Source organism: Mustela lutreola, chromosome 16 (assembly GCF_030435805.1).
Source record: "Mustela lutreola isolate mMusLut2 chromosome 16, mMusLut2.pri, whole genome shotgun sequence".
NCBI classification, from domain to species: Eukaryota; Metazoa; Chordata; class Mammalia; order Carnivora; family Mustelidae; genus Mustela; species Mustela lutreola.
This window is the reverse complement of record NC_081305.1, coordinates 60,732,054-60,804,142: the sequence shown is the minus strand read 5'-3', so window position 1 is coordinate 60,804,142 and position 72,089 is coordinate 60,732,054.

The window sequence follows — 72,089 nt, the reverse complement described above, 5'->3', positions numbered from 1 at the left end:
ATTTTGTGTTCTGTTGTCAGTGTTCTGGATTCTGGGTATGTACTGGTGTCTCTTTTTTGTTTTAATTTGCATTTTCCTGATGACATATGATGTGAAGCACCTTTTTATATGCTTATTTGCCATCTGTAATATTTTCTTTTGTGAGGTATCTGCTAAGGTCTTTGGCTCATTTTTAATCAGGTTTTTCCCCCATTGTTGAGTTTTAAGGGGTATTTGTGTATTTTTGATTAACAGTCCTTTGCCAGATGTGTATTTTGCAAATTTTTTCTCATAGTCTGTGCTTTGCCTTTTCATTCTCTTGGCATTGTGTTTCACAGAGTAGACATTTTTAAATTCAGTGCTTGTGCTTTTGTAGCTAAAGTTATTGCCAAAACCAAGGTCATTTAAATTTTGTTCTATATTACCTTCTACATGTTTCATGTTTAGGTTTATAATGCAATCTGAGTTAATTTTTGTGAAGAGTGTATGATGATATCTGCCTGGATTTATTTTATTTTATTATTTTATTTTATTTTTATTTTATATTTTTACATTTAGCTTCACCATTACTCCAGAACCATTTGTTTAAAAGATTGTATTTTGCTTTCTTGTATTGCTTTTGCTTTTATATTAAATATAAAATATAATTGATAATATATATTCTGTTCCTTTAATCTAGTCTTTCTGTGGTATTACAATATCTTGCTTACAATTATCGTTATGGTAAACTTTTTTTTAAAGATTTTATTTATTTATTTGACAGAGAGGGATTACAAATAGGCAGAGAGACAGACAGAGAGAGAGATGAGGAGAATCAGTCTCCCTGCTGAGCAGAGAGCCCAATGCGAGACTCGATCCCAGGCCTCTGGGATCATGACCTGAGCCAAAGGTAGAGGCTTAACCTACTGAGCCACCCAGGCGCCCCATCGTTATGGTAAACTTTGAAGTCAGTCCTCAATCTTTGTTCTCCTTCAACACTATGTTGACTATTGTGAGTCTTTGCCTCTCCATATAAACTTTAAAGTAAGTTTGTTAACATTAAAAAAAAAAGAACTTTCTGGAATGCATTAATTGTATAGATAATCTTGGAAACCAGTGACCTCTTGAGCTTAGCAGGGGATAGACCATGGACATCAGTTGTCACAGTGGTGCCTCTGGCAGAACCTATTGAAAACCCCTAGGCAAAATGAGACCTCAAGTATCTGAGAGATGTTCTAAGTAGTATATTGAAAAGTAAAACATTGGGGTGCCTGGGTGGCTCAGTGGTTTGGGCTGCTGCCTTTGGCTCGGGTCATGATCTCAGGGTCCTGGAATCGAGCCCTGCTTCGGGCTCCCTGCTCCGCAGGAAGCCTGCTTCCCTCACTCTCTCTCTCTGCCTGCCTATCTGCGTACTTGTGATCTCTGTCTTTCAAATAAATAAATAAAATCTTTTTAAAAAAAGAAAAGAAAATAAAACATTAAAAAATAAAATTTTAATTTAAAAAAATTATGTAATTTTTTAAAAAGGTTAAAATTAGCAGAACCATTTTTCTTATAACTGGAAAATACATTGTATATATATCTATCAAAATTAACTTGTCATGGGGGTGCCTGGGTGGCTCAGTGTGTTAAAGCCTCTGCCTTCAGCTCAGGTCATGATCCCAGGATCCTTGGATCGAGTCCCACATTGGGCTCTCAGCTCAGCAGGGAGCCTGCTTCCTCCTCTCTCTCTGCCTGACTCTGCCTACTTGTGATCTCTGTCAAATAAATAAATAAAATCTTTTATAAAAAATTTAAAAAATAACTTGTCATGTCTGGAATCAGGGGCATATGGAAAAAAATAATATCTGAGGACAATACTTCTGCCATGTTTTGTGCCTTGTTAATATTTTTAAACAGTCAGGCAACTTTTAGCTTTATTGAAATACCTGCTAAGATACCAGCAGTGCCTATGACTATAAAAATTAATTGCAAATATTCAAAATGTTTACTATGGTGTCACTATTTAGGGCCACCACCAAGTATGTTTCAGAAGTAAGCATAACTGTTACTCTTCTGTAAGGCAAAAGGGCATATTTTCAGGAGTTCCATCTGCTGTACCAGGAGGTGAATCAAGTAATGATTTTTGTCTATAAAATAATTCACTTTTCAATCTAACATTCCTCATTCCACATTATAATAATAAAAATTAGGAGGAGACTAAAACAAACAAACAACTACAACTACAACAACCAGCTTTTCCTTCAGTGGAAAAGTAAATATAACCTTATGAGTAGCCTGAAATTTATTTTTAAATATTTTTAAGATAAACGTTTTTGTTAGAAAACCATATATTTTATATTACTAAGAAATAACAGGCAAAGTTTTATTAACTTCTAAAAAGTCTAGTTACTTCTATTTATCTATTAACTCATCTCTTTATGAAGTAGAACATGATCACACCTATTGCATCTACCCAAGTTTGTATGCTTTGGTTATTTTATGTTTGCTATTTCCTTGCTTAATTTCTACAATATTTGATACATAATAGTATCTTTAAGTCCATCTATAGTTTCACAGAATTTGTTTGAACTTCATAAAAATGTACCATACTTTTTGCACTGCCCTTGTTTTACTTCTCAATTAACTTTCCAAGATTTATTCACTTTAGAGTGTGTAGCTATCATTTATTTTTATTCCTCCATAATGCTATGTTTACAAATTTGTATTTATCTGTACTTTTAAAAATATCTTAATTATACACCATTTCTCATCTCACGTAACACTCATGTTACTTCTACACTTATCAGATATTATGTAAGTGAAAATCACAACTCAGCAACAATATAGCACCATTTTTCAAAATTAAATGGCTTACCAGAATTCTTTAATTCTATCCTTTATTTGTATTAGATGACCCTTTATTCTGGTATTTGGCATTGTTCATATGGAGGAAAGCTTATAAGTTGATATTCCATAAATAGAAGGATTTATTATGATTAATTATTTTCATTTAGAATGCATAGAATATGGTTGATTTAATATTTCCTTCTTACTCTCTGCCTGGAACATAGTGCTATCTATGTAATAGCCACTAAAATATTAAGTTAATCACCTAGACTTTAAACTGCATATTAATAGGAATAACATACAGAAATCTTCCTAGATTGGGACACCTGGATGGCTCAGTCAGTTAAACGCCTGAGCCTTTAGCTCAGGTCATGATCTTAGGGTCCTGGGACTGAGTTCTGTAACAGATTCCCTGCTTAGCCAGGAGTTTGCTTCTCCCTCACCCCGCTGCTCCCCCTGCTTGTGTTCTCTCTCACTCTCTCTCTTACCAATAAATAAAATTAAAAAAATAAATTCTTCTCAGATAGCTAATATAGAATATCATCTTTGTATTCATCAAAGGGAAAGTGCCATATAATAATGAATTCAGACTAGTTCCAATTCATTTTTTAACCAGTAAGAAAGTACTGGAAACAAGCCAAAAATGTCTTCAATGAATCAAAGAAATTGATTTTCAATATCTTAATGTTTCTAAAATAAATTGCAAGATTTTTATACTAGATATCAGTGTAAATATTCATTATACAAGGATATTCTAAAAATAAATGTGAGAAAACTACTTGACATATATGATGACAAAAACGAGTTTGACAAAAGTCAGTTTGGGTAAAACTTACAACACCTACCACCTGAAACTCTAGTTCTATAATTTAATTATTTTAATTTACAAAAATACAAAAATAATATATCAGAGTAAGTCTATTGATAGTTTGAAGGTATGCTCTGGTTGTGCACTGTTTACTATTGAAAGGGGAATCAAATATGTGATGCTTATGGTGTGACTATATTAAAATTCAACAAGTTCAGAAGCATACGAGGAATAGAATAAAGACAAAAGATGACCTTTACTTATCCTAAAGATAGAAAATGGTATATATGTCCTAGTTGGGGAGAAAATCCAGTCAGTAGATAGAGGATGTGGTAGTAGAAAAAAAAAGACACAACGTTTTGGTTGAACGTTTATCACTATATTTAACAAAGTGAAATTGTGTGTTAATAGCCTTGAATAAAATCCAAAAAATATTTTCAATTCATTGAAGATTATTTAGGAAAAACTTGAAAAATACAACTTGATAAGGATTCCAATAAAAGATTCATAAGCAATACAAGTTTCAGAAATTTTAGTATATTTTCCCTAAAAAGCCATTTGATTTAAATTAAAAAGAATTCTATTTACCTGCCACTTAAATAAGAGGAAATTATTTGGTTTTGTAATAAGTCAATAAAATAAATTAACATATCTTTAGAAAACAGATATGCACACTAAGTTAAAAATAATAGTGCTTAAGCTGTTCAGCAAACATTTGTAAAATTCCTTGCCATCAGCTAGCTCTGGAGTTCTGCTAGGTGAGTAAGGCCATGTATGTTACTGCTCAGAGTACTGACGCAAAGCAATTGTCCCCTTCACATTTTTTTTTTGCTGTTGATAGGTCATGCTATGTTGTTTAGAGATACATAGATGGCCCTACATGAAGGCCTTTTTTTGTGTTTATAGGGGTGACTGTGATTTAACTTTCAAATCAGATGGCTCCTGATTTACAATGATTCAACTTAAGATATATTTGGCAATGATGTGAAAGTGAAAGTGATTCAGTAGAAACTGTACTTTGAATTTTGAATTTGGGTCTTTATAAAAAGGGCCAGTGACATGTGGTATGGTGCCGTCTTGTGATGCTGGGCAGGGGCAGTGAGCCACAGCTCCCAGTCAGCTAGAAGATTACAGGGGTGAACACCTGATATTCTTACAACCATTCTATATATAACCATTCTTCTTTTTTTTAGTGTAATATTTAATAAATTGCATGTGATATTTGATACTTTGTTATAAAATAGGCTTTGCTTAAGATTATTTTGCCCAAATGCAGGCAAATGTAAGTGTTCTGAGTATGTTTAAATAAGCTTAAGGTAAGCTATGATATTTGATAGTTTAGGGGTATTAAATGCATTTTCAATTTTGTATGTGTTTCTGTGTACATAGCCCCGTTGTAAGCTGAGGAACATCTCTATATGTATATGTAGCCTTGGTATGGCTTACATATTATTGGCATGAAACATCTAGAACAGTACGTGTGCCATATAATTGTCTACAACATCAAACAAGTTTCTTGAAAACTTGTGCCAAAGGGGTTATGTCTTTAAGGATTCTTATTTCAGAAGGGTTCTCTAAAACGTAAGATTTTTCAGAAGTTAAGTGAAAATCTGACCAAACTAAACATTTTTCCATTTTCCCTAGTGAGCAAAGATAGCTAAAATCTATCTGCCATTTTCAACACTGTACTCAATGATTGTAATTCTAATTTAAGAACATATTATTTATATCAAAACCACATGTTGGCCTAATCTTCTACAATATTCGTAAATCTCACTCAGAGCCTTGGACACTTTTATTTGTTGAGTCTATATGGTACTACGGACATTCATCTTTTTTGACCTCATAGCTTCATGTATGTCTATACTTTTGAAAATACATGCATCATAGTTCCATTGTAAAATGTCTGGGTTTAAAATGAGCTATGCTATCAAAATGGTAATAAGAACATACAAATGGCCTGATGTAATGAACTGGACCAGATTGCCAGATATCACATTTCATACCAGAAAGATTCAGTGGTAAGTTTTAAAATGGCCAGCTAACTTCAACTGAATTATAACTCATTTAACTTCTTTCTTTGTGTCCAATATTATACATTAGTCAGTATTATAGTAAATAAGTACTTTGGACAGAAGTAAATATGCTGTAATAAAAAATGTTTTTCTTCTTTCTTTTAGTCCTTTTTACTTGTAAGACTAGCCACAAATACCATGCCTCCCCCCAAATAATTTGCAATCCAAATTTATCTCTAAATGAATTTATTGCACAGAAAAATATATATATATATACACTTACAGTAGACATGTTCAAAAATAATTACATAACAGCAGGGCCCTAAATGTAAGCAGTATAGTTGTTTTGTTTTGTTTTGTTTTTTTCTTTAAAAAAAAAAGAGGTTATGTGAAATATTGGAATTTTATTTCGAGGCCTAGTATTTCAAGACAGTTAACCATACTTATGGTGTCAACAGCCTCTTGTTGGCAGTATGATTTTATTGGCTCCATGGAATAACATCAAGGATTTACTATTGCTTCTTTCTTTTATGACACACACAGAAAAAAAAATTGACACATTTGCTCAAGACCATCCAGAATCATTTTAACCTATCAAAATTGATGGGAGGCCTTCACTGCCAAAGTCACTGCTGGGTTTTCACAATTCATTGCAGACAATCTGCTACTCCCATTATGATAAAGGAGAGAAGAGTCATAATCAGGGAAGAAAGCTGGATTAATACTTGTAATTATCATTGAATTATTTAGCCTGCTATAGGATTATTATTATTAGTGTCATTTGAAAATTTTCTCTCATTTTATTAAACACAACTGTGAGTAATTACCCTACCTAATATTTCTCTGTATTGGCTGACTAGCTAGCAAACATTGATGAAAATATCCATTAGCCACACATATAAAATGCTGCATTATGATGCTGTTGAATCAGAACATACCACTACCTGATCCTGTAGCTCTTTGAGGATTTGCAAATCAATTAATTTTATGTTTATTGGATTCTTCCCATACAATTAGAAAATTTATAAGAGTCCATGAACATTATTAGTTTTACCATTTTAAACCAGCAATCACACTTTGATTTTTACAACAAAAGCAGAAATATAAACACACACATTTGGATCAGTTTTCTGTTAGTCTGTCTGGACTTCAAAATCCTATTCCTCAAGATAATGCACACCAAAGTTCTGGATTAAACAAGAAATTAGATGGCACCTGAACACTTGGTTTAATATTCTCCAAAGGACTATGCAACCTATTTCTTATATTATGACATTGTTTTACAAAGATCCACACTTTTATAATGTTAGTATTTCTAATAATCAATAAAGTCAATTAATCATGATTAAAAATCAAACATAAAAATTTCTACTTTTTGCTTTTGCCCCCTCCATTTAGAACTTATTTATAGCCTGATAATTCAAAGTTCCCTATGTTTATGAAAATCTGGACAGAAAAAGCTCTAAGATCCCATTCAGAACTTGATATTAATCTAAGTCTTTTGGCTCCATTTATCCTGAGAGCAAAGAGTAGGACAAAGGATTTGAGTACTGTTAGTTTATCTGGGAGATTATCCAAGGTAGAAAAGAATGGGAAAGTGAGACAGTGAAGAAGCAACTTTGTCAAAGAGGTACATTGTTGATATAATTGTTATGGATAGAAAATGAAGGCTTGCTTTTACTGAAAGGTTGTGAGAAACTTCTTTAAGTTGTCCTCATGAAGACCAGAAAACTGACAATTTTATCTATGGTTCTTATTTCCACTTCAATGAGAGCTGTCCTCAGAGGACAATAACTCTCCTACACTTTTGGGTTGTGTTGGAGACATTCTAAAATGAGAGAGAGAACATGAGATGCTATCAGTGTTAAGTAACTGCAATTTCCCATGGAACTATCCACCACAGGTTTGGCTATAATCACGTGTTGGGCCTTGATATCAGAGGGATTTGAGGCAGTATCATTTTAGGTTAATCATTATATCTGAAATTTCGAAAAACTTCAACTGATGAAACTTTGATTATAAATCTATAAATATAACAATAAATCTACAGTATTCAAATTATTTTCATAGAAATACACAGACAAAGCATCAATTGATTAATATTTAAATGTTACAAAATACTGAACTGAAAGAATTTGGTGATATAACAACGTGTAAGAAGTAGAACTTAGGTTTAGGTTAGAACTCAGGATGCATTTGAGACTCAGTTAAGAAATTGAATGGAGGGACGCCTGGGTGGCTCAGTGGGTTAAGCCACTGTCTTCGGCTCAAGTCATGATCCCACGGTCCTGGGACCGAGCCCCAAATCCGGCTCTCTGCTCAGCAGGGAGCCTGCTTCCTCCTCTCTCTGCCTGCCTCTCTGCCTGCTTGTCATCTCTCTCTGTCAAATAAATAAATAAAATCTTAAAAAAAAGAAATTGAATGGATGTCTGACTATCTTATAGGTTTGCTAAAAATCAGTGACTTTGTGTTCACGTGTGCCTATGCAGGAATTTTTAACTTTCTCTAAGAAGTTATTAGATTTGATTATATAATGTCAGTAAAGGATGGGGAAAAGCAAAGTACAAACCCCATAAAGACAAAGACACTGAGTATGAGAAAAGTGTAATAGATAAGAAGAATCAATGCATTTGAGGAAAATGGGAATTGAAATACACAATGATTGTTGATTTTTTTCGATGGAGAAAACAAAACTAGCTTGCAAGAAGGAAATAACAGAAGACATGTTGTGATGTGAGACAGAATCCTGGAAAAGGCAGTAAATAAAGGAGTAGGGAGAGCATATCAGGTAATTTGGATAGGTAGTAGTTAGGAGATAATTGCTTGATAAATTTTATATGGCCCACTTAAATGCACAGATTTCTCTTCTTTAATTTATATGGAGAACAGGGTGTCCTTTCTCTTCCCTTTCAGAGCACCAGAGGTGTACTCTTTCAGACTGAAAACCTGAAAAGCTCAGGACTCAGTTGCTTAAGCATAGCTGAGAGGACATATTTCAATTAAGATTTACATTTTGCTGTATGTAGTAGACTGTCCAAAGCGTTTTAACCATATTTTTTCATTTAACAAGAAGACTACAGAGAGTGTTTTCTGGTGTTTGTTCAGAGTGTCCATCCCTCTGAACAGATTTTTCTCTCAAAGTCCGGGGCAAGAAATCAATTGTTGCATATGTATTCACTAAAAAAGCAGCTGGAAGATGCTGAGCACTGTGGCCCATGAGATCAAGGCACCAGCACACACTTGTGAGTGGTGAGCTCCCCAGGCTGGAGGAAAATTCTAGAATAAAGTGCTCATTAGAGAGCCATACCTTTTCTCCTGTTTCCTTACCTTTCTGCACTACCCTCTTGTATCCACAGCATTGGAAATGCTTTTAGCAACACACCACACTGAATCACCACAAATTATGTGATTCTCTTGGTGGAAAACCAAACACTGTGTAAAAACTGTGGTTTTCAGGTTCATGCTTCTGGATGGAAAATAATTCAGAATAAGCTGGTAGGAGTAGCCAAGAGAGATTTAATCTTCTGTTTGGAAAAGGGCTTCTATATAAGTGAGTAGAGGAACCTTTAAGAATTATTCATGTTTAGGGGCACCTGGTGGCTCAGCGGGTTAAGCCTCTGCCTTTAGCTCAGGTCATGATCTCAGGGTCCTGGGATCGAGTCCCGCATCAGGCTCTCTGCTTGTCAGGGAGCCTGCTTCCTCCTCTCTCTGCCTTCCTCTCTGCCTACTTCTGATCTGTCTCTGTCAAAGGAATAAATAAAATCTTAAAATAAAAAGAATTATTCATGTTTAGGGGCACCTGGGTGGCTCAGCGGGTTAAGCCTCTGCCTTTAGCTCAGGTCATGATCTCAGGGTCCTGGGATCGAGCCTCGCATCAGTCTCTCTGCTCAGCCGAGAGCCTGCATCTCTCTCTCTCTTTCTGCCTGCCTCTCTGCCTGCTTGTGATCTCTCTCTGTGTCATATAAATAAATACAATCTTTAAAAAAAAAATGCAACCAAAAAAACATTTACAGTTTTGGACAGCAGTTTCCCTTATGTTTGGATAAGGATGCAAATTCAACTTCATAATAAATTACACTGCATCATAAAGATTAAATGCACTCAGGGATTGCAATCTCTCCTCCCTCCACCCTATCGTACACACAGCTGCCCGACTAATCTTCCAAAAACACAAATTTTCATGTGCTGCTTTTCAAAACTAGCTTCCTGTCTTCCTGTTGCCTGAAAAAATAGTCTCAAATGCTTTTGTCTGGCATTCAGGGCTCTCTAGGATGGGCACTCTGGCCAACACATCACTGCTCGTTTGTTCCACCACACACAAGTGGATCTCGGGCTAGTTATTCAGAGACCCACCTCCTCACCGACCCAGCAAAGGTCTCGTGCATCTACTAAACTCACGGCTCACTCAGTGATGTTCTCAAAGGCCTTTAGTGGGTGACATGCCACTGCTAGAGTCAGGAGCCAGTGTGAAGTTGCCGCTGCCTAAGTGCATGGACTGAAAGCGGGAACGTTGATTCTCCAGGAGAAAACTGGGGCATTGTTATGAGAAGGCAGATGGCAAAACCACCCAGGTCCCCTATGACTGCTTTAACACACTCTGGACAAAATTTAAGGAGACAAGTGAACGTATTAACTCCCACTTAGGCTGTAGAAGGCAAATGCAATGGAGGGAAGGCGTTATCTTCTTCTGGAACAAACCACTTAGCTCCAGCTACTTTTATAAATAGATCAGACCCTGTCCAGGAGCCCACTTAGCTGGGTTCATTTGTATACAATGTCCATACCCTCAGGAATATTAACATTTTATCTCAGATTGCATTAATTTAAATAAAACTTAACCAAAATGGTGTGAAATGAACAAAAACACCATATTCTGTGATGAATCAAATGAAATACATTTTCAGTTGCTGTTTTCCACATTTAAAGATAAAATTTCTGATAACTCATTATTTGTGAAAAGACACAAGACCAACAGTTTGTGTGTATGTGTGTTTTGGTTTTTGGTTTTTGGTTTTTTTCTTCCCCTTAAGGCTATAGCCATATTGTCACTAATAAAGATCTCAAATTTGCCTGGAAGCTTTCATGGCAAATTGTCAGTCTGAGGGTAGTCACCATCCAGCCAAATGGCTTTATACATCATCAATGCCTTTCTTCCACACACATTCTCTTCCTGGTTTAAACATTAGTTACCCTGGTTCTACACTGACACAGTATTTGCATCTCTCTCCTGTCTATAACTCCTAAAAGTTGGGGACCTCTCACTTTGGTTTCCCCAGAGCATGACATTTTATTTGGTGCTTGGGGGGCAATGGGCAGTTCAAGAAGTATGTTAATACTATCACTCAATGTATTGATCCATTCTATGCACCAACAGTGTAGTAAATATCGTTCATTTCTTGTAACAAAGGCAGTAGGAACTTCTCCCAAGGGACGGAATTCCAAGGACAGAATGAAGGCAGGAAGGGAGCTGGTCTATTTGGACCTACTTTGTGAGAGACACTGGTTTAGGTATTTTTATGTATACATTATACCACTGAACTGTCACAATCCTGCAAATTCTTACATGCTTGGGTTTCTATGTAGCAAGTTTAACAAGCCACCCAAATTCACAGTGACAGGCCCGTGAGTCAAATCCAGCATGCTTGACTCCATGATTGTCAAGTCCACTAGCCCCATATATCATGAATCTGAGATTCATGAGTGTGTAGGTGCTATCAGGAAATGTCAAAAATGCCCATTTCAGGGACACATGGATGGCTCAGTTGGTTAATTGTCTACCTCCAGCTCAGGTCATAATCCCAGCATCCTGGGTTCGAGTCCCCCATCAGGCTTCTTGCTTACCAGGAGCCGGCTTCCCACTCTGCCTGCCTCTCCCTCTACTTGTGCTATCTCTCTGACAAATGAATAAATAAAATCTTTTGTAAAAATCTTGTTGAAAAGGCCCATTTTAAAAAATGTTTTAAAACATTGTTTGGACAGCAATAGAAGCGAAAGCAGAATGACATAATGTAACGACAGTTTATGTGGGAGCCCTTTGGGTACTCTGGTGGATGAATGATTTTAAATTAGTTTTTCGTGGACATGGGGAGTTAGAGAGGAGAAGGGAGGTGGGAGAAATTGGAAGGGGAGCAGAACCATGAGAGACTATGGACTCTGAAAAGTAATCTGAGGGTTTTGAAGGGGCGGGGGGTTGGGAGGTTGGGGTACCAGGTGGTGGGTATTATAGAGGGCACTGCTTGCATGGAGCACTGGGTGCGGTTCAAAAAGAATGAATACGGTTATGCTGAAAATAAATAAAAAATAAATTTAAAAAATTAGTTTTTTGTAAACTGCCAAAAAGAAAAGCACTCCCATTTATAGCGTACACTTTATGGTTCACAAAGCACGTGCCAACAATAAAAATAATGATGGGTTACCATTACAATTCATAGAAAAGGAGGTACAGGGAAATTGAATGAAAGGAAATAATAAAGTAGGTTCATAAGTCCATCTTCCTTGTAAAAAAATTAACCTGAAAGTGCGTTTCTGCCACCTCTCTCCTGTTTGATATGATAAAGAATGACCACGATACATGAATTATAGTTCGGGGTTTTGAAAAGCATAATAGCTTTATACCAACACTTGAGCTTTTATTTATTTATTTTTTGCTAACAAGATAGCTCGATTTGATATGCGGTTCCTGACAAACAATCTTAGAAGTAATTCCATCTTCATGAGAAGTCAGAAAGAACCACAAACCAAACCTCAAAATAGATTCAAAGAGAAAATACTCTTAAAAACATTTCCCATCCGGGGCGCCTGGGTGGTTCAGTGGGTTAAAGCCTCTGCTTTCGGCTCAGGTCATGATCCCAGGGTCCTGGGATCGAGCCCCACATCGGGCTCTCTGCTCAGCAGGGAGCCTGCTTCCACTTCTCTCTCTGCCTGCCTCTCTGCCTTCTTGTGATCTCTGTCTGTCAAATAAATAAATAAAATATTTTTTTAAAAAATTTCCCTTCCTGGGGCACCCGAGTGGCTCAGTGAGTTAAAGCCTCTGCGTTTGGCTCAGGTCATGATCCTAGGGTCCTGGGATTGAGCCCCATGTCTGGCTCTCTGCTCAGCGGGGAGCCTGCTTCCACTTCTCTCTCTGCCTGCTCTCTGCCTACTGGTGATCTATGTCTGTCAAATAAATAATTAAAATCTTTAAAAAAAAATTTCCCTTCCTATCAGAAGCAGACCAAACCACTAACAAATTCCCCAGAAAGCTTCATCTAAAAGGTTGTACTTTCTTCAGACACCCAGCAGGACCTTCTTCTCTGGGCCTGGTATTTCTTCAATGGCCTATTCCAGAGAATAAGACACTAAACTACTGAGCGCCAAGGGCCTCAGAACCACGAAAGAGATCATGAGGGGCACAAAGCACGCCTCTGGTCACCAAGGGGGTATGTAAACGTTTGCTGCTTTTCTGCATTTTTCAAAGCTGAGTTTTTAGCTGGAGGCCACTCCTTTAGGATAAATTGCTGATACCGTATAGTAAAAGCCATTATATGATCTTTTACAGACCATTTCTTATCTTTGCATTCTCATGTACCAAGACAGACACGGATTATTTAAAACCCTGAAGAGAGTGCTATTGCATGTAAATTGCCTGTAACCTTCGTGCAATAGATTTATGATTGATGATAGATTTAGTTAAAATATAACTGTTTTAAATATTTATTCTCAGTAAACGATTTCAACCTATGTTCATTTAAGTAAGTTGGTGCATAATCCCTTTTCTATTAAACCATAGTGCAAGGACCAATGCCACACTTCCGCGAGAACCCCAAGCTCTTTTTCTGGAATGGCCATATGCGTATGTATCAGGCGTCCTCTTTTCACTCCCTTTGTGGAGCACCTACCATGGAGGTCATGTAATAACCAATAACCAAAAAACAAAAAACCCAAACATCCAGGTCGAAGTGATTCGCGCGTGCCATCAAGCAATGGCGGACCCTGCCTGGAGACTAGGAGACTGCTCAAACAGATCGCAGGCAGGCATCTCAGCACAGGCCTGTGCTGGGGAAGCTGGTTCCCGGCTTTGGGCACAATCAGGAAGCCAGCGAAGTGACCGGAGAGTGCAGCCGGGGTTTAGGGCTGATGATCTTTTTGCAGCCAGGCATCCCGCAGACACCTGCTCGGGGAGCCAGGCTAGGAGGCTGCTGAGCGCCGCTGCTGGCCACACTCGAAGGCCCCCAGGGCTTCACCCCGTGCCCAGGGCCGGGCCTCCGCCTCAGGAAGGAGGGGGGCGGGGGCGGGGGCGGCCCGGAGAAGGGGCTTTGCTAATTCCGGAAGCGGGAAGTGAGCCTGAGGAGGACGCGGAAGAGAGTCTGAGAGGAGGTGGAGGGGAGGCGGAGGAGGGGCGCGCTGCGCCCCGGTGCTGTGCTGCGGCCCATTCGGGACTGCAGGGCCCCCCCCCGGACTCGCCGCCCCTGCACTCCCGCACTCAGCCCAGCCCCTGAGGCCGTGCTGTCCTGCTCCCGCGGCCCGCTGCCCCGCCCCGCCCCATGGCTTCTCTGGACTACCCTCTGCGAGCAGGTAAAGTGACACCGCGCCGCGCCCTCACCTGGAGCAGAAAGCGCGCCCCGCGCCGCACTGGGGCCCCCATGGGGTCGGGCAGGGGACGGAGCCACGCGAGGTGCCCCCCGCCAGCGAGCGCAATAGCCCCCATCCTTTGGCACCCCCACACGCGGGTGCCGAGGACCCCCTTCCCTCATCCCCTGGCGTGGCCCCGCCACTTTTGTTCTGGACTTGCAATCCCAGGTGGAAACTAGTCCCTCAGACCTCCCTGGCAGCAAGGAGCACAGGGAGGGATTCTCGGTTTTTCCACCCTGGCTCTTCCTCTCTCCACATTCACATGCCTTCTGGCGTCCCTTTCCTCTCCTCATTGTCACTTTTATTAAATGGGTTTGTTCTGCATGTTGACCCGCAGAGCGGTTTCATGAATGAATATACAGGAAACTGAGTCAGAGCCCACCTGTGAGAGCCCACCTGTGGAGGCCTTTCATTAGAATGGTCTCTGGTTCTAGCCTCAGTTCAGAATACTGCGTGTACCTGAGGACCGAGTCCAGATGTTTCTTTCATCTCTGACTTTAATTTGAAATCCTAATGTCACTATGACCTGGGAAGCCGAGGTCCACAGCATCTTCATCTGAAATTCCACTAGAGCTCCCATTTACCTAGTGCCCAGCCTGAGTCTGTTTTCCACTACTGTCAGGGTTCTAGAAGTTCATGCACTGCCCACCACTGACAGTAGGGGCATCTCTCTGTCCAGATTTTCCCTTTACATAAGGAGGTCAGTTACAGGAGATTAGGGCCCACTCTAACGACCTCACTGTAATGTGATTGCATCTCTAAGGACTCTAGTTCCAAATAAGGTCAAGTTCTGTGGTACCATAGATAAGGACAGCAGCAAGGTTTCTGGGGGAAATGCAGGTCAGCTCTTAACAGTCCACTCTCTGGCTCACCAAATTCGTGTCCTTCCCGTGTGCAAAATACCTTCACCCAATGCCCTCCAAAGCACTAATCATCCCAGAATCAACTCAAAATCTGAAATCTCATCTGTCCGCCTCCACTCAAAGACCCAGATCTCACCCAGACCATGGGACCTGAGGACTGCATCCAGAAGCCACCATCTCCTGGTAAAGCTGCCCATCAGGTCCTGACATCACCCTCATTCGTCACAGCAGCCAAGGGCCTACAGTTCCAGAGACAGTTTCTCAGAGGAAGTTTGAAGACCACCTCAGAGGACGTTCTTTGGGAGTGAATGAAGAGGGAAGGGGGTCGGAGCCTCCTGCCATTCCCAGGGCACCCAGAACCCAGAGAGTGAGGCCTTGGGTGCTTTCTAGTGACAGATTCAAGGCAATTCTTCGACTTTGGGACTTCAGAGTTAACTTAGTTTTCATTTGTGATTATTATTTTTGTGTGGGGGCCATAGCTTTTCTTTTGACCTATGGCTGTTTTCACTCCCCGTTCTGAAGAAGCCCCTAAATCCTAAACCTGTAGAGGACTCCAAAAGCTCTCAGAGCAGCAGTACTGGGGGACAGGGTGGACACATGGTTTGGTTTCTCCTCTGGCCTGATTCTGCGGCAGCCCCGCTCTGTCCTCCTCAGACTTCAGAGCAATAGCTGAATAAGTGGAGAAAGGACCAGGGGGTCAGGAAGGTGGGCACCGAAGAGTGACTTCTCTGGAGGGTGGCTGAGCTAGCAAGTGAGCGTGTTAGTCCAGCTCTGCCTGCAGTCTGGATGGAGCTGAACAGGGGCCAGGGAAGGGGAGGAGGAGCAGAGAGCGGGGACAAAGGGACCAAAGAGGAGATTCAGACGAAGGGAAGTAATTGAGAGGAGAGAAGAAACTCTAGAAGACAGGCATGTAAGAAAGGAAAAGGGATGAAGTGGGCATCGGGAAAGGGGCGAGGGGAAGGGAAGAGGGAGGGAGGGAGGAAAGGGGAAAGGAAGAAGGGAGGAGTCAGCACGCCAGGGCTCCCCCTGCATCTGAACAAGAGGTGGCTGGTCTGGCTTGTCAAACAGGGTGCTCACTCTTTGGTCCCAGTTTCTGCTCCCAGTGCTACTGGGCTTTTCAAGGAAGGCAGGCTGTCCCCTGGGATCCACTGGAGCCCACTGGAGCCCACTGGAGCCCACAGGAGGGTGGGAGAGGTAAGATGCCACGGTGTCCTGTCCTGAGCTGCTACCAGCTGCTAGCCTCACCACATGGTGCAAGATGGACCCCAGAACAAAGGAAGGACACAGGCCCGCATGTCTGCCGGTGGCCCTGGGCACTTAGCTCATCACAGTGAACCACACCGCCTCCTCAACCCAGGCTTTCAAAGCCTGCTTCTTCGTTCCTGGCTTTCATGTCTGTACCAACATGAGCCAGATATAACTCATCTCTGACAGACAATTCTGACTCACCCCGTGTCAGATTTTTATTAGTGGCTGTGATAGAGTAAGATAGCAATGCTCCAACAAACGGAATATTTCCTCCCACGTGACCTCAACAGTCTTATACATTTTCTTAGCGAAAAAATCTTGTCTCCTTCCATTAAGCTCATAACGTGGTTTAATGTATACATGTGCCTTCATTAGATGCGAAGCGATACAGAGGTCCTTTTTTTTTTTTTTAATTTTACAAGGTAAAGTCAGTGAACACATCTAACTTGACGAATACGTCTCTAAAATGTCAATCCAGGCAAAGCTTTTTCTGCCTACAGTTTGGAGCCTACATGGTGACATTTTTAAAACGCTTTCAGTCCCTCAGTGAGGCTCTTAGAAGCTAGCCAGGGCTTACTACATGCCAGGCACCATGTCAGGTGTTGGAGCTAAATGGACAGAGAGCTTGGAGGCAGGCTGGGGAGGGACATCCGTGACACAACCACAGCTAGAAATGAAGTCCAGAGCTAGAAAAGAGAGAGCAGGCTGCATGGAGAGTGTGTACCATGGGGCTTGTGAGCTCACGAATAAGTGGGAGTAACTGGAGTGGGGAGATGGGGGAGAGGAAGAGGGTCTTCCCATCAATGGGAATCACCTGTGCTTGGAGGCAGGCACCATGAGGGGTCTCCACAGGAAGAGGGAGGCAGCATGGTTGAAGGGCAGAAAGACAGGGCAGAACAGGCATCAGTCAGTTGGAAGGGTAGGAAGAGATGGATGGGAGGATTATGGATGCCTTTGGAGGACTGAGAATTTGTTAAAAGATCAGTGCAGATTTCTATGGAGACAAAGGCCAGGAACTGATAGGTCTTTGAAAGGTCACTCTGGCTGCCTTTTGGCCAAGGGTTTGGTAAAAGGCACCTGCAGGTGTGAACACACCAGGTGGGAGGTGAGTGCAGGAAATCAGGTGAGGGAGCATGGGAACTTGGTCCGGGGGTATATAAGGGAAAATAGCCTTTAATGAGTTCCACAAATTGGCACCAGCTCTAGCTTCATTACAGCGCTGGAAGGGGTAGGTGGGTGTGACCTGGAGGTTACAGAGATTACATGAGAAAGGGAAGTCTTTTTAGATCTTTTTTCCAACTAGAGGAACTCTCACCTTATTGATAGAATTCCAGAGTGGGAACGGATGGATATGAGGACATCTTTGAAATGTCTGAATATGTTCTTCGACATCTTTGCAAGTGACGGGGAGACCTTGACCTTAGGAGGCCTCGGCCTTCTTTGTAGCCAAAAGGATTTCACCTACAGATTTGGGTTCTCCCTTTTAAAGTCAAGAAGACAGACCTTCCAAAGGACACCTCCTATCATTTTACCCTCTCATCATACCTCACAAGCTGGGATCTCCAAGACCCTCTGTTGCAGGTTGTGAGGATCCACTTTGGCCAGGCTGGTCTTGCCAAGAACGCCACCACAGCAAATTTAGAGCCTGTAGTGCTATTAATAACATCATCTAAGACTGTCTTTGCTGCCCTCATGGCCTCTTCCCACCATGACTCACTGAAGCTTTTTACACGTTGTATCCATTAAGCTATAGTTCCCAAAGCTCATCTTCTCTAGTGCCATTAATTTTTAGGGGACCAGGCAAACCTTAAACTTGTCCCCCTTAATTGGATCCCTGTGCCCCCACAATCTCTTTGAATGACTTTCACCATGATACTTGAATGAGCTCTGAGACCACTGCTGGTACCTAACACTTCTTGGCACCTTGTCTGTTAGGTTCTTGGAAGAGGAGGTGGCTATGGAGGTGAGTGGGGATGGGAGTGGGAGGATTTCTCCCTTCACTTCCTTTTTTGTTTTTTCAAATAATGGGTTTTGAGGGGGAGGGAAAGGTTAACCAGACAATTTATTTTCCATCTCCCATTGATAAAATGTTTACCACTCCCCATTGGAAGAATTTAGATCTTTCTTTAGAATCTCCAGGAAAATCTCCCAAACCCAGCCCACCACCATGTGGATTCAGCCATCTTCTGATTCACCTCCAGATTGTCTCCTCCTAACTGCTCAAGCCACAGGTTAAGGGCAAAATGTTCAATGCCCAAGCAATTAAGTGGGGAACACGTTTATCTAAGCAATTGCATGCAGCTCTGTATCTGCATACAGGGGGTCTCTCCCAAGCCTTTCCAACCTCAGCAAAACAAGAAAAAGCCCCAGCGACCTGGGGGTATATATCATTCATTCATTCCTGTGTTCAACACTCATGGCGGATCCCCACCGAGACAGTGGGAGAGCAAGGACGGGAGAAATCCTGGAAGGTGAAGTCTGAGGAGGATTTCAAATTCAAGTCAGAGATGAAAGAAACATCTGGACTCAGTCCTCAGGTACACGCAGTATTCTGAACTGAGGCTAGAACCAGAGACCATTCTAATGAAAGGCCTCCACAAGTTGGCTCTTACAGGTGGGCTCTGACTCAGTTTCCTGTATATTCATTCATGAAATCGCTCTGCGGGTCAACACGCAGAACAAACCCATTTAATAAAAGTGACAATGAGGAGAGGAAAGGGACGCCAGAAGGCATGTGAATGTGGAGAGAGGAAGAGCCAGGGTGGAAAAACCGAGAATCCCTCCCTGTGCTCCTTGCTGCCAGGGAGGTCTGAGGGACTAGTTTCCACCTGGGATCCCAAGTCCAGAACAAAAGCGGCGGGGCCATGGCAGGAGACGAGGGAAGGGGGATTTTGGCAGGCGCGCATGGGGGTGCAGAACGATGGGGGCTAGCGCGCCCGCTGGCGGGGGGCACTTCGGGCGGCGCCATCCCCAGCCCGACCCCAGGCGGACCCGGGTGCGGCGCGGCGTCCGGGGTGGTCCCGGTGCCCCGGGGGTCGCGGGAGGCTGGGTCCCCACACCCCCGCGAGCTCGGGGCCCGCGCTTTCTGCTCCAGGTGAGGGCGTGGCGCAGTTTCAATTTACCTGTGCGCAGAGGGTTGTCTGGAGAAGCCATGGGGCTGGGAGGGGCAGCGCGGCCTCTGGGGCTGGGCTGGAGCGGAGGAGCACATGGGCAGCGAGTCCTGTGGATCCTGCAGTCCCAACTGGGCCGCAGCACAGCACTGCGGCGCTGCACGCCCCTCCTCCACCAGCCCCTCCACCTCCTCTCAGACTCTCCGCCGGTCCTCCGCGAGCTCACTTCCCGCTTCCGGAATTAGCAAAGCCCCTTCTTCGGGCCGCCCCCCCCACCCCCTCCTTCCTGAGGCGGAGGCCCGGGCCTGGGCACCAAGTGAAGCCCTGGGGGCCTGCGAGTGTGGCCAGCGCCGGCGCTCAGCGGCCTCCTAGCCTGGCTCCCCCAGCGGGTATCCGCGGGCAGCCTGGCTGCGAAAAGATCATCAGCCCTAAACCCCGGCTGCTCTCTCGGGTCACTTCGCTGTCTTCCTGATTGCGCCCGAAGCGGGGAACCAGTTTCCCCAGCACAGGCCTGGGCTGAGATGCCTGCCTGCTATTTGAGCAGTTGCCTGGTCTCCAGGCAGGGTCTGCCTTTGCATGATGGCAGGCGCGAATAACTTCGACCTGGATGTTAGGGTTTTTGTCTGTTTTTTGGTCATTGGTTATTATATGACCTCCATGGTAGGTGCTCCACAAAGGGAGTGAAAAGAGGATGCCTGAGACATACACATATGGCCATTCTAGAAAAAGAGCTAACTAGAAAAGCAGCAAACGTTTACATACCCCCTTGGTGACCAGAGGCGTGCTTTGTGCCCCTCATGATCTCTTTCGTGGTTCTGAGGCCCTTGGCGCTCAGTAGTTTAGTGTCTTATTCTCTGGAATAGGCCATTGAAGAAATACCAGGCCCAGAGAAGAAGGTCCTGCTGGGTGTCTGAAGAAAGTACAACCTTTTAGATGAAGCTTTCTGGGGAATTTGTTAGTGGTTTGGTCTGCTTCTGATAGGAAGGGAAATTTTATTTTTAAAGATTTTATTTATTTATTTGATAGAGATCACAAGTAGGAAGAGAGGCAGGCAGAGAGAGAGGAAGAAACAGGCTCCCTGCTGAGGAGTGAGCCTGATGTGGGGCTCAATCCCAGGACCCTGGAATCATGACCTGAGCCGAAGGCAGAGGCTTTAACTCACTCTGCCACCCAGGTGCCCAAGGGAAATTTTTTTAAAGGTTTTATTTATTTATTTGACAGACATAGATCACAAGTAGGCATAGAGCAGGCAGAGAGAGAAGTGGAAGCAGGCTCCCTGCTGAGCAGAGAGCCAGACATGGGGCTCAATCCGAGGGCCCTATGATCATGACCTGAGCCGAACGCAAAGGCCCAGTGAGCCAAACTCACTGAGCCACTCGGGTGCCCCAGGAACGGAAATTTTTTTAAGAGTATTTTCTCTTTGAGTCTATTTTGAGGTTTGGTTTGTGGTTCTTTCTGACCTCTCATGAAGATGGAATTACTTCTGAGGTTGGTTGTCAGGAACCGCATATCAAATCGAGCTATCTTGTTAGCAATAAATAAATAAATAATAAAAGCTCAAGTGTTGGTATAAAGCTATTATGCTTTTCAAAACCCCGAACTATAATTCATGTATCATGGTCATTCTTTATCATATCAAAAGGAGAGAGGTGGCAGAAACGCACTTTCAGGTTAATTTTTTTACAAGGAAGATTGACTAATGAACCTACTTTGTTATTCCCTTTCATTCAATTTCCCTGTACCTCCTTTTCTATGCATTGTAACGGTAAACCATCATTATTTTTATTGTTGGCACGTGAGAATTAGAGATCAATGCCCAAAGTGAAAGCAGAAGGCAGGTTTATTAAAGCAACAGCACACTCTCTAAGGGAGAGCAGGTGGTATTCCATGAGGTGGAGCTGGCCCTTACTTTGTTTTGGGATTGGATATTTCTTGGTCTTTTTGAAGTGGGAGGACCCTCAACATGCAGTAGATTGATCTCTAATGGAGGCTGCTTCCAATCATTTGGGGGACTCCTACCACAGGTTGGGAAGAGGAGTTGTTGTTGTCATTTTTATTTTATTTTTTTCAGGGTTCCAGAATTCACTGTTTATGCCCCACACCCAGTGCTCCATGCAATATGTGCCCTCCATAACTCCCATTAACAGGCTTACCCAACCCTCTGCCCCTTCCCCTCAAAACTCTCAGTTTGTTTCTCAGAGTCTCTCATGGTTTGTCTCCCCCTCCAATTTCCCCCCACTCACTTCTCCTCTTGATCACCCAGTGTCTTCTGTGTTATTCTTTATGCTCCACAATTAAGTGAAACCATATGAAAATTGACAATCTCTGCTTGAATTATTTCACTCAGGATTATCTCCTCCAGTCCTGTCCATGTTGATACAAAAGTTGTGTATCCTTCCTTTCAGAAGGAAGCATAATACTCCATTATAAAAATGGATCATATCTTCTTTATCCGTTCATCCATTGAAGGTCATCTTGGTTCTTTCCAAAGTTTAATGACTGTGGCAATTGCTGCTATAAACATTAGGGTACAGATGTCCCTTCTTTTCACTGCATCTGTATCTTAGGGGTAAATACTCAGTAGTGCAATTGCAGGGTCATAGGGTAGCTCTAATTTTAATTTCTTAAGGAGTCTCCACACTGTATCCCAAAGTAGCTGCACCAACTGGCATTCTCACCAATAGTGTAAGAGGGTTCCCCATTCTCCACATCCTCTCCAACACTTGTTGTTTATTGCCTTCTTAATTTTGGCCATTCTAACTGTGTAAGGTGGTATCCCAATGTGCTTTTGATTTGAATCTCCCTGATGGCTAATGATGATGAACATTTTTTCATACATCTGTTTGCCATTTGTATGTCTTCTTTGGAGAAGTGTCTGTTCATGTCTTCTGCCCATTTTTTGACATGATTATCTGTTTTTTTGTGTGTTGAGTTTGAGGAGTTCTTTATAGATCTTGGATATCAGCCCTTTATCTGTAATGTCCTTTGTGAAAATCTCCCATTCCGTGGGTTGTCTCTTCATTTTGTTGACTGTTTCCTTTGCTGTGCAGAAACTTTTGATCTTGATGAAGTCCTAAAAGTTCATTTTTGCTTCTGTTTCCTTTGTCTTTGGGGACATGTCTTGAAAGAATTTGCTGTGGCCAGTGTCTAAGAGGTTACTGCCTATGTTCTCCTCTAGGATTTTGATAGATTCCTGCCTCACGTTGAGGTCTTTTGTCCATTTCGAATTTATCTTTATGTATGGTATAAGAGAATGGTTGAGTGTCATTCTTCCATACATAGCTGTCCAATTTTTCCAGCACCATTGATTGAAGAGGCTGTCTTTTTTCCACTGTATAATTTTCTCTGCTTTGTCAAAGATTTTTTGACCATAGAGTTGATGGTCCATATCTGGGCACTCTACTCTCTTCCACTGGTCTGCATGTCTGTTTTTATGCCAGTGTCATGCTGTCTTGGTGAACACAGCTTTGTAGTAAAGCTTGAAATTAGGCAACATGAAGCCCCCAGTTTTGCTTTTTCTTTTTCAACATTCCCTTAGCATTTCAGGGTCTCTTCTGGTTCCATACAAATTGTTTGGAATTGTTTGTTGTTGTTTGTTCCAGCTCTTTGAAAAGTTCCAGTGGAATTTTGATCAGGATAGCACTGAAAGTGTAGATGGCTCTAGGCAGTATAGACATTTTCACAATGTTTATTCTTCCAATCCATGCATGTGGAATGATCTTCATTCTTTTTGTGTCTTCTTCAGTTTCTTTCATGAGTATTCTGTAGTTCCTCAAGTACATTTACCTCTTTGGTTATGTTTATTCCAAGGTATTTTATGGTTCTTGGTGCTATAGGAAATGGAATCAATTCTCTAATTTCCCTTTCTATGGAAATCAACTGATTTCTGTACATTAATTATGTATCCTGCCACATTACTAAATTGCTGTTATGACTTCTAGTAGCTGGGGGGTGGAGTCTTTTGGGTTTTCTATATAAAGTATCATGTCATCTGCAAAGAGAGAGAGTTTGACTTATTTTTTGCCAATTTGAATACCTTTTATTTCTTTGTGTTGTCTGATTGTAGTTTCTAGGACTTTTAGTACTGTGTTGAATAACAGGGTTTAGAGTGGACATCCTTGTCGTGTTCCTGATTTCAGTTGGTAGGCTGTCAGCTTTTCCCGTTTGAGGATGATATTCACTGTGGGTTTTTCATAGATAGATTTTATGAAGTTGAGGAATGTTCCCTGTATCCCTGTACTTTGAAGTGTTTTAATCAGGAGTGGATGCTGTATCTTGCCAAATGCTTTTTCTGCATCAATTGAGAGGACCATGTGGTTATTCTCTCTTCTTTTATTGATTTGTTCTATCACATTTACTGATTTGTGAATGTTGAACTACCCTTGTATCCCATGGATAAATCCCACCTGGTCATGGTGGATAATCTTTTTAGTGTACTGTTGGATCCTATTAGCTAGGATCTTGTTGAGAATCTTGGCATCCATATTCATCAGGGGTATTGGTCTGAAATTCTCCTTTGGGTGGGTGTCTTACCTGGTTTGGCCTTCTGTTTCTATTTTTGGAAGCAGATTCAGAAGAATAGGTGTTATTTCTTCTTTGAAAGTTTAGTAGAATTCTCCAGGGAATTCACCAGGTCCTGGGCTCTTGTTTTTTGGGAGGTCTTTGATGACTGCTTCGATCTCCTAACTAGATATTGGTCTATTCAGGTTGTCAATTTCTTCCTGATTCAGTTTTGGAAGTTTATAGGTTCCTAGGAATGCATCTATTTTGTCTAGGTTGCCTAACTTATTGTCATATAACTGTTACAACTGTTGATAATAATTTCTGATGATTGTTTCTATTTTCTTGCTATTAGTCATGATCTTTCCCTTTTCATTCATAATTTTATTAATTTGGGTATTCTCTCTTTTCCTTTGGATTAGTTTGGCCAGTAGTTTAACAATCTTATTGATTCTTTCAAAATTCAGCTTCTAGTTTCATTGATGTGTTCTACTGTATCTCTAGGTTCTATCTCATTGATCTCTGCTTTAATCTTGATTATTTCCCTTCTTGCATGTGGGTTTGGCTTAATTTGTTGTTGATTCTCCTGGTCTTTAAGGTGTAAAGAGAGCTGGTTTATTCTGGAGTTTTCGATTTTTTTGAGGGAGCCTGGTGGGAAGAGTTGTTTTTTACCTTAAAAGGTTTGTTCTGGAACCATCATTGCAACTCTTTTCCATGGGGATGGCAATGCAAATGCATTATGATAGATCTAGGGGTTACTCTGGGGTAGAGGTAGAAGAGGAGAGAACATTTTCAGTACGAGTGTCTCGTGGTTTGTTAGGCCCAGGGTCTCAGAAGTCACAAAGTCGGGAGGTTGTGCCCTCAGTCTTCTAATGTGTAACCCATTTTTCACCATCCTTGCCTCCAACTCATCTCTCACTGCCCACACATTCAGATATAGGGTAATATTGATTGACAAAATATTAATTGCCAAATAACTGTAGTTGGAGAATAGGAAAAATGCAGGCACCTGATTATATAATATTACTTAAATAAAATATGTTTTTATAAGTGCTATTGGAAGTAAATTCCTCAATACTTTAATCACACAGAATGATGGAATCCTAGATTTTTTTTCTTGTATTTACTAAGAAAATGATCATGCCTCAAGTATATTAAAATGGAATAGGGAAAATTAAAAAATTGTTTTAAGTTGATTTGAGTGTGCTGTGCGTATGTGAGAGAGAAAGAGAAAGAGAGAAAAAGAGAAAGGGAAAGACAGAGAGGTGGCTGCAGTGAATTGATGAGTTGCAGGATAGATTTTAAAGTTTTGTCTTTTGCTTTCTACATTTTCTTTTCCTTAGGTTCAAGAGAACAATTAGTAATATCTCAGATGCCTGCTGGTAACATCAGCAGAAAGAGTGAGAGGTTCCCAGAAAATTAAAGATGAGATATAGTTTTCCTGACATAAGAAAAGTCATTTTTTGTCCCCAGCTATTTTCAATGATCTATACCCCACCTGTGTACTTGCCCAAGCACACTTCTTCCAAAACTTCCTGGGAGGTTCTTACAAAGAAATGCAAAAACCTCACTAGTTAAGGATTTTGAGGGAACAAGGCAATGGGAAAACTAACAGTCACCACCAGACCAGGAAATAGCCTAAGCTATTGAGACAATAAATCAGTGGTAAACCTCCTAGTGCTATTTCAAAAGTAATCAAGGCCTTGCATTCCTTGTCCCAGAAAATGAGCCCAAGACCCCATCTAGTTTATATCTGCTCTTGAAGCCTGCAGAGTCCCTTTCCCTTGTCCAACATTTACCTCTGCTTTATTCTAACGTTGAAGTTTCTTCCCTCGGTGGAATACAAGCTTCATTCAGGTGAACATGCAATACATATTGCACAAATACATATGTGGATGTGCATGCATCCACAACCTTATGACCAACCATACACGGGATAAAAAAACTCTCCCTTCTGAGTATTCATCTTAAATATTAAATAAAAATCTCTCTCCTGTTCAAACAGTCAAGGCTTTGGAACTTATTCCCTGTGATCTCCTTGTATGTTGTAAACAAAGATTCCTTTGTTTGACAACTCCACCTGTTTCTGTGATTCACCAAAGACTGTCCTCAGTTAGTTCAGTTACTGTAATGGCTTTCACTACTCTGATTCTACCTCCGCAAGTCTCCAAATTTAACTATTTTTTTCTCCCAATTCCGCATGTTCTTGTCTTTAAACTGCAACTCTGAACAGATGATTTGCTTGTTTAAAAAAAAAATCAAGAAAAGGGAGTAGTAGTCAACATTGTTACTTTGAACTTCCTGCCCTAAGGGGCTCTCCTGTTGTTTCTCTTTGACTTCCTGGAGTAAAACGACAGAAATTTGGCAATACATCACTCCCCAATCCAGATTACTGACAGAACAGTTTATACTCTTAGAAAAATATTACTTTAAAAGATCATATAATTAAATACTTAAGCATGTAGTGTAATATAGTGGTTTACAAGAAATATATTTTGGTCATCTGAATATTTGGTTTTCAACCATGGCTACTGACTCACAGCTCCTAAAACTCTTGGAATTTCCTGTGATAAGGGTGAGAGAGGTGTGTTTTGTTATGTTACTGAAGTGACCTTCAGACCTCACTCAAGGCAAGGGCTGTTTGCCTGAAGGACCAACCACTTGGTGAAAGTCTTCATAACTTTTTGCCCAACATGCCTCCCCTTCCCCCCAATTCAGCATTATCTGGGGAGGGAAGAGGAGCTGGAGATTAGATCAGCAAATGACAATGATTTATTCAGTCATGACTATGTCATGAAGCCTCCACAGAAAACCTGAAAGGACTGGGTTCAGAAAGCTTTTAGTTTGTTAAATGTATGAAAAGGCAGGAAGAGTGGCAGTCTTACAGAAGGTAATAGAAGCTCTGTGCCCATTCTCCATACCTTGCCCTGTGCACTTCTTTATCTATCTATTGATTTAAATCTTCTATTATATCTTTTAATAAGCTGGCAAACATAAATTAAGTATTTTTCTGAGTTTTGTGAGTCCCTGTAGCAAATTAAAAGAACGTAAGAAGTAGGCCACTGGGACCTCCAACCTGTAGTTGCTCAGTCACAAGCACAGGTAATAACCTGGGGCCTACAGTGAGACTGGCATCTGAGGTGGGGTTGGAGATAGTCTTGGAGGACTGATCCCATAACTGATGAAATCTTACGCTATGTTCAGGTAGATAGTGTCAGAATTTAGTTGAATTCTTGGAGATCCTGCTGTTGTCTGAAAATTATTTGGCATTGTTGGTATGATGTCCTAAAACCCAAAAAGATATAGCTACCTCAAAATAAGAATAAGGTTGACAGCTTATATATAATAAGTGAGTATATCAGGGATTTAAAATATACCCAATAAATAATATAAGGAAATAAGGAAAGAGTTTGAAATAAAAACAAGAATAAGAATCTAGTGGTACTAATAGATTAAATATATGTAATCTAGTTGAATTAAGAATACAATGGATAGAATACGTAATGGATTCAATAGAGATAAGAAGTCACTTAAGGATATAGTCATCTGGATACCAGCAAAGCATTAAAATTATCAATATAAAAGAGGTGTAAGATGTAGGTGATGTGTGTGGAACAAAAGCTAGAGAAAAAATTAGATTTCCTTACTACTCATAGCCTGTTGACAAGTCCTTGATGTTCCTCTGGGGACTCAGCTGCTTCAATGTGGACACGTCCACTCAGGGCAAAAAGCATTCTTAGTCCACCCCCCAGGATACTGAAAATCTACTTTCACATGTAAAAATTACTTTGGAAACTTATTTATCTCTACTTCCCACCCCTGCCCTCAAGATATACATTGGCAATCATCTCCCAAGCATATACCCACTGATACACATCAGAAGAGTCTCTTTCCTAAGTTTTTACTAAATAGTAATAAATGACCTTTCCCTAACAATAGCTAGCCCCCTCAAGGTCCTGGAAACCTTGTTTATAAAATACCTTGGAGGCTTGTGCTATCCCTAACCTCTTCCCAAATTGAAAGTATATAATCAGCCACTCTTCATGACCCCCCTCTCTCTCTCTCTCTACTCCAAATAAATAAATATTTTTTAAATAAAATAAAATAAATGACTTTTTTTTAAATGAAAGAAGAAAAAAGGAAAGAAATATTTGAACATTAATGTACATCTATTTCTCAAGCATAAAATAGTCAAGACACTGGATTAAAACTTACATACAGGAAAAGAAAGAAAATATTCATAACTATAGTTGACTCTATGAATCCCACACTAGGGCATACATACCAAAGACAAAAAAAAATCATAAGTGTTAGAGAGGAAAAAAGAATTCATTAATAAAGAAACAAGAATCAGACTGACAGAAAATTTTTAAATAGCATCAGATATAAAAAAGAATGAAGTAATAGCTTTATTATCTTGAAAAAAATAATCACAAATGTAAACTTTTAGATCCTTATAAAATGTCATTGGAATAGGAAGGCATAATAAAAAAATATTTTCAGGAATACAGACCACAGATAATTTGCCTTAATTTGTGTAGGCAGCACTTAAATACTAATATTATTTTAACAGTTAAAATGTACTCTATGACCTATGGGGTGGGGGAAAAGAGGATGACCAAGTCATCTTGAAATAATTCAGTTTTATGAAAAAAGTAAAAAGATTGAAAAAAAGACTTGAAGAAAAGAGAGATAAAACATATGCATAATAAAAATAAATAAATAAATAAACAACTGGTGTGCCTGGGTGACTTAGTCAGTTCAAGTGTCTGCCTTCAGCTCAGGTCATGATCCCAGGGTCCTGGTATTGAGCCCTGCATCAGGCTCCCTGCTCAGTGGAAAGTCTGCTTCTCCCTCCCATTGAGAAAATAAATTTGACATTCATTTGAGAGAGATAATCTTTAAATTTTACTTATTTATTTGAGAGAGATTGAGAAAAGAAAAACATGCACACAGCAGGGGGAATAACAGAGGGAGAGGGAGAAGCACCCCACTGAGCAGGGAACCCCCTGTGGGGCTCTATCCCCGGACCCGGGCATTATCACCTGAGTTATAGTTAGACACTTAAGTGACTGAGCCACTCAGGTACCCCAATGAATACAATCTTTAAAATAATAATAATAATAATAATAATAATAATAAAGAAATAATATTTCAGATAGTATGATTTTTTTAATGTAAGACTTGGTATAAAAACAGGATGACATACTTGTCTAATTATAGCAAAAGACTTTGATAAGTTTAGATGCAGTAGTACATAAAAAATTTAACTTCTTTCATTAACTGATAATTTAATTAGATTAAATTAAGAGACATCAAAGTTTAGAGAATCTAATAGTCCTGATCTATTAATAAATGTAGCCATCCTGACCCCAAAACAATAGTCTTCAGTAAGTATATAAGCATAAGTTGAACATTTACACAAACAGGCCATTATTTAGGCCAGAAGTATATGCCAATAAATTCCTAGAGTTAAATATCAGGCTATATTTTCCAAGAATAAGGCAATAAAATTAGAAAGCAATGACCAAAATATTAAATTCATATAATTGGAAGTTAACTTCATACCTACAAAGAAATAGTACAGCTAATTCAGAAATTTTTAGAATTATAGTACTTTGGTAATATCAACTCTCAAAATGAGTAATGGACAGGTGGGGCTATGGAGGAAGAGATCCATAGGGAACTTTGTGAACAGGCTCTCAGAAATCCCCAAAATGTGGTGTGGGAAAACCAGAGTAAAGAGATAAATTGGACCACCCTACCCCAGGGAAGAGCACCCTGATCTAGGCATGTGGGATGGAGGACCACCATGCCCTAGGTGTATGGGGTGGGTCATGTGGGGTGGGTGTCTCTATGATAATCACCTGTAACCAAAAAAGAATAATCAGACCCGAAAAAGGAGGTAAGCCACTGAAGGAGTTATTGATAGAGATGTTAAAAGGATTAAAGTTGCCTGGTTACCTTTTTATAAAAAATAAACCCTGAAGGCACTCATTGTTAACTGTGTGGGGACCTCTCTTAGTTGTGAGAGCTTTTTCTATATATTCACTTGATAAACTTCTGTCACTTACTCACTCTCCATTGCCCACGAGATTCCTTCTTTGACTCCAAGAGACAAGAACCTAGCTCTCCCACATCATTCCCTAGAGTTAAGTATCAGGCTATATTTTCCAATGATAAGGCAATAAAACTAGAATATAATGACCAAAATATTAAGTCCATGTAACTGGAAGTTAACTTGATACCTAAAAAGAAATAATACAGCTAATTCAGAAATATTTAGAATTACTGTACTATGGTAATATCAATCGTGAAAATAAGTGACAATAATTAAAGGTATTAAGGAAATCTAAAGGTTTAATTGTATTAATTCAAAAGAAAAACAAAACAACAAAAACACCAAAGCATAAAACAACAAAACAAAACAAAAAGACTATAAAGGAAAAACCTAAGAATGACAGCAGTAATAACAAAATGTTATAGAAACAAACAAATTTTTGGAATAGATTAATAAAAAAGATTTGACCAATGAGTACTGGTCAGGAATACTCAGAGATGATGAAGATAAAATAAAATACTAAATGAAATGTATAAAAACTAAATTATAGACCTAAGAGACTGATTAAAAATGCTTCTAGAAAAAGAGTCTAATTTTAAGACAATAAAATTAATAGCACCATAGAGAAAACTGTATTTGTGACATAGGGGATCAATTAGAGATGATAAAGTACTTCCTTAAATATCAAAGATAACAATTAGACTCAGTGGCTCAGTCAGCTAAGCCTCTGCCTTCACCTCAGATCATGATCCCAAGGCCCTGAGACTGAGCTTGACTCCCTGCTTGGTGGGGAACCTGCTTCTTCTTTTCCCTCTCCCTCTGCAGCTTCCCCTGCTTGCGCTTGTTCTCTCTCTCTCTCTCTAAATAAAATTTTAAAGTTAAAAAAATTAAGAAATAAGCATCAAAGATTAATCCATAAGGTAAACATATTTATTAAAGTGATTAATTTATATTAAAATTAAATATTTCCTTGCAATTAAGTACAGTGTGGAGAAAAAGTTAATAGACAACTGACATAGGAATGAACAATACTTAAAATATTTAAAACTGACAAGGAATTATTAGATTTAGGCTCCATGATGATCTCTATGTATGTGCATATAAAACACCTTAAAATACTTTGTAGGAATGTGCTACAGGAAATTAAAGAGACAGGGAGATAAAGGGGGAAAAAAATAGCTCAACTTGAAATGACTAGTTGGTTGCCACTGTGTTTTATTTACATTTTCCACCACTTTTTTGGTCAATGAAATTATTTTACATGTATCTATTATTATCTTGTAGGACATGTTATACTAATATCATTATTAATGAATATGAGAATAAGAATATGATGCCTCATTTCATCATAATTGTCAAAAATGATCCCTGAAGCTGGTAAATGCAGGAAGCCAGAAACAGAAATAATAATTAGCACCAGTTCAAAAGCTTGTCCACCTGGAACCCGTAAGAAAATCCAACTAGATCCTGAAAATAATGAGTGATTTGAGGAAAATGGACAGGGATATAGATTTCCAGGTGCTTTTTACTTATAATGGCAATAGCAACTTAGACAATGTAATGGAAAAAAAATCTATTAATTGGCAGTAGGAAAATTATTAAAAAAATATAAACCATAAGCCAATGAACTTGGGAAAATTATGAAGAATCTACATAAACATAAAAAGAAACAATATGAATTTGCCAAGGCACATTCACATTTTTTAAAATAAGTTAAAGGGGGAACAATATGCCATAATACATATATCAATGTTTTTCATAGAAGTTTAGTATAAAAAATAAACATTTTAAATAATTTATTTGGAAAATGATATCACATATCTGAAAAACTTGGAAGAAGAAATGGATAACCATGACTAAACAAATGTAGCAGAAAAATGATTTACAATAATAGATAAAAGCTATTCAAAAATGCAGTGAATATTGGCCAAAGCTTAGAAAAATCAATAAAATATAAAATATAAAATGAATTCATAAGTGAAAAATAGAATCCTATTAAATCTAATTTGGAAAGAACTAATAATTTTTTTTTCCTGAATCTGCTCTGCCTTTCACTAGGTGGGACACTGACCAAGCCCACTCAGTTCCTCTCTCATGCCCAGTAATAGTAAAGTCAGGGACATTAATTACTTCTGGGATGAATTTTAACCACTGTGGATAGGATGCAGAAGCCAGTGGGTTAAACAGATTCTTTCTTGTTTCAGGAAAATAATTCTGAGATGTATTCTGTGCATTAGGATTGATGCTCAGTTGTCTACAATCATAATCCACTCCGTCTGAACTCATATATGTTTCTCCTGGACCACTTAGCTCTTCTCATTCTCTCCTCTTCCACGTGATCAAATACCAAAATAATTATTTAGGCTGTGTATGCAAGTCCTGATTTTGAAGGGAAACTCAGTTACAGAAAGAGATGAAAATAAAGATACAGGGGAAAAAATGGTGCACTTAGGTGACTCAATTAGATAAGCATTTGACTCTTGGTCTTGATTTTCCTACGTGGCTTCATGGTCTTGAACTGAGAAAGCTCAGAACATTAAACATCAAAATAATATAATTTGACATAATTAGACATCAAGGAAATGCAATTAAAATGACACTGAAATATCACTACACACTTATCAGAATGGCTAAAATAAAATATAATGACAAGACCAAAAGAAAAAATATACCATTTGATGATACACAATGGCAAGTTGTACCATAACGTAACCATCTCAGACTAGTGTAGTGTTAAATTTGTTTTTCTAAGCAATGTTTTGGGTCACTTACCACTTTCAAGGATTTAAAGTGCTATCATTTTACTTAAAACTGTGAAATTTGGTCAGATTTAAATTTCAATTTATGTTAAAACATTCTGTAAACTGTGTTAAACTTTGACATTTGTTCCCTCTGTTCAGTGAATAACACTATATCATATTTTGAAAAATACACTAATTTTCATTTTGAAAAATATCCCTTTTTCCTCTTATGGTAATTATTAATATGAATTAATAGTAGAATTTGATATGGTTCCATATGACCATAAATACTTTATTGTATATTATCAAATTTAATAATGAATATAATGTACTTCTTTGGACAATTTTTACAGACCAGTCTACTCTTAAAAAAAAAAAAAAAATGGAGACGCACTTCTTCAGTTCACACAAATTTCATTTTATTATATATAACCTCAGATAAATTTCAACAAATCATAATTTATTAAAATTATGTCTACTTAAAAATCTCATAGAAGAGTAAAACCATCAAAAATAAAAATAAACACACACAACACACACACATCACCCATGTATTGGCAAATCACAATTGCTGTAACAATACATTAGGCATTCCACAGTTAAGGGCTATCAAAATTTCCATCAGTGACAAAAAGATTTGTATCCAAATGGACTGATTTTCCAGAATCCAAGAAAAAGTCTCCTAGGGTTTATTTAAAGATAAATATTTGAACAAATACTTCTTAAATTTAGGAAATTCAGAACATACGATTAAAGAATATTTGCAGTGCAGACTATATTCAATCCTTCCTTCAAAATGTGCCTTTGAGTACATAATTCTGTTTTCTCTATCTAAATTGAGCTGTCGTCCAAGGAAGTTTTCTAAAATGTGTGTCTCTGTGTGATAAATGTTCTAAGTCCTAACATGCTTCATTGTATTTTTACTGTGCTCTCAAATTTAATCAATAATTTGGCTTGATGTATAATATCTAGTTTCAAATATCTTTTCCATCTATACAAACACCCAGCTGTCTCTTTTATATGCTATTACTATTGAGAATTCTGCTGTCAGTATTAATCTTGTACATTTTAGGTGATCTGTTCTTCTCTTGGGCATCATTTATGCTCTTCTCTGTTTTTGATATTCTTAAAACTCACCATAATATATATGAGTGGTTTTTTTTAAAAGATTTTATTTATTTATTTGACAGAGAGAAATCACAAGTAGTTGGAGAGGCAGGCAGAGAGAGAGAGAGGAGGAAGCAGGCTCCCTGCCAAGCAGAGAGCCCCATGCGGGACACGATCGCAGGACCCTGAGATCATGACCTGAGCCGAATGCAGCGGCTTAACCCACTGAGTCACCCAGGCGCCCTATATGAGTGGTTTTTTGTGAGTGTGGTTTTTGTTTTGTTTTGTTTCTGATTTCTGATGTTTGGCATCATTTTAAGTCTGGTATCTTTTATATTTCTTTAATTCTCCAAAATTTATCTCAGTACTTATTTAAATATTTTCTTTATTTTTTTTCTCTTCTGCTGCATTTGGGCAGAAGTCATTAATTTGTTTGTTTGTTTGTTTGTTTTTCTCAACTCACTTATTCATTTTACAGCTATATTCATCTTAGTCTCCATTTATTGTATTCTTTATTTCAACAATTTTCACTTAATTTATATTCACAGTATAGTATCTTTCTTTCTTTGTATATGTATATCATTATTTTATCATATACTTTTAAGCTATTTTTAAAAATATTTTATTTATATATTTGACATTGAGAAATCACAAGTAGGCAGAGAGGCGGGCAGAGAGAGAGGAAGGGAAGCAGGCTACCTGCTGAGCAGAAAGCCTGATGTGGGGCTTGATCCCAGGACCCTGAGATCATGACTTGAACCGAAGGCAGCGGCTTAACCCACTGAGCCACCCAGGTGCCCCTTTTAAGCTATTTTTTAAAAGTACAGTCATTCTTTTTTTTTAAGATTTTATTTATTTATTTATTTATTTGACAGAGAGAGATCACAAGTAGACGGAGGGCAGGCAGAGAGAGAGAGAGAGAGAGAAGCAGACTCCCTGCTGAGCAGAGAGCCTGATGTAGGATTTGATCCCAGGACCCTAAGATCATGACCTGAGCTGAAGGCAGTGGCTTAATCCACTGAGCCACTAGGCGCCTCTAAGCTATTTTTTAAATTCCTGTACCAATAACGCTTGGATTGCCACATAAAGTTAACTACATCATCTTTTTTAGGTAAGTAATTGTACTTTTTATGTGCATAGCTATTTTGGTCCATGAGTTCAGCTCCTCTTAGGATCATCAAATCTCTGTAAAGTCTGGGTATGCTAGGATTTTCTAAGCAACAATAAAATACATTGAAACCTGGTAGCTTAATTATAATAATGTTTTCTTTCTCAATCATTCACAATAGCATTACATTCTGAGTAGCTTCCTTCTATTTTGCAGCTATAGTGTTTGGAAAAACTTGAATTGTGATATCACTGTGATAATGTGAATTAGTCAGGGTTTTTCAGAGAATAGGGAAGAGAAAAAAAAAAAGGAAGATATTCTCCAGGGCCAACTCTAGAAGTGACTATTAAAACATCTGTTCAAATTCAATTGAACAAAACTCAGAAATGCCGTCTCCAGTGAAATACAAAGAAGATTATGAATAGTTCTGGGCACACACATCTCATTTGACCCAATGATGTACATGAATGAAAGACTGAAGGCCAATCACCACTCCATGGGAGAATTTAAAAACAAACTTACTAATGAGGCCAAGAATTCAGAATCACAAATACTTCAGAACTAATAATAACTGCCTTCACTTGATGTTATTCTATAAGATAAATCCTACGATCAAGTTTCAATTTTAAATTCTTAAATCCTTATGAAGAAGCATCATTTGGAGGGAGCAGTTTTCATAATTTATCATCCATCAGCCTTTTTTAAAGATTTTATTTATTTATTAGACACACAGAGAGAGAGAGAGAGAGAGAGAGAGAGAGATTACAAGTAAGCAGAGAGGCAGACAAGCGGGGAGGGAAGCAGTCTTCCTTTTGAGCAGAGCCCGATGTGGGGCTGGATCCCAGGACCCAGAGACCATGACTTGAGATGAAGGCAGAGGCTTAACCCACCACCCACGTGATGAGAGAGCCCCTCAGGTGCCCCTCATCCATCAGTCTTAATTGTTTGGAGGAAAATGTGTGGATGAATAATGCCTTAGGGAGCTAATCTCTCTAAAGAATTTTCAAGTCTTTACTCCTTCAAGGTTTTTGCACAGTTCTGATAGCCTCTAAACATCCAGCTGATTTCCACAGTGACAGGCCTGTTAAAACCTGTCCTCAAACCAGGAATAGAGCATGAAACATACCAGTCAAGAGCAACTTTGAGTCTTTTAAGGAATTTATCATCATTTCTTTGTTTTTGGTTCATATCCGAAATAGTTCTATATTACACTTGCATAATTTCTCCAGAGCTGACTTTGAAGGAGGCATTCAGTTCCAGCTACTTCCATATTTTGGCAAGAACTATAATTCTATATTAAAAAAAAAACATATTTTAGAGCGCCTGGGTGGCTCAATGGGTTAAAATCTCTGCCTTCGGCTCAGGTCATGATTCCAGGTTCCTGGGATTGAGTCCCACAGTGGGCTCTCTTCTCAGCAGGGAGCCTGCTTCCATTCCTCTCTCTCTGCCTGCCTCTCTGCCTTCCTGTGATCTCTGTCAAGGAAATAAATAAAATTTTTAAAAAAACATATTTTATACCAGTTATTTATGTTTATTAACTCAGATATCACAATACAAATAATACAAACAGTTGCTCTTTATTAATACCTTCAACCAAGATCAAAAAAATATGTCATATTTTCTCCAAAAATTTTATATCATCTGATAGGTCAGATATATATAAAATTACATTTAAAGTTTTTAAAATATCAGCAAATATTTTCATTTAAATGCAAATTTCAAAGAAAATCTACTTTTCCACACACGACTTTTTATTCTATTTTTTTTTTAATTTTGTCTACAACTGATAAATTGTTTAGCGAGACTATAAATGTTAGATCGAAAAAATGAATAATAGATGTACGTTCAAATTATTATGTTCCATTAAAAATGATTTAGTCTGTGATGAACATATGTTTGGTAATATGTTGTATCCAGATATAGTAATTTAATGACATATATAAAATTATAGGGAAATGACACCTTCCGTTCCATTATGAGTAGAGCTTTTAAAATGCTATTTGTCACAACCTGTCATCTTGTCATTATGTAGCATTATGTAACATTTAAAAAATATATACTCTTCACTTTGAAGTCTTTTAGAAATCTAAAATATGACATTCTATGGTTTGTGTTTCCTTATTCCTTTATTGCCAGTTTGAACAAATCCACATGCTTTGATTCAAAGGTAATAAATTCCTCTTATTTGGAAAAATGATGTTTATTTTTGTTCTCTCACCCTTAGCAGGTGGTTTCATTTTAGCACACTTCAGAGTTATAATTTCATGCTTATTAAAAACATTTATTATGATCTACATAGATGAATGAAACTTTTATTTTATTAAATTATTAGCCAAAAAACTTGTTATTTTTAAAAATGTATTTCCTTTGAAGGGTTATTTTACAGCATTGAGAGAGGATCTAGGAGTGTGGTATTATGCAATTTTTAAGTAGGTATGAAATGGTTATTTATATGATTGATCTTTAAGGCTTATGTATATTGTCCATTATATGCTATAAAATATTTTGAAAGTAAATTTAAGGTATGTTTTACATAGTTTATTTTTTGGAAAAAATTATTGAAATGACTTATGAAATTCAGTATACTCTCAACATTAATTTTTTCTGAAATTTACCAATTGTCTATTGAACCTATTATATGGCATATATTACTTCAGACTACACTGGTAAATGAAATACTTGGCTTTGTAGAACTTTTATTTTAATGGGTTAAACAATTAAAAGCTATAAACCTTAATAAAAATTGCATAGTGTATTCAAAAATGATGAGTACAATGGGGAAAAAGAAAATTTAGATCAGGGTGAGAAAAATCAAGGTTGTTAGGCAGGGGATGGGGAGTTAAAAATTTTAATAGGAAGATCAGGGTAGTTACAATGAAGCTGACAATTGAACAAAGGTATGGAAAGGTGATGAATTTGCCCAGAACTATCAGCAATAAGGTCACTCCAGACAAAGGAATTGGCTATCTTGAAGGCCATAAGGTTGGATCGTGCCTGGCATATCTGAGGAATAGCAAGTAGGCCACTGTGAGTGACTGAAGAGTAGCAGGGAAAGAGGTCACAGAGGTTAAATGAGTGGCTAGATGATGTAAAAGTTTAGAAGTCATTGTAAAACTCTGGCTTTTATATTTGGAAACTTACTGGGTGATAGAATTTCTGCTAGTAACTGAGAGTTCAAATGTCCATAAAATTTCAAGGATTCTTATTCTAGTAAGACAGAATAAAGAAAAAGAGTTCATATTTTCACATGGTGTAACAAATGCTCGGAGATCCAAGTGTAGGAAGCTATGGGAGCACAGGAGAAGGCACTGAAATCATACCAATATATTTGATGACTGTGACTGTATATAAATTTGTATTTTCTAGATTTTTAATAGTCATGGAATCACACAGTATATACTATTCGTTGCCTGGCTTTTCTTTTCTCAGCACCATTACTTTGAGAATCTCCAATTGTAAATAGTTCATTTTGATGTTGAATAGTAATCTCTTTAATGAATAGATCATAATTTGTCTTTGCTCTATTGATGGACATTGATGAACATTTCCACTGTTTTCAATTCATAGAAATAAAGCTGCTATGAAATTCATATACAAGTCCTTGCATGAACATAGGGTTTGTTTCTCTTGGTTAAATGCCTAGAAGTAAAATGGCTATTAGTGTAACTGCAACATATTTTGCATTTAAAAAAATTTTCAAACTATTTTCCAAAGTGGTGTTATCATGATATATGCCAACAACAGTTTAGATTTTTTGTTGCTTCTCAATCTAGCTCAGACGAAGTACAATTAGCCTTTATAATTTTAGCCATTCTAATAGATATGTAAGCATGTCTCATTATGATTTTAATTTGTATTTCTTTAATGTCTAAATGTTGAGAAATTTGTCATGTGCTTATAAGCCATCCATATCCTTTTGGTGACATGTCTCTGCAATAATTTTCTTCACATGTAAAATTGGATACTCTGTTTGGCTATTAGTAAGGTTTTTTATTTTTATTCATTTTTTAATAATCAGAGTTGATGTCCATTATCAGATATATAATTTGCAAATCCCTTCTCCATCTTTACGGTTTCTCAATGGAGCTTTGATAGCTGTGTCTTTCAAGAAATATGCTACTTCTTTCCTGGTACACGGAGGTATGACTAGAACATTATCAATGTTGACCTTTGCAAAGAAAATCACGGCTTAAGATATATGTAGTCTGCGGTTGTTGGGAGTGTTCTGTAATATCAAGCATATCTAGTTAGTTGACAATTTTGTTCAAGTCTTACATATCTTACCAATTTGATGACCATTTGTCTATATAATCTTAAAATAAAGGTGTTGAAATTTTTTTCCATTTCTCTTCTAAAGTAGAAGTTATGATTTTTGTTCTTAGTTTTTCCCTATATATCCCCAAATCTGTTATTAAGTATTAAAAGTCAAGAATTTTTATACTCCCTGATGAATTCATCCTTTTACTCTTTATGTCTGATAATGAAATTTGCTTTAAAATCACTTTTCATTATCTTGATAAAACCACCAAAGTTATAGTGTGATTAGTGTTAATATAGCATATTTTTACATTTACTTTTTAAAGCACTTCTATATTTAATCATGACAAGAAACAAAACAGCTTTTTAGTTATGAAAGCATCTTTCTAAATTATCTTATTTTTTTAAATGAAGGAGTAGCAATTTTTGTTAAGGGACCTAAACTAAAAGTAGGTTTAGAAATTTATTTATTTATTTATTTATTTATTTATTAAAAGATTTTATTTTGTTTATTGACAGCAAGAGAGAGAGAGAGAGAGAGAGAGAGGAAGCACACAAGCGGGGGGAATCAAGTGCAAAGGGAGAGGAAGAAGCAAGCTCCTTGGGGTGTAAGTAGTCCCATGCAGGGCTGGATCCCTGTACACTGGAATCATGACCTCAGCCAAAGGCAAACATCTGCTTAAACAACTGAGTCATCCAGGCACCCCTAGAAAATTAAAAAGAAAAAAAGGCCTTTCAAAAACATTTTGTTTCTTTCTTTCTTTTTTAATATTTTATTTATTTGACAGACAGAGAGACAGGAAGAGGAAATATAAGCAGGGCAGAGGGAAAAGGAGAAGCAGGTTTGCCACTGAGCAGAGAGCCTGATGTGGGGCTCCATCCCAGGACCCTGGGATCATGACCTGAAAAGAAGGGACACTTATGGAGGAAGCCACCCAGACACCTCTTTTCTTTGTTTTTAATATATGGCAACTGATGCTTCCCAGCCACGAGGAGCATATTACCCATTGATTAAATCTTTGATAACAACCTATTTAAAAGGGTGTGTAAATATATACTTACTCAGATTTATACACTTTGTGTTTTCTTCATAGTTTGGGGCTGGACCCCATGGTCACAACACTGCTTCCAGTCTTTGCCTTCCCATCTTTTGATACCAGGTATTTGGTCAGCAAAGCAAATTAGTATCAAAATTAATAAGCCCTTGGCACCATATCTCTGGAGCAGGGGTTGCTCTTAGCCAAGGCCCACAGCAGTTGATTTCCCCTCGCTAGTGCTATAGCCCCAAGGACTAGGTCCCTGCCACCAGAACTCAGTCTTCCATGTTATGCTAAGCAGACAAAACCAAAACAGGAAAGCTCCCACACCTTTCACTGGCATGCCTCATCTTCCACTCCCTTGACGTCCAGGCAGTACCAGATGCCAGGTAGGGGTCTTGGTCCAACATATGGGTGGGAAGGAAGTAGCCACAAGCAAGTACCTGCCTCTCTGTGCCTTTCTTTCATGAGCAGGTTGTAAGGAGGAGGAAGAGGAAGAGAGGTGAACTTCAAGGGTTGAAGGCCTCAGGTAGGCAGCTGGCTCCTGCCAGTAGGAAAGGGACAAAGGAGAAGGCAGTGAGTCTTGCAGGGAGGGTGGGGGGTAAGGGTTACAGCTTATGACGGAATCTGGACAGGAGTAATAGGGATACTAGTCATTTGAGTCCACCATTGGCAAGCTGGCCTGGGTGTCAGGGCAGATAGGCCTCCCTGGGCAACGGCACATGAGAGAAGGTGGAATTCTTCTCTGAGGAGCAGGTGGAGCTCTGGGTGTTGGGAAAGTATAGACAGTATTGTTCCAGGGCCAAGGACAGGACCGGGTACTCCTGGTTGGAGGTCAAGGCCACAGTATGATCCAGGTCTTCGACCAGCAGCTTGGAGGTACCACATGCCAGCCACCCCTCATTATTGTGTATAACTCTCTGGTGCACTTATTGGCTTATCCATCAAATGACTCCTTCAGCAGCTTGAAAACCACCTCCACAGGCACTCCAGGATATGGGAGGCTTCCAGAGTGAAGATTTTGCACAGGATCACCCCAAAAGACCAGAAGTCACTCTGGTGGATGTAGATCTGGTCAAACATGGCCTTAGGGACCATCCACTTCACAGGCAGTCCACTGTTGGTTTTCTTTTTATAGTAACTGATGTGGTGATATCTCTGGCAAGGCTGAAGTCTGAGATGTTCATCATGTTGTCCTTTGTCACCAGCACTTCCCTGGTGGCCAGGTCTTGGTGTATGCACTTCTTGGAGGCAAGGTACTCCATGCTTCAGGCTACCTGATAGGCACAGGATACCAGCTACCTGATAGGCACAGGATACCAGGTCCTTGGAGGAGAGTTGCTCTGCTGCACTGTGGCTGATATTGTAACAGTACTCCAGGTCAGGAGGCCTCTGGGCCTGCAGGTACTCCTGTATGTTGTCTTTGGAGGCATATTCCATGAGAGTGTACGAAGAACCGTCCTGTGTGCAGGACCCAGCATGTTGATGGTGTCCTTGTGCTGTCCAATCATCTTCATCATCTCCATTTCTGAGATTAGGTTTGACAGGTCTTTCTCTGTTGAATCTGACTTCAACATCTTCACAGACACTTTAGTCAAATGATTGGATTTGTCTTTATCCAGCCCAATGGCCTCCTCCAACACCACCTGCCCAAAGTAGGCCTGTCCTAGGGGTCTGCCTAAACTGCTTATAACCAGCCTGTCTCAAGGCAGTTATGAACTCTAGATTATCCTCAAAAACATTAAACCACAAGCTAAAAATTCTCTTCACTAGGTCTCTGTCGCAGATCTAATTTTCTTATCCTTCATCATTTATCTTTTTCCTAATTCTTATTTTCAGTATAGTTTATTTTGCTTCCAGGTGTTTCCCCTGGTTTCTGTATGCTGTTTCATAGGGAAGAGTTATCCTGTCATAAAATTATTTCTTGAGCATTCATTACATCTCTCAGTTAAAATGGGTTCTTTTATGGTATTGATTCATTTGTGTTTTCTCAAAATGGGAAGAATTTTCAAAATGGTGTTTTCCTCAAGGTTCAGAGTATGTCTTAGCCTCATCTTTACTCTTTTTGAAATTCACTTTTCAAATTCTTGTCCCTCTTTTTATCTTTTTAAATTAAAATGTTTTATTTTTACTATTCTTTTATTTGAATATAGTTGATATTCAGTGTTACATTGGTTTCAGGTTTTCAATATCTCCATACATTATTCTATGATCACTACAAATATAGCCACCATCTGTCACCATATAACACTATTATAATATCATTGACTATATTCTCTACACTGTCCCATATCTCTTTTTAAAATCTCTGATTTTTATGTTTTCTGTTATTCCAATTTTCGACCATCATTTTACTTGGTTACTTTAATAAAATATGCCTGATTACACACTCTTTGCTGAAAATCATAGCATTTGATTTATAGTAGTCTTCTTCTTCCTCTTTTTTTTAATTAACATATAATGTATTATTAGCCCCAGGGGTACAGGTCTTAGAATCGCCAGGTTTACACACTTTACAGCCCTCACCACAGCACATACCCTCCCCAATGTTCATAACCCCACCACCCTCTCCCTACCGACCCCACCCCTCCGGCAACTCTCAGTTTGTTTTGTGAGATTCAGAGTCTGTTATGGTTTGTCTGCCTCCCGATCCCATCTTGTTTCATTTACTCTTTTCCTGTCCCCCAAACTCCCACATTGCACCTCCATTTCCTCATATCAGGGAGATCATATGATAGTGTCTTTCTCTGGTTGACTTATTTTGCTAAGCATAATACCCTCTAGTTCCATCCATGTCATCGCAAATGGCAAGATTTCATTTCTTTTGATGGCTGCATAGTATTCCATCGTATATATATATATACCATTCATTTGTTGATGGACATCTAGGTTCTTTCCATAGTTTGGCTATTTTGGATATTGCTGCTATAAACATTTGGTGCACGTGCCCCTTTGGATCATATACTAGTCTTCTTTACCTCTATCAGAACCCCAGGAAGCTTTGTTTATTTATTTACTCACATAAACAGATGATCCAACGCAACGTTTTTTGATGTTCAAATGTATTCTCTCTTTCCGATTAACACTATGCTTACTGCTCTCTTTCACTGTCTGACTAAATCCTATCATCACTATGCCATTTAATCACAAAGAACATTTGAACTCAGAGTTCTCTCCAAATCAGGGAATGAAGACTCCACCCTTCTATTTGTGCAGGTAAAATAAATGTTGATATTGTCTGTCCTGCACATACCCCATCCTGTTCACCAGAATATTCACCATCAAAATATATACAAAATAAAAACCATACCTCACCACTTCTATTACCACCCAGCATGGTAAAAACACCATCATATGTTCCTGAATTATTGACTTGATTGATAGCCCCACTTCCACAACTACTGCACTCCTTTCTCCCTGCAAATTTATTTTGGTACAGCAACTTAACCTAAAAATCAAGTCATATGATTTTATTCTGCTGTTGAAAGTCTTTTTGTATCTTCTCCTTTCATAGTAAATAAAAACTGAAGGCGTTTCAATGTACTGGAAGGTCATTCATCAATACATTCTTCCTCTCTCCACCACTATGAACTCCTCATTGGCCTCCTTGCTTTTCCTCAAAAGTAACAGACCAGCTGTTCACACAAAGTCTATATACTTACTTGCTCTGCCTAGAGCAATCTTTTCCTTTAATATTTGTATAACACCCTCCTTCACTTCCTGGGTCTTTGTGCAAATAACATCTCATAAATGAGATATAACCACCCAACACAAAATAAAATTAACTTTCCTCCCAGCATTCTTAATGGCTTTTACCTTTCTTGTATTTCTTTGTAACACTTATCACCATCAACCATCAATCATTATTCTATTACTGGTTTATTTCCTTATTTGAAACAGAGAGAGAGAGAGATTGGGAGGGGGCACAGAGGAAGAAGAAAACACCCCACTGCTAGAAAGCCTGCTGGGGAGTTACATCCCAGGACCATGAGATCATGACCCAAGCCAGAGGCAGTCACTCAATGGACTGAGCCACTGAGGTGCCCCTCTATTATTGGTTTATTTCACTATTATATTTCAAAAGAATGTAAGCTCTTTTTGGTCAGGTATTTTATATGTTTTATTAATTGAAGTATTCTCAGAAAGGTAGCTGACAGATTGTAAGGTCTCACTAAACTGTATTTTGTTGTTTTTATTGGGCTCCTTTATGGGCTTTACCTCTTACGCTAGAAGTCTATCCTTCAGATGTAAGCAAATGAGTAAAAAGCCTGTATTAAGTGGATATTTTAAAAGCTAAATGAATGGCTTAATAGTTGTATATAGGGGGAAAGGGAACATATTTTCCACTGTTTAGAAGTGGAGTTCTTTTATAGAGTTCTTGTACAAGCCTACACTATTGAACGATAATGGGCAGTTGTACATTACAATTATACAAACCCTTTGGTCATTTATATCCTTTTTTTGTAATACATGACTGGATCATTTAATTCCTTAGGAGCATTATAGCATTTCAACTTTTCATGTTCAATAAACTTATTGGCGTTGCTACCTTTTTTATTCAAATGGAGAAATAGTCATGATTTAATCTAAATAAAGTGTTATTGATTGTGTTGTTTTCTAGGAATGAGTCGCACATGCTAGTTTAAAAGTTTTGTTAAATTCCCAAGTCTGTCACCGATAAAAGCCTTTTGTAGATTAGTAACTTGATCAAAACAGAAAAGTTATGTAACACTCAATTGTTATACTATCTTTGTTTCCATCTTGCATTGTAATAACGCCCATCTTAACTCTATTTAAGAAAAGTCATCGCCAGATGGCTTTTTGGCATTGATTGCATGATATGAAATCTAGTATAACTAAAGGTTTTTGGTTTTAGTAGCATATAAATCAATTTAGAAAAATATATGTATTTGAATATAAGATAAAGTTTTAAGTTATTTGGCAAGAGTAAACTAAACTGTTTTTGTAAATTTTTATTTTCTAAAATTTCATTGAGCTCTTTTGCAATAAGAAACAAGTTACAAAAAATTAAGGTTTATTTACCCCAATTCAAAATTATTAGGAATATAATCATAGAGGTTGAAGTATTTAAAATATTGAACCCAAAATATTTTATTAGGTAATTTCATGAATGCTGAGCATTCACTGTTAAAATATACTAATACTATTGATAGACTGGTAGAAGCCTAAAATCAAATATTTATTAAATATTTATATCCATATCTTTTCATGGCTTGGTAATTCATTTCTCTAGCATTAAATAATATTCCATTGTTTGCATGTACTACACTTTATTTGACCTTTCACCTATGGAAGGATATCTTGGTTGCTTCCAAACTTTTGTCAGTTATGAATAAAACTACTATAGACATCTTTGTGGGTATAGATTTCATCTTCTTTGGATAAATACCAAGAACTGCTACTGCTGAATCATCTGGCAAGAATATGTTTAGTTTTGTAAGAAACTGCCACGTTGTTTTCCATTCTTTATTCTCAATAGACATGGAAGAACATTCCTGTTGCTCCACATCCTCACCAACATTTCGTGTTCTGTTGTCAGTGTTCTGGATTCTGGGTATGTACTGGTGTCTCTTTTTTGTTTTAATTTGCATTTTCCTGATGACATATGATGTGAAGCACCTTTTTATATGCTTATTTGCCATCTGTAATATTTTCTTTTGTGAGGTATCTGCTAAGGTCTTTGGCTCATTTTTAATCAGGTTTTTCCCCCATTGTTGAGTTTTAAGGGGTCTTTGTGTATTTTTGATTAACAGTCCTGTGCCAGATGTGTATTTTGCAAATTTTTCTCATAGTCTGTGCTTTGCCTTTTCATTCTCTTGGCATTGTGTTTCACAGAGTAAACATTTTTAAATTCAGTGCTTGTGCTTTTGCAGCTAAAGTTATTGCCAAAACCAAGGTCATTTAAATTTTCTTCTATATTACCTTCTACATGTTTCATGTTTAGGTTTATAATGCAATCTGAGTTAATTTTTGTGAAGAGTGTATGATGATATCTGCCTGGATTTATTTTATTTTATTATTTTATTGTATTTTTATTTTAAATTTTTACATTTAGCTTCACCATTACTCCAGAACCATTTGTTTAAAAGATTGTATTTTGCTTTCTTGTATTGCTTTTGCTTTTATATTAAATATAAAATATAATTGATAATATATATTCTGTTCCTTTAATCTAGTCTTTCTGTGGTATTACAATATCTTGCTTACAATTATCGTTATGGTAAACTTTTTTAAAAAGATTTTATTTATTTATTTGACAGAGAGAGAGATCACAAATAGGCAGAGAGACAGACAGAGAGAGAGATGAGGAGAAGCAGGCTCCCTGCTGAGCAGAGAGCCCGATGCGGGGCTCGATCCCAGGCCCCTGGGATCATGACCTGAGCCAAAGGTAGAGGCTTAACCCACTGAGCCACCCAGGCGCCCCATCGATATGGTAAACTTTGGAGTCAGTCCTCAGTCTTTGTTCTCCTTCAACACTATGTTGAATATTGTGAGTCTTTGCCTCTCCATATAAACTTTAAAATAAGTTTGTTAATATTAAAAAAAAGAACTTTCTGGAGTGCATTAATTGTATAGATAAACTTGGAAACCAGTGACCTCTTGAGCTTAGCAAGAGATAGACCATGGAGATCAGTTGTCACAGTGGTGCCCCTGGCAGAACCTATTGCAAATCCGTAGGCAAAATGAGAACTCAAGTATCTGAGAGAATGTCTAAGAAGTACTTGATACATCCCTTGGTATGGTTTATTGAAGTGTCCACCTGTCTGAAAGCTGGGGAATCTAGATAAGGGAGGGAAAATTAGTTATGATAAAACATATCAACAAACATGAATAAATTTTGTAAACCTAATTGTCATGGCTCATATACAGTATGACCAACAGAGGGACCATCAAAAGGAAAGCATCCGTTATGTTTATTGTGAAATTTTCTATTCAAAATAAAGCAATCAGAGGGGAAGACACAATGAGAAAATTACCATTTTTTAAATGGTAAACTTCTTACAAAATGGAACAGGTTTTATATTCTAAGTAGTATATTGAAAAGTAAAACATTGGGGCGCCTGGGTGGCTCAGTGGTTTGGGCTGCTGCCTTCGGCTCGGGTCATGATCTCAGGGTCCTGGGATCGAGCCCCACATCGGGCTCTCTGCTCCGCAGGAAGCCTGCTTCCCTCTTTCTATCTCTCTCTCTCTCTCTCTGCCTGCCTCTCTGCCTACTTGTGATCTCTGTCAGTCAAATAAATAAATAAAATCTTTAAAAAAATAAAAGAAAAGTATAACATTAAAAAATAAAATTTTAATTTAAAAAAATTATGTAATTTTTTAAAAAGGTTAAAAATAGCAGAACCATTTTTCTTATAACTCGAAAATACATTGTATATATATCTATCAAAAATAACTTGTCGGGCGCCTGGGTGGCTCAGTGGGTTAAGCCACTGCCTTTGGCTCAGGTCATGATCTCAGGGTCCAGGGATCGAGCCCCAAATCGATCTCTCTGCTCAGCGGGGAGACTGCAACCTCCTCTCTATCTCTGCCTGCCTCTCTGCCTACTTGTAATCTCTCTCAGTCAAATAAATAAATAAAATCTTTAAAAAAAATATCTTGTCATGGGGGCGCCTGGGTGTCTCAGTGGGTTAAAGCCTCTGCCTTCGGCTCAGGTCATGATGCCAGGATCCTTGGATTGAGTCCTACATTGGGCTCTCAGCTCAGCAGGGAGCCTGCTTCTTCCTCTCTCTCTGCCTGACTCTGCCTACTTGTGATCTCTGTCAAATAAATAAATAAAATCTTTTATAAAAAAAATTTTAAAAAATAACTTGTCATGTCTGTAATCAGGAGCATATGAAAAAAATAATATCTAAGGACAATACTTCTGCCATGTTTTGTGACTTGTTAATATTTTTAAACAGTCAGGCAACTTTTAGCTTTATTGAAATACCTGCTAAAATATCAGCAGTGCCTTTTGGAGCCCTATGACTATAAAAATTAATTGCAAATATTCAAAATGTTTACTATGGTGTCACTATTTAGGGCCACCACCAAGTATGTTTCAGAAGTAAGCATAAATGTTACTCTTCTGTAAGGCAAAAGGGCATATTTTCAGGAGTTCCATCTGCTGTACCAGGAGGTGAATCAAGTAATGATTTTTGTCTATAAAATAATTCACTTTTCAATCTAACATTCGTCATTCCACATTATAATAATAAAAACTAGGAGGAGACTAAAACAAACAAACAACTACAACTACAACAACCAGCTTTTCCTTCAGTGGAAAAGTAAATATAACCTTATGAGTAGCCTGAAATTTATTTTTAAATATTTTTAAGATAAACGTTTTTGTTAGAAAACCATATATTTTATATTACTAAGAAATAGCAGGCAAAGTTTTATTAACTTCTAAAAAGTCTAGTTACTTCTATTTATCTATTAACTCATCTCTTTATGAAGTAGAACATGATCACACCTATTGCATCTACCCAAGTTTGTATGCTTTGGTTATTTTATGTTTGCTATTTCCTTGCTTAATTTCTACAATATTTGATACATAATAGTATCTTTAAGTCCATCTATAGTTTCACAGAATTTGTTTGAACTTCATAAAAATGTACCATACTTTTTGCACTGCCCTTGTTTTACTTCTCTATTAACTTTCCAAGATTTATTCACTTTAGGGTGTGTAGCTATCATTTATTTTTATTCCTCCATAATGCTATGTTTACAAATTTGTATTTACCTGTACTTTTAAAAATATCTTAATTATACACCATTTCTCATCTCACGTAACACTCATGTTACTTCTACACTTATCAGATATTAAGTAACTGAAAACCACAACTCAGCAACAATATAGCACCATTTTTCAAAATTAAATGGCTTACCAGAATTCTTTAATTCTATCCTTTATTTGTATTAGATGACCCTTTATTCTGGTATTTGGCATTGTTCATATGGAGGAAAGCTTATAAGTTGATATTCCATAAATAGAAGGATTTATTATGATTGATTAATTATTTTCATGTAGAATGCATAGAATATGGTTGATTTAGTATTTCTTTCTTACTCTCTGCCTGGAACATAGTGCTATCTATGTAATAGCCACTAAAATATTAAGTTAATTACCTAGACTTAAACCTTCATAGGAATAGGAATAACATACAGAACTCTTCTCAGATTGGGACACCTGGGTGGCTCAGTCAGTTAAACGTCTGAGCCTTTAGGTTCCTGGGACTCAGTTCTGCAACAGATTCCCTGCTTAGCCAGGAGTTTGCTTCTTCCTCACCCTGCTGCTCCCCCTGCTTGTGCTCTCTCTCACTCACAAATAAATAAAATTAAAAAAATAAATTCTTCTCAGATAGCTAATATAGAATATCGTCTTTGTATTCATCCAAGGGAAAGTGCCATATAATAATGAAATTCAGACTACTTCAAATTCATTTTTTAACCAGTAAGAAAGTACTGGAAACAAGCCAAAAATGTCTTTAATGAATTAAAGAAATAGATTGATTTTCAATATCTGAATGTTTCTAAAATAAATTGCAAGATTTTTATACTAGATATCAGTGTAAATATTCATTATACAAGGATAATCTAAAAATAAACCTGAGAAAACTACTTGACATATATGATGACAAAAACGAGTTTGACAAAAGTCAGTTTGGGTAAAACTTACAACACCTACCACCTGAAACTCTTGTTCTATAATTTAATTATTTTAATTGACAAAAATAGAAAAAAATATATATCAAAGTAAGTCTATTGATAGCTTTGAAGGTATGCTCTGGTTGTGCACTGTTTACTATTGAAAGGGGAATCAAATATGTGATGCTTATGGTGTGACTATATTAAAATTCAACAAGTTCAGAAGCATACGAGGAATAGAATAAAGACAAAAGATGACCCTTACTTATCCTAAAGATAGACAATGGTATATATGTGCTAGTTGGGGAGAGAATCCAGTCAGTAGATGGAGGATGTGGTAGTGGAAAAAAAAAAGACACAACGTTTTGGTTGAACGTTTAGCACTATATTTAACAAAGTGAAATGTGTGTTAATAGCCTTGAATAAAATCCAAAAAATATTTTCAATTCATTGAAGATTATTTAGGAAAAACTTGAAAAATACAACTTGATAAGGATTCCAATAAAAGATTCATAAGCAATACAAGTTTCAGAAATTTTAGTATATTTTCCCTAAAAAGCCATTTGATTTAAATTAAAAAGAATTCTATTTACCTGCCACTTAAATAAGAGGAAGTTATTTGGTTTTGTAATAAGTCAATAAAATAAATTAACATATCTTTAGAAAACAGATATGCACACTAATTTAAAAATAATAGTGCTTAAGCTGTTCAGCAAACATTTGTAAAATTCCTTGCCATCAGCTAGCTCTGGAGTTCTGCTAGGTGAGTAAGGCCATGTATGTTACTGCTCAGAGTACTGAGGCAAAGCAATTGTCCCCTTCACATCCATTTTTTGCTGTTGATAGGTTATGCTATGTTGTTTAGAGATACATAGATGGCCCTACATGAAGGCCTTTTTTGTGTGTGTATACGGGTGACTGTGATTTAACTTTCAAATCAGATGGCTCCTGATTTACAATGATTCAACTTAAGATATATTTGGCAATGATGTGAAAGTGAAAGTGATTCAGTAGAAACTGTACTTTGAATTTTGAATTTGGGTCTTTATAAAAAGGGCCAGTGACATGTGGTATGGTGCCGTCTTGTGATGCTGGGCAGGGGCAGTGAGCCACAGCTCCCAGTCAGCTAGAAGATTACAGGGGTGAACACCTGATATTCTTACAACCATTCTATATATAACCATTCTTCTTTTTTTTAGTGTAATATTTAATAAATTGCAGGTGATATTTGATACTTTGTTATAAAATAGGCTTTGCTTAAGATTATTTTGCCCAAATGCAGGCAAATGTAAGTGTTCTGAGTATGTTTAAATAAGCTTAAGGTAAGCTATGATATTTGATAGTTTAGGGGTATTAAATGCATTTTCAATTTTTTATGTGTTTCTGTGTACATAGCCCCGTTGTAAGCTGAGGAACATCTCTATATGTATATGTAGCCTTGGTATGGCTTACATATTATTGGCATGAAACATCTAGAACAGTACGTATGCCATATAATTGTCTACAACATCAAACAAGTTTCTTGAAAACTTGTGCCAAAGGGGTTATGTCTTTAAGGATTCTTATTTCAGAAGGGTTCTCTCAAATGTAAGATTTTTCAGAAATTAAGTGAAAATCTGACCAAACTAAACATTTTTCCATTTTCCCTAGTGAGCAAAGATAGCTAAAATCTATCTGCCATTTTCAATACTGTACTCAACGACTGTAATTCTAATTTAAGAACAAATTATTTATATCAAAACCACATGTTGGCCTAAACTTACACAATATTCATAAATCTCACTCAGAGCCTTGGACACTTTTATTTGTTGAGTCTATATGGTACTACGGACATTCATCTTTTTTGACCTCATAGCTTCATGTATGTCTATACTTTTGAAAATACATGCATCATTGTTCCATTGTAAAGTGGCTGGGTTATAAAATGAGCTATGCTATCAAAATGGTAATAAGAACATACAAATGGCCTGATGTAATGTACTGGACCAGATTGCCAGATATCACATTTCATACCAGAAAGATTCAGTGGTAAGTTTTAAAATGGCCAGCTATACTTCGACTGAATTATAACTCATTTAACTTCTTTCTTTGTGTCCAGTATTATACATTAGTCAGTATTATAGTAAATAAGTACTTTGGAAAGATGTAAATATGCTGTAATAAAAAATGTTTTTCTTCTTTCTTTTAGTCCTTTTTACTTGTAAGACTAGCCACAAATACCATGCCTCCCCCCAAATAATTTGCAATCCAAATTTATCTCTAAATGAATTTATTGCACAGAAAAAAAATATATATATATACACTTACAGTAGACATGTTCAAAAATAGTTACACAACAGCAGGGCCCTAAATGTAAGCAGTATAGTTGTTTTGTTTTGTTTTGTTTTTTTCTTAAAAAAAAAAAGAGGTTATGTGAAATATTGGAATTTTATTTTGAGGCCTAGTATTTCAAGACAGATAACCACACTTACGTTGTCAACAGCCTCTTGTTGGCAGTATGATTTTATTGGCTCCATGGAATAACAGCAAGAATTTACTATTGCTTCTTTCTTTTATGACACACACAGAAAAAAAAATTGACACATTTGCTCAAGACCAACCAGAATCATTTTAACCTATCAAAATTGATGGGAGGCCTTCACTGCCAAAGTCACTGCTGGGTTTTCACAATTCATTGCAGACAATCTGCTACTCCCATTATGATAAAGGAGAGAAGAGTCATAATCAGGGAAGAAAGCTAGATTAATACTTGTAATTATCATTGAATTATTTAGCCTGCTATAGGATTATTATTATTAGTGTCATTTGAAAATTTTCTCTCATTTTATTAAACACAACTGTGAGTAATTACCCTACCTAATATTTCTCTGTATTGGCTGACTAGCTAGCAAACATTCATGAAAATATCCATTAGCCACACATATAAAATGCTGCATTATGATGCTGTTGAATCAGAACATACCACTACCTGATCCTGTAGCTCTTTGAGGATTTGCAAATCAATTAATTCTATGTTTATTGGATTCTTCCCATACAATTAGAAAATTTATAATAGAGTCCATGAACATTATTAGTTTTACCATTTTTTTTTTATTATTTTTTATTTTTTATGAACATATATTTTTTATATACATATATTTTTATCCCCAGGTCTGTGAATCACCAGGTTTACACACTTCACAGCACTCACCAAATCACATACCCTCCCCAATGTCCATAATCCCACCCCCTTCTCCCCAACCCCCTCCCCCCGGCAACCCTCAGTTTGTTTTGTGAGATTAAGAGTCACTTATGGTTTGTCTCCCTCCCAATCCCATCTTGTTTCATTTATTCTTCTACCCACTTAAGCCTCCATGTTGCATCACCACTTCCTCATATCAGGGAGATCATATGATAGTTGTCTTTCTCTGCTTGACTTATTTCGCTAAGCATGATACGCTCTAGTTCCATCCATGTTGTTGCAAATGGCAAGATTTCATTTCTTTTGATGGCTGCATAGTATTCCATTGTGTATATATACCACATCTTCTTGATCCATTCATCTGTTGATGGACATCTAGGTTCTTTCCATAGTTTGGCTATTGTGGACATTGCTGCTATAAACATTCGGGTGCATGTGTCCCTTTGGATCACTACATTTGTATCTTTAGGGTAAATACCCAATAGTGCAATTGCTGGGTCATAGGGCAGTTCTATTTTCAACATTTTGAGGAACCTCCATGCTGTTTTCCAGAGTGGCTGCACCAGCTTGCATTCCCACCAACAGTGTAGGAGGGTTCCCCTTTCTCCGCATCCTCGCCAGCATCTGTCATTTCCTGACTTGTTGATTTTAGCCATTCTGACTGGTGTGAGGTGATATCTCATTGTGGTTTTGATTTGTATTTCCCTGATGCCAAGTGATATGGAGCACTTTTTCATGTGTCTGTTGGCCATCTGGATGTCTTCTTTGCAGAAATGTCTGTTCATGTCTTCTGCCCATTTCTTGATTGGATTATTTGTTCTTTGGGTGTTGAGTTTGCTAAGTTCTTTATAGATTCTGGACACTAGTCCTTTATCTGATATGTCGTTTGCAAATATCTTCTCCCATTCTGTCAGTTGTCTTTTGATTTTGTTAACTGTTTCCTTTGCTGTGCAAAAGCTTTTGATCTTGATGAAATCCCAGTAGTTCATTTTTTCCCTTGCTTCCCTTGCCTTTTGCGTTGTTCCTAGGAAGATGTTGCTGCGGCAGAGGTCGAAGAGGTTGCTGCCTGTGTTCTCCTCAAGGATTTTGATGGATTCCTTTCGTACATTGAGGTCCTTCATCCATTTTGAGTCTATTTTTGTGTGTGGTGTAAGGAAATGGTCCAATTTCATTTTTCTGCATGTGGCTGTCCAATTTTCCCAGCACCATTTATTGAAAAGGCTGTCTTTTTTCCATTGGACATTCTTTCCTGCTTTGTCGAAGATTAGTTGACCATAGAGTTGAGGGTCTATTTCTGGGCTCTCTATTCTGTTCCATTGATCTATGTGTCTGTTTTTGTGCCAGTACCATGCTGTCTTGATGATGACAGCTTTGTAATAGAGCTTGAAGTCCGGAATTGTGATGCCACCAACGTTGGCTTTCTTTTTCAATATCCCTTTGGCTATTCGAGGTCCTTTCTGGTTCCATATAAATTTTAGAATTATTTGTTCCATTTCTTTGAAAAAGATGGATGGTACTTTGATAGGAATTGCATTAAATGTGTAGATTGCTTTAGGTAGCATAGACATTTTCACAATATTTATTCTTCCAATCCAGGAGCATGGAACATTTTTCCATTTCTTTGTGTCTTCCTCAATTTCTTTCATGAGTACTTTATAGTTTTCTGAGTATAGATTCTGTGTCTCTTTGGTTAGGTTTATTCCTAGGTATCTTATGGTTTTGGATGCAATTGTAAATGGGATTGACTCCTTAATATCTCTTTCTTCTGTCTTGCTGTTGGTGTAGAGAAATGCAACTGATTTCTGTGCATTGATTTTATATCCTGACACTTTACTGAATTCCTGTATAAGTTCTAGCAGTTTTGGAGTGGAGTCTTTTGGGTTTTCCACATATAGTATCATATCATCTGCGAAGAGTGATAATTTGACTTCTTCTTTGCCGATTTGGATGCCTTTAATTTCCTTTTGTTGTCTGATTGCTGAGGCTAGGACCTCTAGTACGATGTTGAATAGCAGTGGTGATAATGGACATCCCTGCCGTGTTCCTGACCTTAGCGGAAAAGCTTTCAGTTTTTCTCCATTGAGAATGATATTTGCGGTGGGTTTTTCATAGATGGCTTTGATGATATTGAGGTATGTGCCCTCTATCCCTACACTTTGAAGAGTTTTGATCAGGAAGGGATGTTGTACTTTGTCAAATGCTTTTTCAGCATCTATTGAGAGTATCATATGGTTCTTGTTCTTACTTTTATTGATGTGTTGTATCACATTGACTGATTTGCGGATGTTGAACCAACCTTGCAGCCCTGGAATAAATCCCACTTGGTCGTGGTGAATAATCTTTTTAATGTACTGTTGAATCCGATTGGCTAGTATTTTGTTGAGTATTTTCGCATCTGTGTTCATCAAGGATATCGGTCTATAGCTCTCTTTTTTGGTGGGATCCTTGTCTGGTTTTGGGATCAAGGTGATGCTGGCCTCATAAAATGAGTTTGGAAGTTTTCCTTCCATTTCTATTTTTTGGAACAGTTTCAGGAGAGTAGGAATTAGTTCTTCTTTAAATGTTTGGTAGAATTCCCCCGGGAAGCCGTCTGGCCCTGGGCTTTTGTTTGTTTGGAGATTTTTAATGACTGTTTCAATCTCCTTACTGGTTATGGGTCTGTTCAGGCTTTCTATTTCTTCATGGTTCAGTTGTGGTAGTTTATATGTTTCTAGGAATGCATCCATTTCTTCCAGATTGTCAAATTTATTGCCGTAGAGTTGCTCATAGTATGTTCTTATAATAGTTTGTATTTCCTTGGTGTTAGTTGTGATCTCTCCTCTTTCATTCATTATTTTATTTATTTGGGTCCTTTCTCTTTTCTTTTTGATAAGTCGGGCCAGGGGTTTATCAATTTTATTAATTCTTTCAAAGAACCAGCTCCTAGTTTCGTTGATTTGTTCTATTGTTTTTTTGGTTTCTATTTCATTGATTTCTGCTCTGATCTTTATGATTTCTCTTCTCCTGCTGGGCTTAGGGTTTCTTTCTTGTTCCTTCTCCAGCTCCTTTAGGTGTAGGGTTAGGTTGTGTACCTGAGACCTTTCTTGTTTCTTGAGAAATGCTTGTACCGCTATATATTTTCCTCTCAGGACTGCCTTTGTTGTGTCCCACAGATTTTGAACCGTTGTATTTTCATTATCATTTGTTTCCATGATTTTTTTCAATTCTTCTTTAATTTCCCGGTTGACCCATTCATTCTTTAGAAGGATACTGTTTAGTCTCCATGTATTTGGGTTCTTTCCAAACTTCCTTTTGTGGTTGAGTTCTAGCTTTAGAGCATTGTGGTCTGAAAATATGCAGGGAATGATCCCAATCTTTTGATACCGGTTGAGTCCTGATTTAGGACCGAGGATGTGATCTATTCTGGAGAATGTACCATGTGCACTAGAGAAGAATGTGTATTCTGTTGCTTTGGGATGAAATATTCTGAATATATCTGTGATGTCCATCTGGTCCAGTGTGTCATTTAAGGCCTTTATTTCCTTGCTGATCTTTTGCTTGGATGACCTGTCCATTTCAGTGAGGGGAATATTAAAGTCCCCTACTATTATTGTATTGTTGTTTATGTGTTTCTTTGATTTTGTTATTAATTGGTTTATATAGTTGGCTGCTCCCACGTTGGGGGCATAGATATTTAAAATTGTTAAATCTTCTTGTTGGACAGACCCTTTGAGTATGATATAGTGTCCTTCCTCATCTCTTATTACAGTCTTTGGCTTAAAATCTAATTGATCTGATATAAGGATTGCCACTCCTGCTTTCTTCTGATGTCCATTAGCATGGTAAATTCTTTTCCACCCCCTCACTTTAAATCTGGAGGTGTCTTCGGGCTTAAAATGTGTTTCTTGGAGGCAACATATAGATGGGTTTTGTTTTTTTATCCATTCTGATACCCTGTGTCTTTTGACAGGGGCATTTAGCCCATTCACATTCAGGGTAACTATTGAGAGATATGAATTTAGTGCCATTGTATTGCCTGTAAGGTGACTGTTACTGTATATGGTCTCTGTTCCTTTCTGATCTACCACTTGTAGGCTCTCTCTTTGCTTAGAGGACCCCTTTCAATATTTCCTGTAGAGCTGGTTTGGTATTTGCAAATTCTTTCAGTTGTTGTTTGTCCTGGAAGCTTTTAATCTCTCCTTCTATTTTCAATGATAGCCTAGCTGGATATAGTATTCTTGGCTGCATGTTTTTCTCGTTTAGTGCTCTGAAAATATCATGCCAGCTCTTTCTGGCCTGCCAGGTCTCTGTGGATAAGTCAGCTGCCAATCTAATATTTTTACCATTGTATGTTACAGACTTCTTTTCCCGGGCTGCTTTCAGGATTTTCTCTTTGTCATTGAGACTTGTAAATTTTACTATTATGTGACGGGGTGTGGGCCTATTCTTATTTATTTTGAGGGGCATTCTCTGAACCTCCTGAATTTTGATGCTTGTTCCCTTTGCCATATTGGGGAAATTCTCCCCAATAATTCTCTCCAGTATACCTTCTGCTCCCCTCTCACTTTCTTCTTCTTCTGGAATCCCAATTATTCTAATGTTGTTTCGTCTTATGGTGTCACTTATTTCTCGAATTCTCCCCTCGTGGTCCAGTAGCTGTTTGTCCCTCTTTTGATCAGCTTCTTTATTCTCTGTCATTTGGTCTTCTATATCACTAATTCTTTCTTCTGCCTCATTTATCCTAGCAGTGAGAGCCTCCATTTTTGATTGCACCTCATTAATAGCTTTTTTGATTTCAACTTGGTTAGATTTTAGTTCTTTTATTTCTCCAGAAAGGGCTTTTATATCTCTCGAGAGGGTTTCTCTAATATCTTCCATGCCTTTTTCGAGCCCGGCTAGAGCCTTGAGAATTGTCATTCTGAACTCTAGATCTGACATATTACCGATGTCTGTATTGATTAGGTCCCTAGCCTTCGGTACTGCCTCTTGTTCTTTTTTTTGTGGTGAATTTTTACGTCTTGTCATTTTGTCCAGATAAGAGTAAATGAAGGGGCAAGTAAAATACTAAAAGGGTGGCAACAACCCCAGGAAAATATGCTTTAGCCAAATTAGAAGAGATCCAAAATCGTGAGTGGGGAGAAAGGGGATAAAAAGAGGTTCAAAAAGGAAGAAAGAAAAAAGAAAAAAAGAAAAAAAAAAAAAAAAAAAAGAAAAGAATTTTTTTTTAAAAAAAGAAAACACCTAAGAAAAATGTAAAAAAATATATATATATATTAGATAAACTAGTAAAAAATCGTTAAAAAAGAAAAAGGTAACAGTTAAAAAAAAAAAAATTTTACCCGAAGGCGAGAAAAAAAAAAAAAAAAATGAAAAAGAAAAAATTAAATTAACTGCAAGACTAAAAAAAATCACAGGAAAAAAGCCATGAGTTCCGTGCTTGGCTTTCTCCTCCTCTGGAATTCTGCTGCTCTCCTTGGTATTGAAACCGCACTCCTTGGTAGGTGAGCTTGGTCTCGGCTGGATTTCTTGTTGATCTTCTGGGGGAGGGGCCTGTTGTAGTGATTTTCAAGTGTCTTTGCCCCAGGCGGAATTGCACCGCCCTTACCCGGGGCCGGGGTGAGTAATCCGCTCGGGTTTGCTTTCAGGAGCTTTTGTTCCCTGAGCGCTTTCCGTAGAGTTCCAGAGGACGGGAATACAAATGGCGGCCTCCTGGTCTCCGGCCCGGAGGAGCCGAGAGCCCAGGGCCCCACTCCTCAGTGCGCCCTCAGAGAACAGCGCCCAGTTACTCCCGTCTGCCTGACCTCCGGCCGCGCTCCGAGCTCACCGAGCCTGCGACCGGTTCAAGGTAACACGGAGCTGCGAGCTTACTGTCGGCTCTGTCTCTGCAGCCGGCTTTCCCGTTCCAATACCCGCAAGCTCTGCGACACTCAGACACCCCCGATCCTTCTGTGACCCTGCGGGACCTGAGGCCACGCTGACCCCGCGTGGGCTTCGCCCCGGTTTAGCCTCTGGAGCGATGTCCCTCAGCGGAACAGACTTTTAAAAGTCCTGATTTTGTGCGCGGTTGCTCCGCCGCTTGCCGGGAGCCGGCCCCTCCCCCCGGGGTCTATCTTCCCGTCGCTTTGGATTCACTTCTCCGCCGGTCCTACCTTTCAGAAAGTGGTTGTTTTTCTGTTTCCAGAATTGCTGTTCTTCTTCTCTTCGATCTGCCGATGGGTTTTCAGGTGTTTGCAATCTTTAGATAAGCTATCTAGCTGATCTCCGGCTAGCTGAAGCAGTCTCAGCTTGCTACTTCTCCGCCATCTTCTCCTATTGTCTAGTTTTACCATTTTAAACCAGCAATCACACTTTGATTTTTACAACAAAAGCAGAAATATAAACACACACATTTGGATCAGTTTTCTGTTAGTCTGTCTGGACTTCAAAATCCTATTCCTCAAGATAATGCACACCAAAGTTCTGGATTAAACAAGAAATTAGATGGCACCTGAACACTTGGTTTAATATTCTCCAAAGGACTATGCAACCTATTTCTTATATTATGACATTGTTTTACAAAGATCCACACTTTTATAATGTTAGTATTTCTAATAATCAATAAAGTCAATTAATCATGATTAAAAATCAAACATAAAAATTTCTACTTTTTGCTTTTGCCCCCTCCATTTAGAACTTATTTATAGCCTGATAATTCAAAGTTCCCTATGTTTATGAAAATCTGGACAGAAATAGCTCTACGATCCCATTGAGAACTTGATATTAATCTAAGTCTTTTGGCTCCATTTATCCTGAGAGCAAAGAGTAGGACAAAGGATTTGAGTACTGTTAGTTTATCTGGGAGATTATCCAAGGTAGAAAAGAATGGGAAAGTGAGACAGTGAAGAAGCAACTTTGTCAAAGAGGTACATTGTTGATATAATTGTTGTGGATAGAAAATGAAGGCTTGCTTTTACTGAAAGGTCGTGAGAAACTTCTTTAAGTTGTCCTCATGAAGACCTGAAAACTGACAATTTTATCTATGGTTCTTATTTCCACTTCACTGAGAGCTGTCCTCAGAGGACATTAACTCTCCTACACTTTGGGGTTGTGTTGGAGACATTCTAAAATGAGAGAGAGAACATGAGATGCTATCAGTGTTAAGTAACTGTGATTTCCCATGGAACTATCCACCACAGGTTTGGCTATAATCAGGTGTTGGGCCTTGATATCAGAGGGATTTGAGGCAGTATCATTTTAGGTTAATCATTATATCTGAAATTTCCAAAAACTTCAACTGATGAAACTTTGATTATAAATCTATAAATATAACAATAAATCTACAGTATTCAAATTATTTTCATAGAAATACACAGACAAAGCATCAATTGATTAATATTTAAATGTTACAAAATACTTAACTGAAAGGATTTGGTCATATAACAACGTGTAAGAAGTAGAACTTAGGTTTAGGTTAGAACTCAGGATGCATTTGAGACTCAGTTAGGAAATTGAATGGAGGGACACCTGGGTGCCTCAGTGGGTTAAGCCACTGTCTTCGGCTCAGTTCATGATTCCAGGGTTTGGGACCGAGCCCCAAATCGGGCTCTCTGCTCAGCAGGGAGCCTGCTTCCTCCTCTCTCTCTGCCTGCCTCTCTGCCTGCTTGTCATCTCTCTCTGTCAAATAAATAAATAAAATCTTAAAAAAAAAGAAATTGAATGTATGTCTGACTATCTTATAGGTTTGCTAAAAATCAGTGACTTTGTGTTCACGTGTGGCTATGCAGGAATTTTTAACTTTCTCTAAGAAGTTATTAGATTTGATTTTATAATGGCAGTAAAGGATGGGGAAAAGCAAAGTACAAACCCCATAAAGACAAAGACACTGAGTATCAGAAAAGAGTAATAGATAAAAAGAATCAATGCATTTGAGGAAAATGGGAATTGAAATACACAATGATTGTTGATTTTTTTAGATGGAGAAAACAAAAGTAGCTTGCAAGAAGGAAATAACAGAAGACATGTTGTCATGTGATACAGAATCCTGGAAAAGGCAGTAACGTGGAATAAAGGAGTAGGGAGAGCATATCGGGTAATTTGGATAGGAAGGAGTTAGGAGATAATTGCTTGATAAATTTTATATGGCCCACTTAAATGCACAGATTTCTCTTCTTTAATTTATATGGAGAACAGGGTGTCCTTTCTCTTCCCTTTCAGAGCACCAGAGGTGTACTCTTTCAGACTGAAAACCTGAAAAGCTCAGGACTCAGTTGCTTAAGCACAGCTGAGAGGACATATTTCAATTAAGATTTACATTTTGCTGTATGTAGTAGACTGTCAAAAGTGGTTTAACCATATTTTTTCATTTAACAAGAAGACTACAGAGAGTGTTTTCTGGTGTTGGTTCAGCGTCTTAAGAAAGTCAAGTGAACTATCTTAGAGGTTTTCATGGCTTTTTATTCACAGTTGCAAAAATTGCTGTTGGAGTTCTCACTATTAAGCCCACATTTCTGGCAGAAAGATAGAGGTAAAAGAGAATGATATCTTGTACGACTGATACTTTGTCATATGGTTACAATATAACTAGAAAAGAGACAATAAAATATTTGATGTTGTTTTAAGTTTCCTTGTTGTCAATCCCTCAGTGCTTTCTGAGATTCAAGGAAAAAGTAGATGGATATTGACCTGGCAGCTATCAACACCTGTCAGTCTCTCTTGGATAACCAATATCTCTATAATCTCTTCTTCCCAGTAAAAAAATAAAATAAAATATATTCATAACCCACACTGTGCCATCTCAAGTTACTGCACCAAGATAAAATTACAATGTTTTTCAGTTGTTCCAAATGGAAAGAATACTCTTCCTTATGATATCATGTCTTATAAGATAAGATAGATAATTGGCTTGCTACCAATATACCCAGATGTGACTGTGGAAGAGACAGGAAAATAATAATAATATTTATTTATTCCTTGGGTTGACTTTGTTTACACAGATGCATTAGTATTAGAAAAGGTTGGTTTGGGACATTGGAATGAATTTACTTAATGGGTCTGTATGTAATTGGGTTGGAAGAAATTTTTAATTTCTACAAAAATTATTAGAATTCTATCTTATTCTCTTTTGTTAATTTTCACATGTTAACAAAGCCAATGTTTTTGTCTAGCAGACAAGATCTTAAATCCTAACAAAACTCAATTTTTTCCTTTTTTTTTTTTTAAGTTTGAGAGCCTCATGTTCTCTCATGCTGCTTTAAATACAACTCAAAAAAAAAAGGAGCTAAATGGGGCAGTAAGACCAGACTTTTTATTTTATTTTATTTATCTTATTTTTAATTAAAAAATTAAAGATTGTATTTATTTGAGAGAGAGAGCATGAGTGGGGCAGGGGGAGGTAGCTGCAGAGAGAGACTACATTTGAAGCCCGATATGGAGCTCAATCCCAGGATCCTGACTGAGATCATGACCAGAGACAAAGGCCGATACATGTGCAAAATCCCTTTTTTTCTGGGAAACAATACTTTACAAGAGATGTTTGAAAAAGTACTGGGGAATCAACTTTAATCGGAGATACAAAAATTTAATTGACTTTTGTAAAGCTACAGGGATCCAAATGATGGGAATCCCAGCCCGTTTAGGTTGTAGACCACAGATTATTCTTCTCTGTAATATTTTATTTTCTTCCATGTCTACTAACTCCAGTCCAAGTTCACTGATCTCTTTTTAGATAGTGCAAAACATGTCAAAGAATACCAAACGAGTGCCCAATATTCTACATGTATTACATCATTTCTAACATATAGAAGTGTGTTATCAAGGCTGATTCTGTGAACGAACATAGTTACGCTAAAGTGTGTTTTGTTCTCCAAGAAATTAAATGCATGATTATCACACAATTATAAAATACTTGTGTCAAGAATTTTTATTCAAAAATTAATAAGAAGCAGATATTAAAACTAGTTCACATGGTTATTTGGGATATAAGCAGAGTTGTGCAGCAGAAGTGCTCTGGGCCCATAATTTGGGTTATAGAATTTATGTTTTCTAATGAAATATCACTAACTTGCATTATTGTTAACAAGAATCTTGTGCATTACCATCAGTTTTCTAGAATTTTAACCTCTTGCTCTACAGTTTGTAAATAACTTTGTCAATAGCAAGCTAATAAACAGGGTGACTCCAACGGATTGGCGATGTGGGTGGCAGGGGGTGTGCCGGGGAAGGAGTGGAGACTGTCCCCCACAGTTCCCCATCCAAGTTTACAGGCCGTGTGCAAGGATCCTGTCGCCTCCTCTCTCCTTTGGTGAAGGCACTGGCCTAGACCCCATGTCTGCCTGAGCGCCGGAACAAAAGGCGAAGCCTTACCTACCCCAGGAGATGGTAATAGGCATAGAGTGCCATGCTAGGCCATGCATGCTGCTGCAGGGTTGTGACTGTCTGCTTAGTTTGGCTTAGCAAGGTGAACCCCGCGCACAAACGTGGAGTCCGGGAAAACAAGGCCCAAGAGGCACCAGCTCTCCGGTGCCTTCTAAGCTCTTCTTCCCTGACGCGAATGAAGCCTTGCTGAGGAAGCAGTGGTGAAGTGCGGTTCGCTCCAAGCCCAAAGCCTCTGTGAAAGCACAACATTCGCTGAGAAATAAGAGTCGGTACTGTGGGCTGCTGCTGCTGGTTGCCTGAGCCCAGTCTCACGGTGGGAGAAACACGCATACAGCTTAAGGCTCTTTGCCCGGGCATCTCCTCTGGGAAAGCGCAGCATTGGTTGGAAAATCAGAGTTGGGTTTGGGGATGCTGCTGCTGCTTTCCTGAGCTAGTCCCCGCAGCATGGTGGAAGATACCTGCATGGAGCGAAATTCTCTTTGCCCTAGCATCCCCTCTGCCTGAGAGAGAAACTTGTTTACACACCTGAAAGGGCCTTAAGGAAAGGGACATGTCTGTCCACGCCCTCCCATGGAGCACGTCTGGGGAAGGCGCAGCACGCTGCCCCCGGAGAAGAGGAGCCATTGGCCTTGGGTCGGAAAAGGCTCGGGAAGCAGGATAGCCTGCCGTGGCACGTACAGCAGGCTGGTGGCAAGACAAGTGTCACCCGCTCCCTGTGCGGAGAGATGGAAGCCTGGCTACTAAGGAGATATGAGGGGACGACTAGGGTTGTGGCACGTGCTCCCCTCTGAGGAAGGAGTCTGGGCAGAAGGCAGGCCTGTCCTGTGCCTCTGGTCCCAAGGGCACAGCATCTCCTTGGACAACAGTCAGTAGGGCAGACTTGGGCTTGCTACCAGGCACCATACCCTGAATTCGCAGAAACAGCTCCTTCGAGAAACGGGCAGTCAGATGCCATCTTCCTCCAAGATGTGACATCGTCGTCGGTGGCAGGGTGTGTGCCGGAGAAGGAGTGGCGACAATCCCCCAAAGCTCCCCAATCTAGTGCACGGGCGGTGTTCAGGGATCCTGTTGCCTCTCCTCTCCTGTGTGGAAGGCACTGGCCTTGTCCACGAGTCCGCCTGAGGGCCAGTGCAAAAGGCCAAGCGTTGCCTACACTGGGAGATGGTAGTGTGCATAGATTGCCATCCTAGGCCACACACGCGGCTGCAGGTTTGTGGCTGTGTCTGCTTACTTTGGCCTGGTTGGGTGAATCCAGGGCATGAACATGGAACCCGGGAAAGCAAGGCCCAAGAGGCACCAGATCTCCCACGGCTTCTCTTCCCTGAGGCGACAGTGAGGACGCCCAAAGCCTTGCTGAGGAAGCAGCAGCGAAGTGCGGTTCGCACCAAGCTGAAAATCTCTGCGAAAGTTTAGCAGTCGCTGGGAAAGCAGAGTTGGTTCTGTGAACTGCTGTTGCTGCTTGCCTTATCCTAATATTCGCATCATGGCGGGAGAAACCCTCATAGAGCGAAAGCTTCTTTGCCCGGGCATCCCCTCTGGGAAAGCACATCATTCTTTGGGAAAACAGAGTCGGGTCTGTGGGATGCTGCTGCTGCTTGCCTGAGCTAGTCTCCACAGCACAGTGTAATAAACCCGCATGGAGCGAAATCCTCTTTGCTTGGTCATGCCCTCTGCCTGAGAGAGAAGCGTGGTTACGCCTGTGGAAAGAGCCTTAAGGAAAGGGACACGTCTGTCACTGCAGAGCGAAGGAATCCTGGCTGCTAAGGAGACACGAGGGGAAGATTAGGGCAGGGGAAAGGGCTCCACTCTGAGGAAGGAGTCTGGGCAGAAAGCATGCCTGTCCTGAGCCTCTGGGCCCAAGGAGACAGCAGCTTTGGCTACCTGTCTCTGGTGGAGACATGGGCTTGCCACCGGGCGCCTACCCTGAACTCGCAGAAACAGCTCCCTGAAAGAACTGGCAGTCATATTCCGTCTTCCTCCAGGATGTGGAAGCGTTCGCGAAGGCACGGGGTGTCCAGGCAAGGATTGGAGACAGTCCCCCACAGCTCCCCATCCCAGTGTGCGGGCGGTGTGCAGGGATCGTGACGCCTCTCCTCTCCTGTGGGGAAGGCACTGGCTTGGTCCCCGAGTCTGCCTGCGCGCCAGAGCAAAAAGCCAAGCCCTGCCTATGCCCGGAGATGGTAGTGGGCATAGAGTGCCATCCTAGGGCACGCACGATTCTGCAGGGTTGTGACTGTGTCTTAGTTCAGCTAGGCAGTGTGAACCGAGGTGCTAACATGGAGCCTGGGAAAACAAAGCCCAAGAGGCACCAGCTCTCCCACAGCTCTTCTTCCCTGACGGGACCGAGCGAACGCCCAAAGCCTTGTTGAGGAAGCGGCAGCGAAGTGCGGTTCACGCCATGCTGAAAACCTCTGCGAAAGCATATCAGTCGCTGGGAAATCAGAGTCGGTTCTGTGGGCTGCTCTTGCTCCTTGCCTTAGCATAGTATTCGCAGCAGAGTGGGAGAAACCCGCATAGAACGAAAGCCTCTTTGCCCGGGCATCCCCTCTGGGAAAGCACAGCATTCTTTGGGAAATCAGAGTCGGGTCTGTGGGATGCTGCTGCTGCTTGCCTTAGCTAGTCTCCACAGCTCGTTATAATAAACCCGCATTGAGCAAAATCCTCTTTGCCCGTGCATCCCCCTCTGCCTGAGAGAGCACCTGTCGAAACAGCCTTAACGAAAGGGACACGTCTGTTACCGCGCTCCTCAGGAGCATGTCTGCATAAGGCACAGCACGCCGCCCTGGGAGAAGTGAAGGAGCTGTTGGCTTTGCTGTCGGGAAACGGTGGTGAAGTAGGAGAGCCTGCCATGGCAGGAACAGCAGGCAGGTGGCAAGACAAGTGTCACCCGCTCCCTGTGCGGATAAAATGAAGCCTGGCGGCTGAGGAGACATGAGCGGCTAAGGAGACATGAGGGCGCTCGTGATCCTCTCTGAGGAAGGAGTCTGGGCAGAAGGCAGGCCTGTCCTGTGCCTCTGGTCCCAAGGGGACAGCATCTCCTTGGACACCTGTCCCTAGGGCAGACTTGGGTTTGCCACCAGGCGCAATACCCGGAACTCACAGAAACAGCTCCCTGGAGAAACAGGCAGTCAGAGGCCTTTTTCCTCCAAGATGTGGGAGCGTTCGCGGAGGCACGGGGTTTCCGGGGAAGGAGTGGGGGACAGTCCCCCACAGCTCCCCATCCCAGTGCATGGGCGGTGATCAGTGATCCTGTCGCCTCTTCTTTCCTGTGGAGAAGGCACTGGCCTAGTCCCCGAGTCTGCCTGCGCGCCAGGGCAAAAGGCCAAGTCACCGGAGATGGTAGTGTGCATAGAGTGCAATCCTAGGCCTCACATGCTGCTGCAGGGTTGTGGCTCTGCTTAGTTTGGCCTGGCAGTGTGAACCCAGGGCGGGAACATGGAGCCCAGGAAAACAAGGCCCAAGAGGCACCAGCTCTCCCATGGCTCTCTTCTCTTAAGCGACAGAGCTAATGCCCAAAGCTTTGCTGAGGAAGCAGAGGCGAAGTGCAGTTCTCGCCAAGCCCAAAACCTCTGCAAAAGCAGAGTAGGCGCTGGGAAATCAGAGTCGGTTCTGTGTGCTGCTGTTGCGGCTTGACTTAACCTAGTATTCACAACACGGTGGGAGAAACCCGCATAGAACAAAAGCCTCTTTGTACGTGCATTCCCCTCTGGGAAAGCACAGTATTCTTTGGGAAATCTGTGTCAGTTCTGTGGGATGCTGATGCCGCTTGTCTGAACATAGTCTCCGAAGCATGGTGGGAGAAACCCGTATGGAGCGAAATCCTCGTAGCCCGGTCATCCCCTCTGCCTGAGAGAGAAGCGTGGTTTCGCCTGTGGAAACAACCTTAAGGAAAGGGACAAGTCTGTCACTGTGCTCCCCAGGAGCATGTCTGGGAAAGGCGCAGCAATGCCGCCCTGGGAGAAGAGAACGAGCCATTGGCCTTGTTGTTGGTGAAGCAGGAGAGCCTGCCATGGCAGGAACAGCGGGCGGGTGGCAAGACAAGTGTCACCACAGTCTATGATGACACTTTTGAGTCAAGGTTCATCTACTCTACAGATGAGACTGTAAAATTTTTAAAGGCAACATCATGAAAGAAGGTTTGGTGGATTGCTTTGATTTTCTATTCATGGTATCAGATGAGTTTAAGGGAGCATAATCCAATAAAAAATTTAAAATTAATTTTAAAAAATAAGAAAAGAACATTTTAATGTCTTTGCCTTTGTGATTCCTGCAAATGAAACTACAAGAAAGGACTGAGAACATTTTTTTTTTCGATTTGTATTTCTTCAATTTGGACCTCCTCCTTAGGTCTCTGATCAAAGAATGCTTACACAGACTCTGTAGTGTAGAAAGGACAAAATATCATATTACAAAATATTTCATTCCTATCCTTTTGTATACCCAGAACAATAAGTTAATATATGTGCTGCCAAAGGAGCACACCAGAGCTATAAGTTAAGTGAAGATTGTACTGGGAAGATGAAACAATTATTCCATAAAATGAGTGGGTTTTGAATGGGACATGAAGGGCGGACTTGTGAGTTAGGAAAAAATATATATATAAAGACTTAATGAAGGTTTAATTAAAGCATAACAACTATGCTGTATTCCTAAAATATATTAAAATGATGATATGGAAATACCTTGCCTAGTACTTAATATCTCACAGAGTAACATCTAAGCACCTATTAATCCTTTCTACTAACAGCTGTTCCTCTTTGTTTCACTTTACATAACATGTGATGGATTGACATTTGTAGAAATAAGGAGGAAACATGGAAGAAAGTGAACAATTAGAAAGGATCAAAATACAGTAATAAACCAGGTAAATAACCAGTGAATATTATTATAGTAAATATATACACATTTATAAACTGAGAATTTTCAGGAGTGACAGCCAATGTAGAAAATCGAGATGGTGTTATATAGAAAATTCCATAAAACCCTTTGCATTAGTTTAACAGCCTGGTATAATATTTAGAAACATGTGTAATTTCTTTGAGCAGTTAAGCATAGAAAAACATGGCTGAAATAATGATAAACACTTAACATTTACTTAAATTTTTGTTTATTTTTATCCTTTAATGCCCATCTTGTGTTCATAATGTCCTAAGTATTTGTGGTTGTTAGAGCAAAGTAAATTTGAAAATTTCCATGGGGAGGGGAAATGGTATCTGTTTGTAAAACAAAACAAAACAAAACAAAAACACAGGGCACCTTTCCTATGGTTGTGAGCTGCCCTTCCCTTACTGCTCAATGCATTTTCATTAACACCCACCTCACAGTCCATAGGCAGCTATCTGTGTTCCCATCTTTAAGAAATTTTATCCTACAAGTCTTTCCTCATGACACTGTTGCCTATTACATAAATCAAACAGACATTCAACCTCCTGGAATGGAATCAGAAACCCACAAAGCTGACTGCTGTCAGGACTCATAAAGAAGGCAATTAATAAATTTATTATTTAGGAGAGGAGTTGTTTGCTTTCCAAAAATCCATGCAAAGTTGGAATGTTATCCGGAGTGTATATCAAACTGACGAAGCTAAAAGTGTCTTTTTATCTCAGGTTCACCCATTTGACAATCATTATATTTTCTCCTTTATCTCTGGTTTGGTCAGCTATGCTAGTGTCAGAACACTTAATTCATTCAGTCAATCAACAAAGACCTATTTAGTACTAATTTTTTGTGGGTGGGATGAATAAGACAAATATCTGCCACAATGGAGCATATGATCTAGAGTTTAAAATTCATATTTGAATTACATACATACCACCACATACATGAATTACATACTTACCACCACAAATGTAAACAACACTTATAAAATTGATAATGCTAAGGATAAGACCTTAATATTAAAAGCAATAAAATTGATATGTCTATTAGTAGAAATAAAAAATAGTCATATATTAACTAAAGTAAAATTTAGGGCTCCCTGGGTGACTCAATCAGTTAAGCAGCTGCATTTGGCTCAGGTCATGATCCCAGGGTCCTGGGATTAAGACCTGCATCGGGCTCACTGCTGGATAATAAGCCTGCCTCTCGATCTTCCTCTGCCTGCCACTCTGCCAACTTGAGCTCTCTCTCTCTCTCTCTCTCTCTGTCAAATAAACAAATAAAATCTTTTAAAAAAAGATAAATATAAAGTAACACTTACTGGAGATTTGGGGATGGTGATATCATCAAGATGGCAACATGGATGCATGGATGGCTCCTTATTTATTGCGAAAGGTAAATGTATAGTCAAAACCAGATTCTCTAATATTGTAATGGTGATATATAAATCATTTAGTAGTCTAGTTTAAAAGTTAAAAAAACAAGCCTATTAAAAATAACTATAACTGCAATCATTTGTTATTGAAAGTACAATATAAAAATGATCTAAAATGTAAAAACATCAATAACCTATTGTTATAGGAGAAGTATAAATTTTCTGTAAACTATTGAAGTTCAGTTGTTTTCAAAATAAAATGGAATGTTATAACTAACGTATTTTATATAAGCTTAATGGTAAATATAAAAAAATATGTAGTAGATTCACAAAAGATTTTGATAAAGAAGTTAAAACATACTGCCACAAAAAGTCATCAGATTACAAACAAAGAGAACAAGACAGGAAATAAAGAGCAGAGCATCTACAAAAGAGAAACAAAACAGATAAACACTGGGGAAAGAAAAAAAAATTTTAAAAAGGGAGGGGAAGGCAAACCATAATACACTTAACTATAAGTAACAAACTGTTTCTGGAGGGGAGATGGGCAGGGGAATGGGCTAAGCCAGTAATAATTATTAGGAGGTCACTTGTGATGAGCATTGATGAGCATATGTAAATGGTGAATTACTAAATTCTACTCCTGAAACTAATATTACACTATATATTAACTAAAATTTAAATAAATCATGAAATATAAAAAGAATGAAAGGCAATAGTTAAGTCCTTACCTATCCATAATTACTTTAACTGTAAGTGAATGGAATCATCAGTTGGAAGACATAGAAAGGCTAGAATAGATTAAAAAAACAAACAAAAAACACAAGATCCAACAATATGTTACATATAAAAGAATCACTTTAGCTTTAAGGACACACGTGGGCAGAGAGTAAAGGGATGGAAAAAGATATTCCAAGCTAATGATAACAAAAGAAAACAAGGGTGGCAATAACTATAACAGACAAAATAGGGTTTATATAAGCTAAAAATCACCACAGGAGTCAAAGAAGGTCATTATACAATAAGAAAAGTGTCATCAATTCATCAATATAGTAATTGTAAATATCATGTACCTAATATTGAGCCACATAAATATATAAAACAAATACTAACAAAACAAAAAGGAGAAATAAATAGCAATACAATAATATCTGGGGACAATAATACCCCACTCTTACCTATGGATAGATCATCCAGACAGAAAATCAATAAGAAAATAGTGAATTTAGACACTATGCCTGGACAACTGGGTGGCTCAGTCAGTTAAGCCTTTGCCTTTGGCTCAGGTCGTGATCCCAGGGTCCTGAGATAGAGTCCCACATTGGGCTCCCTGCTCAGGAGGGGGTCTTCTCACTCTGTCTCTGCGCTTGCCCCTTGCTCATTCTCTCTGCCCTGCTCTCTCTCTCTCAAACAAACAAACAAAACAAACAAACAAACAAGAACTATGTCAAATGAACTTAACATATTTACAGGATATTCCATCCAATAGTATCATAATAAATATTCTTCTCAAAAACATGTGGAAAATTTTCTAGGATAGATCACATTTTAAACCACAAAACAAGAGTCCCCCCAAAATCAATAATATAGAAAGCATATCAAGTATATTTCCAGCCAAAATAATATGAAACTAGAAATCAATACAGAAGGAAATTTGGAAAATTTACAAATACACAGACATACACATTTTTAAACAAACAAAAATCAAAAAAAGAAGACAAAGTGGGAATAAAAATACATCTTGAGGAAAATAAAAAAATATATACCAAAAAATTATGAGAAGCAGCAAAGCAGTTATAAAAGGAAATTTTATAGCTATAAATGTATATAAAAAATTTCAAATAAAGAACTTAATATAAAAGTTCAAAAAAATACAAAAAGAACAAAGTAAACTTAAAAGTAGCAAAAGGAAGGAAAAAAATAAAAATTAGGGCAGAAATAAATGAAATATAGAATTAAAAAACTAGAAAGTTTTTTTTTTAATGGTAAATAAAATTAAACTTGGTAATGGTAAATTAAAAAAAAAGACAGCTATCCAGAATAGCTGGACTCAACCGGTATCAAAAGATTGGGATCATTCCCTGCATATTTTCAGACCACAATGCTCTAAAGCTAGAACTCAACCACAAAAGGAAGTTTGAAAAGAACCCAAATACATGGAGACTAAACAGCATCCTTCTAAAGAATGAATGGGTCAACTGGGAGATTAAAGAAGAATTGAAAAAAATCATGGAAACAAATGATAATGAAAATACAATGGTTCAAAATCTGTGGGACACAACAAAGGCAGTCCTGAGAGGAAAATATATAGCGGTACAAGCCTTTCTCAAGAAACAAGAAAGGTCTCAGGTACACAACCTAACCCTACACCTAAAGGAGCTGGAGAAAGAACAAGAAAGAAACCCTAATCCCAGCAG